Below are 72089 nucleotides of genomic sequence, written 5' to 3' on the forward strand. Positions count from 1 at the left end.
ACTTGCATTAGTTTCCATAGTGAAGATCTTGTTGAAATCAGGTAAAACCAAGATTGGGTCTTGAAAGACTCTATTTTTCAAGTATTGAAATGCATCATCGACTTCCTTTATCCATTAAAGAGATCAAATTTCCACAATCCATAGCAAAAATAAACTGATATATTTTTGGATTCGATTGTGTAAAGATTTTTTACCATCAACATTTTGAATCACACCAAGTGATCCATCATCAGGATGAAGAGTTTTGTTTGACATCTCTTGCTCTCTTCATCCTGATGATGGATCATTTGGTGTGATTTGAAACGTTGATGGTAAAAAATCTTTACACAATCGAATCCAGAAATATATCAGTTTATTTTTCCTTTATCCAAGTAAATTTAGTCTTCCTTCCTCCTTTAATGGTGTCAAGCATGGGTGCACACACATGACTGAAGTTTTTGATAAAATTTCTATAAAAGGTGGAAAGACCATGAAAGATTCTTACGTTACCTTAGTTCTTTGGTGGAGGTCAGTTGATGATCACCTCAACCTTCTCAAGGTCCATCTTAAGGGTACCTTATGAGATCAAAAAACCTAGGAAGACAAGTTCCTTCTTCATAAACATGCATTTTTCCAAGTTAATCACCAACTTGTGCTAATGAAGCCTTCTTAATACCTATTCCACATGATCAAGATGCTCCTCCTTGCCATGACTGAATATTAGTATGTCATCAAGGTAAATAACAACAAACTTGCCAAAAAAATTAATGAAAATATCATTCATAAGCCTCATAAAAATACTAGGGGAATTGCTTAACCCAAAGGACATCACTAACCATTCAAACAAACCTTAGTAGTTTTCAATGTTGTCTTTTGTTCATCACTTGGTTTTATTCTGATCTAATGATATCCAGACTTCAAGTCTCTCTTGGTGAAAGATTAAACTCCTCCTAGTTGATCTAATAGATCCTCAATTTTGGGCATGGGGAATGGGGAATCTATACCTTATGGTAATCTTGTTGATAGCCTTGCTATCAGTACACAACCTCCATTTTCCATCCTTTTTGGGAGCAAGGACAGATGGAACAACACAAGGACTTAGGCTTCTTTGTATTAGGCCTTTTTTCAAAAAATCATTTACTTGCTTGGCAATTTCAACATGTTGAGTTAGAGTCATTTTATAGGGTGCCTTGTTAGGTAGGGAAGAGCCTGGTATCAAGTCAATTTGGTGACTGATATCTCTAATGGGAGGGAGGCTTATGGGTAGGTCAACAGTAGTAACATGACTGTACTTTTGCAACAGGTCTTGTATTTCTTTGGGAATAAGATCTTTGTCTTTGGAAGTTATGTTTTCCTTTGGCCTAGAGACCAATATAAAACATGGGGCATCAGGTTCCTTCAAGGCTTTAATCATTTCTTTCTCCCCTATGGTTACAACAGTAAGCTCTACTTTAGGATCAAGCATGGGCTTGGTGGTGAAATTCACACAATTTCTAGTTATAGAATAAGTATTCTTTTTACAATGGTGGATGGAATCAACATCATATTTCTAGGGCCTTCCTAGAAGTATGTGAGATGCATCCATTTATACAACATCACAAAACACTTTTTCCTTGAAATTTGCTAAAGAAAATTCTACCCATGCTTGCTCTATCACTAAGATTTTATGAACCTTTGTTGACCAATAAACATGATATGGAAAGGGGTGGGGTTTCTTAGGTAGTTTAAGTTTTTCTAACATTTTAGAAGAAACAAGATCTTTAGTTGAGCTTTAATCAATTAACAAACTACATACCTTGCCTTGGCACTTGATCCTTGTCCTGAAGAGATTCTTCCTTTGGGGTGGCTTTTGGGTGTGAGGGATCTACAAAAATACTTGCCTCATCATTAGACATGCTCCTTCCTTGGGTTCAAGATCTTTGTGGTCAAGTTGCTTTTCCTCCACAATTTGTGCTCTCCTTTCCCCTTGGTTGTTATTCCTCTTCTTAGGGCATTTTCCTACATGGTGTCCTATTTTATTGCAATTTTAGCATGTATGAGGGCCATTTCCTCTTCCTGTGCCTATGAAAGACTTTCCTCCTCTATAGTTCCCCTTAGAAATTTGTCCTCCCTAATCCTTATTTTGATCAATAAGTTTGCTTCCACTATTTTGCCCCTTATTCCAAGAATTGTTCTTGGGATTGAAGTTTATATTGTTCTCTTTGCCTTTGTTTTGATCCTGCCTCCCCTTCCATTTTTCTTCTACCTTGAGTAATAATTGATAGCACATGTTCACTGAATTGGGGCTGTGAAGGTTGAGTTCTTCTTGGATGGGTAACTTAAGGCCATTCATTTATCTTGCTAAGTTTTTCTTCCTCATCCTCTATTGTGTTGATCCTCGTACACAATTTTAAGAACTCCTATGTATAGGAACTAACATCTAGATCCTTTTGCTTCAAACTTTGTTTTCTTCTATGGATTTGTACCCCATAGTCTTCATGCACATATGTCTCCCTGACTAGTGCCACCATTCTATCCCAAGAAGAAATCATGATTCTTCCTTTCTTAACCCTCTTTGTTTGCATGAAGTTCCACCAAGTTAGGGTTGCTCCCTCCAGCTTGGTCTTTGCCATCTTTACCCTCTACTTCTTTGGAATGTCTTCACACTCAAAGAAACTGCTTATGGCCTCTATCCAATCCAATACTATATCAACATTCATTTTTCCATTAAAAGTTGGCAATTCCAACTTCCCTTCCATGGTTATTTTCTCCATGGACTTAAGGGCATTCAAAAGAGGTCTCTATTTAGCAGGCACTTTACCATCTTCCTCAAGGTCTTCAACCTTAACAATTTGGTTCTCTTCATCAGATTGTGCCTCTTTTCATTTATCCACTCTACCTTCAAGTTCTCTCAACCTCTTTGCAAGAGCAACATTGGTTGCTCTTTGTTCTCTCATCAACTTTGCTAGTTCAACATTGTTACTCTTGCAGGGATTTCTTCACCTTCTTTAGTAAGATCCATGGCTTTGATACCACTTGATGCAATGAAGCCTAGTGGGATTGATCAAATGATGATCAACTGGTAAAAAACCCTCCTCATTGAAGTCCTTCAACCAAAAGTCTTGGAAAGAAGATCAAAATGTGCAAGCACCAATCACAAGTGCTTCAAGGATAATATTAGGTTATCACAACCCTAAATCCAAACAAGGAAAACCCTAATCACTAGGGAACCTTGTGAACAAGACAACTTATCACAAGTTGTCCATAATGCACAAATTGACTCAATATGGTAAAGCGACCCTAAACTTCATGAAATGACTAGGGGAGACACAGACTCATGGAAGTGGTCTATTTAGGTTAATAATGGAATGATCCAATGGTTAAAAATTAACTATGCAACTTCTGGCATATGGTTGCTTTGTTAGGTCACTCAAAAGGCTAATAACCCTTTTTGATGAAAATCAAACTTAAAAGTAAATATATCCACACAACCCAAGGAAAAAATTACTATTTTGGACACCCTTTTCAGACTTACAAAATATGCTAAGGCACCAGGGTTTGATGACACAAACAAATGGGCTTTTGTTCACTTTCTTGCCTAGGCAATTAGGGCAATTCAACCTCCATTTACAAAGGAAGTACATGTTCTAGGACCCCATCCTATAAAAAAATTATGGTAAAATGTGAGGGTAACCCTAGAAAAGTCACAAACTTGATTTCAAGCCTTGATGCCAAGTCTAGTTGAAGTTGTGGAGATGTTGTATCCTTTCCCTAGCCTGCACATGGGTCTTGCATGCCTAGTGCATCAAATTTCTAATGGGTCCCTACAAGTACATTCCTAAAACCAATTGCATATTATAGTACATTGTAAATTCTAGGATTCCACCAATGGTCATTAGATTTCCATGGTGAAATCCTCTCTATGCTTGAAAATCCTTTAAAACCCTAGGTTAGTAAGAAATTCAGACATACTTGTGCAAAAATGTGAATATCTTGAGTTAGGAGATAGATGAAGACTTCAATCCAGATGGATTGGGAAGCTACTTCATCCACCTATCTGGAAATGTGGATTTGGACACTAGGTGAATCCGTACAATGCAGGATAACGGGCTGATTGTAGTAAAAATAAGGTATTTTATTGATTTGAAAATTGAAAGTACATTATTTCTACCTATCACCTGTCTGAAAGGGATTATTATAGGAATTCCAAAAATTATAACAAAATTTCAGACTTGTTATGGCCATTGGGGAAGCTTTTGCACTATTTTGCAAAAAGTTGCTAAAGTTGCTTGACAACTTTTTAACAATTTTTGCAATTTGTGCAATTTTTGCAAACTTACAACTAGAACTAATAAAACTTAGTACAAATGACCCAAATAGGTCATAAGCATGTTAAAACATGAAATAAATCAAAATCCAAAGATTCTAGGCCCTTTGACCATAGTTGACCAAGGGCTTATAACATTGCCAATCTTGGAACTAGGTCTTACAATTTGATCTCGATATCTCATTGATTGATCTAACCTAATCTAGGTGTTCTTAGGACCTTGGTGATTCATCATTCATTGTGGGTGCTCCTGCATCAATGAGGGACTACTGGAACATCATCCAATTGTACATAATCATTTTTCTTCTTCTCATGTTGCTACAATAGATATTTTTACAATACTTTCTCATTGAATATGACATCCCTTCTTCTTACAATTTTATGATTTTTAAAATTCCAAAGCTTATAACCAAATTCATCAATGTCATATCCAACAAATACACATTTCTTTGACTTAGCTTCCAGCTTGGTCTAGAATCTATATGTACAAAAGATTTACAACCAAAGGTTTTGAGAAATAATAACTCACCTTCTTTCCAATCCATGCTTCCTCTGGAATACCACAACCCAAAGGAGTAGAGGGACATCTATTGATCAAATATACAAAAATATTGATAGTCTCAACCAACATGTTTAAAGGTAGCCCAACATGTAGCCTCATGCTCCTTGCACACTTCATTATTGTCCTATTCATGTGTTCAACCACTCCATTTTCCTATGGAGTTCTTGGAACGGTTTTCTGTCTATGAATACCATTAGTAGAACAATAATATTCAAATATTCACCACCATTATCAGATCTGAGACATTTTAACCTTTTACTAGTCTCATTTTCAACCAAGCATTTCCATTTCTTAAAAGTTGTAAATACATCATACTTTTATCTAAGGAAATAAACCCATACTTTTCTAGTTATATCATCAATGAATGTAATATAATAATGAGAGCCACCAAGGGAAGATACCAGAGCTAGTCCCCATACATATGTATCCACAAGCTCTAATCTCTCATCTTTCTTTTCCTTTCCACTCTTCACAAAACTAACTCTTTTATTTTCCACACACACAAATTTCATAGAAATCCATATTGACACATTTTAGACATGGTATAACTCTCTTTGAATGAAGTAATTTCATACCTTTCTCACTCACGTGCCCAACTCTGTTGTGCCATAAGGTTATTTCATAATCTACAACAATTATTTGTTCTTTGTGTTTAACTGCAACAACTATTTTTGAACATTCATTTTTCTCTAAAACAATTAAAGTAGAAGGAACAATATGAATTGTAGAAAGATATAAGGTGCCTATTTTCACACCTTTTTCTACTACAAGGGAACCTTTTGAAACCTTCCAATTATTATCATTAAAAGTAACTGTGCCACCCTGATCACCCAGTTGCCTTGTTGAAATTAAATTCCTACTCAACCTTGGAACATGTCTTACCTCTTATAGTAGCCAATGATTCCCATTCTGCAACTTAATTTTAAATTTTCCCTTTCCAACAATTGGACAAGGTTAATTATTCCCCAAATATAGTATCTCAAAATCCCCTTGGACATAATCAAGAAAATAACCTCTATGGGGAGTAACATGAAATGAAGCTCATGAATCTAGAATCCATAAATCATCAACACTTTCTAAAGAAAAAAGAAAAGCATCCTCTTCAGATTTATTACTTACCGCATTTTCCTCTTTGTTCCCTTCTTGTTTATCTCCTTTATTGTTCTTTCGAGTTCAACAATCTTTCTTCTTATGCCTTGGTTTTCCATAGTACCAACAATCTCTTGGTCCTTTGGATTGAGACCTCTTTCCCTTTGATTTTCCTCTTGATTTCCTACAATTTTCAGAATTATTTCCTCTTTTAGTCATTATGCCTCTGCTTTGTGCATTCAAAATACTTCTTAATGTTGATCCACCTCATCTTTTTCTATGAGTTTTCTCACTCAGAATAACATTGATCACATCATCAAATTTTAGGGTATTAGATCTGGAAATAAAATTACTCATAGTCATTACCAAGCCATTTCAACTGTCAAGTAAAGAACACAACATCAAGAGACCCTTAATTTCTTCATCAAATTGACATTTATAGAAGATAACTAACTGGTAACTATATTAAACTCATTTAAATGATCTACAACAGATCCACCTTCTACCATCTTCATATTAAATAATCACTTCATGAGAAATACCTTGTTTGAAGCGTAAGGCTTTTCATACAGTTTCATTAAGGTTTGCATCACCTTTTTGTCATCTCAGCTTTTATAATATTAAATGCCATCGATTGTGACAAGCATAAACAAATACTTCCAAATGCCTTTTGATCTAGAATTTCCCAGTCCTTATCTGTCATAGTGGTCAGTTTCTAGGTTTTTCCTTGTAATGCCTCTCACAAATCCTTTTGATAAAGATGGTCCTCCATTTGCATCTTCCATAACTAAAAGTTCTGCCCATTAAATTTCTCAACCTTCCGCATACCTTTGTCTATCACCGCTCTCACTCAATTGTGAGACTCTCACTCAACCAAGAGACCTGCTTGCAGAGGATAACTAATAAACAAAAAATGATGACACCTCACTATGGTACCACTTTTTAGGATTAACCATAGAGATAGACAACAATTATATGAAAATATAACCAATATTAGAAAATAATATATTGCACAAAAGAGAACACAAGATGCAAAGATTTAACGTGGTTCACCCAATCCTTGGGTTACGCCCACCAACAACAAGTCCAATATTCTTATTATCTAGTGATTACAATATGGAATCCCTTACAACTCAATACTACCACAAGAAGTTACAATTTCATCATACATTATGAAATCCCTAACCCTAAGTCATTTTATACAAGCTTTTTGTTGCTTACTAAATTAGGACTAGAATAAGTTGTCTAATAGAAAAATAACAGCCGACACCTTGGACCTTGCAAGGGGTGTGATCCCCAAACTCCTGTAGTAATAATCAAGGGGGAAACCATGCAGAATAAAGTGAGAGAAATTAACTTCTGAGTCTGATTAGGCTCTACATCACAACAATGAGCTTAGTAAAAGTTTTTTGTTTCTCCAAAAAATACACAAGAATAAAAGAAGAAGATATATTACTCTAAATTATCATGATAACAAATACTTTTAGATAAACTAGGCATAGTCTTTAAATTATTATACAAATAAAATAGAATTCTATAAATAAAATAACATTTTTAATGCCGATAAGCATTCTACAATGGCAACAAGGGTGGAGTGGGATGGTGTGAGTGTGTTAATGTTAACTTTTATCTTTCTAGGTTAAATTTGACAACTGTCTACATGTCAAAATACTAAATTTTATTATAAACATCATATGCTTTTAAAAATAATTTAATAAAAACCACATAAAATATTTGTTAAAATCAAAATATTTTGAAATATAAATCATCAATTTTTGTTAGAAATTAAAATAAAAAGTTTAAGCTAGTGAAAAAAAAATGGAGATTAAGGAAATATAAATAGTTCTTGGTGTAGTAAATTAAATTTTAATCATTTTGTAGTAGGCATTTTTTTAGATAGATTTATTTAAGATATCTATACCAGTTTTAAATACCGATCAAGTAAAATAAAATAACTCTTTGTAAATAAAATAAAATTTAAAAAATTAAAAATATTTTTAAAATTAAAAAATAAATAAGATAAATTATATTTTAGATTATATTGTTCAAACCAATTAATACTCAAACAAAATTATACAATTAATCACATTTCTCAAAATTAATTTTCCCTAACATCTAAGATGATGTTTAGAAATTCAAATATTTATATTATTTAATTAAAATAAATCCACTTGTGATATTTTACTCAATTATTGAATCAACAATGTTGAATGATAAGTATGTCTTTTTGTTGCTTATTTATTTATATAATATTAGTGACTGGATTAGATTAATAGACTTTTGATGATCGTGCTATTAATTATTGAATCAACAATGTTGAATGATAAGTATGTCTTTTTGTTGCTTATTTATTTATATAATATTAGTGACTTGATTATATTAATAGACTTTTGATGATCGTAGTACTAGTTAGAGAATCATGATAGATGATTGAGACTTTTAAAGATAAGGTTTATTCATGCTAACTTAAAATGGATAAAAAATAATAATTATAGTAACTATAAGAATTATATTTTTATTTAGATTTGTTAGATTTGGTTAGTTACTATCATAAAGATGTTAAAATATTTTAAAAAGTAATATAAATTATTTTCATTAAATTTTTTTGTAACCAAATATTTTAAATTAAATCTATATATATTTTTAACACGAAACACCTAAAGCTAGAAATTAGTAAGAACACAATTTAAGAACCTCGTCCCCTTATTATAAAGTCGAACCCAAGCTCACAAACACATTAAACAAAATACTACCACCAATTAACTAACACAATAAATAATAAACTCTTAATATATACAATTTTTAATTTTTAATATTTATTTTTATTTATATAATTACCAACAATATAACTAACTCTATCTAAAACTCCCCAACAATATAATTCTTTGTAATTTAATTTGTTACTTTTCTTAATTTAATAATTATGATAGACATATCCAGGTCAAACGAAGATAGAGTAATATTTACCACCTTATACCTAGACAAGAGTTTTTTAAATTATAATCCTCTTATCCCTTCTAACATAAGTTGAGATGCATTCCCACATTTAGATACATCTAATTAAGCGGCAACTATATTTAATGTTTTTCTCAATGTATACTTCCAAAAGTTTTAACCTTATTTATTTATTTTTTAATTTAAGAAACCAGTAATATTATATAGGTTCAAAAGGACACTCTATATTGGTTCAAAGGACACTCTACAATAATTTAAAGCATAATGATATATATGGAAAGACAAGTACAAAGAAAAATGCAAAACTCAAACGATAAATAAATAAAAGTTCAATTTTTATCGATTTATAGTAGCATTCTTTATTGTTAAAAAATAACATATTTATTATTAACAATTGTTTATTCTTTCTTTATTTTATTCAATAACATGTTCATAACTTTATTAGTTGTAAACTGCTCTATTAGATAAAAAATGTGACTAAAAACATTTTAATCTCCAACAAAGTATACTTTATTGCAGGTTATCCTCATTCCATCCAATCCACTTGACTCTGCAGATGCGTACCAGCGAAAAAACAATATTATTTTGGTATCTTATCCCGCATCTAATGACCCGCTCATTTTTCCCGGGTCTTTTCTGAAAGTAATTATACCTCCATTTCCATTTAAAACACCTTTTTTAACCATACACGCTACGTCTGAACACGGTGTCGGAATCTCGTACTAGTGGACCTTATTCAACCACAAAATTCATGAAATAGATGCGGAAAACGAAGTTGTACATAGACTTTCAGGCATCCGCAACAATAAAGCTCCAGATTTCAATTTTCTAGTAGGTAAAAGTTTCCTGTCCTGTTTACGAATATATGGCTTTACCTCCACCATTTCATTCTCCGATTCACGTGAGTCTTTTTGGGGGCATTGGGTCCATCTCATCAATTCAATGTTTGCGGAAGGGTCCTGGCGGCTTCCTCTCTTCAATTGCTTTCTCATTTAGGATCCATATGTATATATATGTTTGTTTAAAACATGAGTACCAACCAAATTAGCTGTTCAGCTTCTTTACGAATTTTAGCAGCAACTTCTAATGTCTCTGTTACACAGAAGAGAATACATGGATGGGAATTGTAGCAACTTTTAATGCCTCCCAGAAGAATGTATACTGGCTGGATAGCCCTTGTAACATTGGGTTTTGTGTATATTGTGCTTTTTCCCGAGTGGGTATGTCTCGGTCTCGCACAAAATGGAACTAGACCTCCAACTGTGAACGTGGGTGCTCTTGTGGCCTACGATACTATCATTGGAAGAGTGGCTAAGAAGGCGATTGAGTTGGCAGTGGAAGATGTTAATAAGGATAAGACTCTGCTCAATGGAACAAAACTTGTGCTCACCATGATGGACACCAACTGCAGTGCTTTCATGGGGACTTCTGCAGGTATGCTGTGCTCAATTTTTGGTTTTCACAATTGAAGCAATACTAAAATTTATTGCAAATATTGAAATGGAATCATGACTATTTTGATTAAAAAGGAATGTATTTTTGTTTCTTTTTCTCATGACTAAAACTGCAACTCTCTGGTTTCATTGGAAGCACCTACAAACTATGCTAGCAGAAATGGAAAAGCTCGCTTAGATGACTGGCTAAATCAGAAAAAACAACTTTAGAGTAAGAATAGAATTATACTAATGCCAATGAGTTAACTCTAAGATCTCCATAATTTGTATTTTATTTTCTTCCTGACGTATCTAATCAGGTGAAACTAAAGTATATGGTAATTAAGGTTTTTGTCATGTGCGAAAATTGATCTCCGATTAATGACTCACAACTGTGAACTTGGTGATGCATATATGGGATTCATAAAACTTAATAATTCTTGCAATAAAAATGCAAAAGATTGATTTACCCTAAAACCTTCAAAACCACAATTTTGATCCGTATTTAAGTCAAATAGCTAGCTAGGAAACCACAGATAACCAGAATCACTTGCTGCTCCAATTCGAACTATCTAAAAGCCCTTGAAAGCTAGTTAGAATGTGCATACAACTGGAGAAATTGACTCAGCATCACAGAAAAGAACATACTCGGCTTTTAACTTTAACCTTTGCTATGTTTCTGTGTTGTGTGTTCAGTTTAGCTTGTTTGCTTTGTTACTTACTATTAGCTGTTGTTTAACTGATGTTTAGCTGAAATTTTACTGGATATTACAGTGTTTATGGTTGCTTGAACCTGCACTTACTCATTAATCAGAAACATACCCGGCCTTCATATACTGGAGAGCCTCAAATAATGGAGTGAAAACTAGGTGTGGACGCCGATAGAATATTTATGTCAGCCATAATTAAACAAAGTAAATGGAGTAATCACAATTTGGATGCCGGTTTATGCTTCCCTTCAAGACTTTTTCATTTACTGGAACTGAGTCTTTCCTACTCTGTTGAATGTGTAAATACAACTCCAATCTCCGAGAAGCTTTTGATAGGCTTTCATATGCTTTTGCAAAGGTCCTCCCGTGCACCGGAAGCTTCTTATATGAATTTGGGTGCTAAAAGTTGTGACTGTTTCTTCCCTTTCTGTTGGGTCACACATATTAAAGCTGCCGCTTCCTTCAGTCCACATAGACTGCTCCAGTGGTTTAGGAACTGCCACTTCATCTTTAATTCAACATGGTAGTATAGTATCTGTAACTGATTTGCTCTGGTGGTTGTACATTTGTGAAAATTGTTTTTGAAACTGCTAACTGATGACTATCAACGGTTTCAACTGTTTTTGGTAAATCCAGGGTTAGACTTAGACAGGAAACCAAATAACAGAGTAGCCAAAACAAATGCATACATAATATCTGCTGTTTCCTAAATGTACAGATATATGAGGATTTTATCCAGTCAGGAAATAGGGTTCTTGGAAAATTTGAATTTTTATTTGCTTAGGAAATTTCAGAAAGCAGTTTCATGAAACCACTGACTACATGTGTTTGTTAATTTCTAATTTGAGAAAAGCATTAAGAGAGATATTCAACAAAACTATGTAGAAAATTACTTAATGCTAAGCCTATTACTGTAATGCCCATAAAAAATTATCCAAAAAGTTGCAGAAAAATGGTCTAATAGTTTCTTTTGAAAACTTGATATCAGTGTGAAACTGTCAATTGTTTCTTTCTTTTTAATGTCCTCAAGCATGTATTTAAATTGCAAACTTGACTTAACAGAATCCTGTTCATGACAAAGATTCTTCTGGTTTTTGCACTAAGTTCAAAGACTATACACGCTCAGGTTCAGCTCGTGCACTTTGGGATACACAAATCCAAATAAGAATGCTGGTTTAAAAAGGTGCATAATCAGAAGTAAAATTTCTTTCTACCATAATTGCTGTTTTCATTTTATATCTGATATAAGGATAAACAATGAACAATTTATAATGCTATTTTGTGGTTATTACTTACACATGTTCCTACAATGCCATAAGCTCAAAGTTCTTGAGTAATGTATTAGGTTCTTTGTGTTCAAGGTATTTCACTAAGTTACCATATTCGCCCCTTAGCATGCAAATTCGACATTCAATTCGTAGCTAATTCGAAGTCGGTTCCGGTTCTTGTCAAATTCGTCATTTGTCTGATGAATTCCCTGCGGATTCTCTTTTTTGGACCCTGGACGAATTTGGGCGAATGTCGAGCAAATTTTGTAGTTGACGGAAGATCCCAGGAAGAATTGGACGGAATTTGGGTGTGCAACCAAAAAAGTTTGACTTTTTTATGTTTTTATTGTTTTGAAAAGGTGTTTTTATGGTTTAAATATAATTTAATTTATTATCCAACCAATCCAACCCTAAAACATGCCCGCACTTCATATAGTTGTTTATGAACTTATTTGCTGCAGCATAATTTTACATATATATAAAAAAAATATAAAATATAAAATTCTTGTACAGACGAACCCAAAATGAACCCGAACCCAGCCCAAATTTTTTTGATCAAATTTTGAACCCGAATGTTGAACCCGCATCCAAACCAGAATCTGAACCAGCAACTTAGGTATTTGAAGGTCTTGACTCTTGGGGCAATGGTAGTGCTAATTCTCTTTACCGATCATCTCATGCCTAGTCTGAGGATTTGACATCTGCTACAATCTAAAGCGAGTCACTTACCATGTGTTGTCATTGAAGAGCTCAGACTTCTGACCTTCCTTTGCACACAAGTTAGAAAATCATAGATGATCCTGGTCAAAGTGCTTGTCACAATCTTAGGCACCAGGTTTTTGAAATCTTGTGATAAAGATTTACAAGACTCTGAATGAAGAATCATTGTGAAGGCAACATTTGTCATCTCCTTGGTTACTGGAGAGGTCAATAAGAGGGAAATCAAAGGTTATGTTTTAAACTTTGGCTTACTGATCACTTGTGTCCACTTATGTTTTTCAGCATAAGATAGGGCTTTAAGTCTATGAATGCTCAATTACCCATCAACTTTAACTACATAAGACTTGTTAATTGCTTTATTGGCTACTAATGTCATAGAAAAGACTCAAAAGAGTAACTCTAGTTGTGATGAAGTAATAGATCACCCTAGACAAATCTTGATTCAAACATAACCCAGATCACTCAGTATCTAATTGAAAAAGATAATAGAATCATGAAGGTCTATGTGAGAAGGAATTGAATCTGATGGGCGTATTAATAAAATTGAAAACTAACATTGGCTCCACAAACTTTATAAAGATAGAAAGGTGTTTTGGGAGAACAAAATTACTTGATAGAAATTGTGATCTGAAGTACTTCTCAAGTGCAGCTTGATTAAGTTTGAAATCTAGTTTCATAAGGGAAGATTTGATCCTCAAATGAAAAAACAACATTGCAACCAAAGAGCTATTGGCATTGACATAAAAAAAAAATTCTAAAAAATAAAGAAACAACTATAATAGGAATTTATAGTTATCGATTTGGATGGCAGGGTTTCCAACATGGAAAAGGCTCTAAAAGGTATTGCTGATCAGAGCTACAAGATCCTCAAAGCTTCTAATGAGCACATTAAAATTCTCATTGGTAAGCTGGAGGGATCTACTGATAATAGGGCTATTATCCAGATCACGGAAGACAAGGAGGCTCATTCTGACAGCCAGGCGGGTCCTAGAAAAAGAAGCAGAGATAGCACCAAGAGGAAGGCTTCTCCTGCTCCCACAGAGGTATAAGAGATAAAGCAAGTGGCGGAGAAGATGGACAAGCTTGAGCTGGAGGCTGTGGAGCTTCTGAAGTGTGTTGGTTAGTGGTGTGCTGCTGTGCTTTCCCGGTCTTTTTCTGTTCTGGGGTGGGCTGTCTTTTGTAGCTTTGGCCTTTTGTTGCTTTCTTTTCCTTGGCTGGCTTTTTTCTTCTTATGCTGGTCTTTTTTGATTAAGTCCTTTTGTTCCGGTTGGGCTGTAATATCTTTAGCTACTTTTTGTAATAGGGTTTCAGGGCCCTTCAAAACGTGTTTTCATGTAATCAAAAACTATAATAGGAATTTAGATGCAAGGAAAATATTCAAAATTAGCTTAAAACAAAAAATCTTGACTTGAAACTTAAATCCTATGTATTGATTGATTCCAATTACATTACAATCTCATCCTTATAAAGTATTTAAATTTGGAGGTTTAGTTTACATATAAATTTAGGTAGCTTAGCTCAGATTATGTTTCTGTCAGGATCATTTGCATAGATTCTCTTGTGATTGTTCTTATACCTTAAGAGAGTGATAAACTATGGTCATGAATATAACTTGGCTTCCTGTACTCTAGTTTTCAGCTATCAACACTACAAAATTAAAATCATTCTTGCAGTAGGTTATGGCTTGTTGACTCAGATGGTTAACTTAAACCTGCAGTTAGCCATTTCCCTGCATGCAATGAACAATGGCTGAGCACTTAAGATCCGCTTACTGGCATATATGGCTTGTTGACTCAGATGGTTAACTTAAACCTGCAGTTAGCCATTTCCCTGCATGCAATGAACAATGGCCGAGCACTTAAGATCTCCGCTTACTGGCATATTTGCTACCTTACCTGTAGCACATGCAGTTCTTCATCCTTTACATAGCTCCATGCACTAATAATTGTGACAGATCCTATGTATCCACACTTATGCCAAAAAATCACATTCAATTTGATTACAAGAGTATCCAGACAATCTATAGGTATATATTACCCAATTTCACAAAGCATTATTTTTCATTTTCTTTCAATGCATACAGTACCAAGGGTATATATACAAGTGCCTGCATCTAGTGCTCTCTGAACTATTCATAGGACTCGCGGGTAACTAAGAAAATCACTATTCATCTGCTTTAATAACAGTCAAATTATATCTTGAGCAAATAATCATTATAAAGTGTTATAAAAAAGACTCTACTGCCAGGATCACAACCATCAATATAACCATCTCTACGAGAATAAAATATTTCACCAGAAAGATGAACAATATTGAGATGCAAATCAATGAATATATGTCTTGCTTATAGGCAAGGCAGGAGAGAGCCAGCGAAAAATTGACAATCAACTAACCAAAAATGAAATGGACTATTAGTTAATAAATGACACCTAACTAAACTTATGCTCTAATACAAAGGAAAACGAAATACTATGAATCTGAATTCAAAAATCTCAAATAAGCATGAAGAGAATACAAGAACTGATATTGATGGAGTAATCCTATTATATTTGTGAAGTTATCTCGTGGAGTTTTTATCAGAGATTTTTTGTTCTCATGATATTTGCTCTTTATAACTGATTTTGAAAGGGAGTAAACCCTTGTTGATATAATTCTAAGCTAATTTTATCGGCCAATTTTGTTGATCAGATTCTTTCAGCAAATTTCTTGATTACACAAATGAAAAAGTAGAAAAATACCAATATTTCTAACATAGATTAAACAGAAGACCTAAGAAAACTTAAGAAATATAGTTGTCTACATGACCATATCAACATCATCTCCACTCATTACATGTTTTTTTTCCTTCATTCTAGATTCTTATTTGTTTGGTTGTTAAATAATTCCTAATCAAGCTCTTATCATGCATGAAGCTTCTGCCATAATGCTGTATTTTTCAATTTTGCAATTATTGAGTCCACAGATCTTTTAGTGTAACAGAGTCCTTGCTCTTGATTATTCAAACTGATTATAAATAATATCATTTCTGATGTGTTTTTTATTTCCTTTTATTGTTTCAGCTTTGGAGTTGATGAAAACAAACAATGTTGCAATAGTAGGGCCACAATCTTCTGTTATTGCTCATATTGTTTCACATGTAGCGAGTGAACTTCATGTACCAATTCTGTCATTTGGAGCAACAGATCCAACTCTCTCATCTTATCAGTATCCTTATTTTTTTCGTATGGCACATGATGATATGTATGGAATGATGGCAATCACAGCTGTGATTGGCTTCTATGGCTGGAAAGATGTTGTGGTTGTATATATTGATGATGATTATGGGAGAAATGGTATAGCTGCTTTGAATGACGCACTAGAAGATATAAGAGCTAAAATTGTTACCAAAATAGCATTTCGTCCCGGTGTTACTAAAAATGAAATTGGTAGTGCCTTGGTCCAGTTAGCCTTGATGGAGTCAAGGGTATTTGTTGTGCATATGAATCCAGATACAGGACTTGATCTTTTTGACGAGGCATATTACCTTGGAATGTTAAACAGTACCTATGTCTGGATAGCCACAGATTGGCTCTCTTCCCTATTGGACTCTAATGGACTCGATTATGAAACCATGAACACACTCCAAGGAGTCCTTGCTATACGTAGGCATATTCCAATTTCAGGTCTGGAGCATGCTTTTACAGTAAGATGGAATAATATGTACAAAGCTAGGACCGTTGATTTCCGTTTGAATGCATTTGGGCTATATGCTTATGATGCAATCTGGACTATTGCCCGTTCAATTGACACTTTCTTGAGTGGAGGAGGAAATGTCTCTTTTACAGGCTATCCTTGGATCTCCAATAGCAGTGGAAGCAAAACGGATCTAGCAAAGTTACAGGTTTTCACAGGAGGTTCACAGCTGCGGAATATGTTGCTGCGAACTAATTTCACTGGCTTAACTGGTCCTGTGAAATTTGATGTAACTGGAAATTTGGTTGATACTACCTTTCAGATTATCAATATAGTTGGAACAGGATTTCGCAAGGTAAGTTATTGGGCAAATCAGTCAGGCTTGTCAGTTACCCCTCCAGACATTAGAATTGCCAAGCCACGCAACCAGCAGACTGTGGGTCAGAAAATGGTTGATGTAGTATGGCCAGGTCAAAATAAACTAACACCACGTGGGTGGGTATTTCCCAATAATGGAAAGCACCTTTTGATTGCTGTGCCCAGAAAGGCTGGATTTGAAGAACTTGTGCATATAGTGGAAGGTACCAACATGATGAAGGGTTTTGTTATTGATGTATTTCTTGCTGCAGTGGCCTTGTTACCATATGCATTCCCATACCAATTTGAACCTTTTGGAGATGGGAAATCAAACCCAAATTATGATCAACTTGTGCAGCAAGTTGCCTCAAAGGTTGGTAGATACAACTGTTGGCCTCATATTCGCTAGTATGCTTTAATATAAACACTTACAGTTTATAGTAATCATATAATTCTTGCCTTTCTTTCTTTGTGTGCATCAAAATTAATTTGCATACTCATAGTAGGAGTATCTATTTATAATTGGAGTGTTGTAGAAATTTGATGCAGCAGTTGGGGACATCTTAATTGTGACCAATCGGTCAAAGATTGTGGACTTTACTCAGCCTTACATAGAAGCAGGGCTGGCTGTGGTGACTCCTCTCCGGGAGGTCAATCCCAGTGGCACATGGGCTTTTCTGCAGCCATTCACAATAGAAATGTGGTGTACAACTGCTGCATTCTTTCTTGTCATAGGAGCTGTTGTATGGATTTTGGAGCATAAATCAAACCCTGAGTTTCGAGGACATCCAAAGAAGCAAGCCCTTACTATTCTTTGGTATGCGAGATTTCTCACATTTTTCTCTTAATAGGAAGCTTCTTAATCCATATGATTCAGAAGTTTCATGTATATCCTCAAGAATTTAATTTCTTTTACTGGTTAGCCTTAAAATTTCTACTTTTGTAAAGGAAAATATAATATTTTAGAATAAACCCTAAAACCTTGACCTAAGACATCTGGCAATCAAACAGATTACTAATAACATTTTTTATGGAAGCAGAAATGAACAACTTAGGTGAATAGAGATTGGTATTCTCATTACCTATCCATAAGAAAAATATACATTATTATAGCCTCTTAGATGAACGATTCACAATGATGAGTCTTTCTGAGAAATTGAGTTAATTTCAATGAAGAGAGGAGCTGTCTCTACAAGCAAAGGAGCTGATTTATCTATAACTCATTACATTTAGAGCAGGTGATGAAGCTAGGAGAGAGTTGTTATCAAAGAGGAGACTGATGTTCTTGATAGCGACATCTAGATCTCCAGGTTGAGAGGAAAAAAACATGAGATGTCTTGTGAGTGTTCACCCCATTGTGGTGGATGTTATAGGCATACATGGACTTGTTAAAGGGAGACATCATGATCTCTATAAAAGGTGGAGGAGGAATCTTTGTAGTTGTCTGTACAATATCTATGATTGCAAAGATTTAAAGAAAATATCACAAATAAATAAGGTTCAAATGGATGTCCAAATAATTGTTTTGAGTATGGTCTAGTCAATAAAGGGACTCAATTTTCTTTGTGATGTAATATGTCATTGAAAACAATAGGATAAATTGTCTCTACATTCTACTCTTAGTCTTGCCTTATTCATTTTTTTGCTTAAAATTACTTAGCTTAGGAATGTGTCCATAAATATAGGGTCGAAGATATTGTTTGCATTGATTCTTAATCGTTTCTCACTAATGCTTATAGTTTTGGTGATTCAATGTGCCAATAAAGGGTTGAAGTTAAAATTAGAAAACACAATGGACCCCACTTGCTTGCCCCTCCTTCCCTCTTAGTTGTCTGCTCCCTCCATCTCCCCTCACTCGCACACACAGAAAATATGAACTTCAACTTAATTCAATAAAACATGGCCCACTTTTAGTAATTTACACTTTGTAGAATAGTGCCCTTACATATGCCTCAATCATGAGATTATAGCTCAGCAGTGGTTTTACACAATTCCAGAAAAAAATGCTAGAGGATAGCTAAAATCCTAAGTTACCGATGCTGATTCTGATGTTGATGCGGGTGTGGGGTGCTGATGCGTGGAATTTTTTTTTGGCGGATTTTGGATGCGTTTGGGTGCGTCCATATATATATATATATATATATATATGTACTAAAATTTATGTATGCAAAGAAATGCAAGAAATATACAAAAATAAACCATTCCATAGCATGATGCTTCACCATTGATAGTTCAACTTCAAATTCACTAATCAAATTCAGTCATTCAGAATCATAAAGATTCTCAAAAAATCCATATTCTCATCATCATCAATTAAATACATGCTAAAATTGACATCTAAAAGGCGTTTTGGCTGCAGGTGCTTTCTATATGGGCCTGGATGCTTCCCGGATTCTCCTAGGAAGCACATCCTGGACCTGTGAATTCTTGCTGGATGCGCTGCAGTGCATCCACCAAGAACCCACAGTCCCAGGATGCGCTTTCAGGGAGAATCCGTGCAGCATCCTAATGCACCCAAGCATCCGGACGCATCAGAACCAGCATCTGGCCATTTCAGTAGAGAATAGGTAAATAAGCTAAAATCTATTATAGATCTTTAGTTATGCTTCGTAGAAGTTCTCTCCTCATGGGAGAGATAAAGATTGGTTTGGTGGTGCCTAAGTGGATGTGGTGTTTGGGTGTCATTGACATGGTGCTGATGTAGCAGGTACAGGTGGGGCTGATTCTGCAAAGCCTCTACATAGGGCTGATTGGGTAGGTTTTGTTAACATGCTACATTGAGGTGTCTTGTTCAGGTATCACTTGATTGTTGATTGGGGATGGGTGGGGTGCTTTGCTTATGTAAGTTTTGGTGTGCTGCAGTGCTGTACAAGGGTACTAAACTTTTCTCAATATAATTTTCTTTCATTTGTTTTCTCCTTGCACAACCCTTTGAAAAATGTGCTAATAGAATTGAAAAAATGGGGGATCTAGAAGTAATATTTGACTCAGACAACTTGACATGCAATTCTTAGGCTCTTGACTACTCTAGATAAAATAACGAGCTTCTTGTTGCTCCAACATGCTTTTGTAAAAGGTGACCTGTAAAAATAAGTAACTTGCTACCTTCAAACTTGATAGCTGCCCGCTCGTTGTTCAAATTGGAAAACACAGGCAAAACGTACAAAACTAACGTTCTTCATTGTGCTAGTGCAAAACGCAAGCTTGTTCTACCATTAACCTAGAATAAAATACTTCCATAATACCCTTCCCAAAAGATGAAATCCTCTTTGAAGAAATTTAAAAATAAATGAGAAACAAAGTTAATCGAGTACCCAAATGAACCCTAATTTCATTTAGGATTTTACAATCAACCCTAAAGCCTTTACTCAAGACCTATGCATATCAAACTAATTATTACCATCTTTGCAAGTTAAATAGAAATTGACATTTTGATTGAGAGGAAGCCAAAGTGCTGAAACGCTTCCAAATGCTAAATCTAAAAGGAGAGATGATGCTGAAATTTATCACAAACCCCTAAGCTATTGCAAACTAAATAAACACACATAGAAAATCGATTAAACACATAAACACTAGATATATGTGGGAAAAACCTTCCGGTAAAAAACCCACCACTCCAAAGCTGGACCTAATTGTATTATCAGCAACAACAGTTACAATGCACTCTCTAGAGCCAAAGCTGTTTAAGAGTAATCAGTTGTGATATCTAAATCCAAAATAATTTCGGCAGCATAACAACGCTCTTCAAATCTATGTCACATAATTTTTTATAAACAATGCCTTGTATTTATAGAGTTTTTCATACAAAAGGAAACAATTTCTAAAGCATCTACATTCAATGCATTTACAACTTATTTTAGAAACTTCCTTTATGCACAACTTTTGCCTTAAAAACAAAGCAAAGAGAATCAAATCAATAGAAAAAGAAACTTTTTGTTATTTTGCTCCAAGTCCATCCTTGTGGAAGATCTTAGATTTCGTCTTTATTTAGCATCTTTCTAAAAAGAATAAATAAAATAGAAAATCATGATAAGGCTGAGTCACCTTATCCTAACAATCTCCCACTTGACGAAGACCTTAAAGGAGTTACTGTATCACAACATAGGCCCCAAGACCCATAAAGCCAATAAACCATTTGAACTTCTCAGTATTTACTGGCTTTGTCAATGCATCTGCATCATTCTCCAAAGTAGCTGTTGGAGTTCTTACTGGTAAGGAACATTTCAGGTGGGTTTAAACCTAATACCAGGTAGTATAAGACAGGGACAAGCCTAAGGATCAGCTAAATGCTATATTCGGCAGGGCTAAAACTTAGTTCTGGGCCAACATTAACAGAGTCATCATGACTCACTTTACGTTAGGCTTTGTAGGGCCAAGGCAGGCAAACCTTAGGGATTGATCTTACTAATTTGATACTCTTCTCTTCAAGAAACTATCCCTTATAGTAGAAATGGTCAATGTTCTTCTATGATTTGCTGATAAACTTCTTGATCACAGTAGCCAACTATAATCAAAAGGAAAGGAAAAACAAATAAGTAACGACCAACACTTCTAGTTCATCATTACATAAAAATGGTAAATTGATTTGCGTGCTTGTTATGTATATTTTGCAATTAGATGAATCATCAACTTGTTCTTGAATTTAATTGACCAGTGTCTTATCCATCAATATATAGAGTCAAAACCAACAAACTTGGACCTATTTAATCAACTTGTAATTAAATTTGTCAATAGTGTGCTTTGAATTTCACTCGTACCATATCCTTCTTATAAACCCTAAACCCTATCAATTACAGAGAGTGATTATTTAATTCTTTGAATCAGTAGCAATCAGTAAGAGATATATAATTTATATGAATTGCATTAAACTGAATGAAACTTGTTCATTTCAATCTTAAGATTATAGATATATAAGAAAGGAGACAAAACTCAAAGGCATAGATATATAGAGAATTTTCTTCTTGTATTGATTTCCTTTGAAAATGCTTATAATACTCCCAGAGACTCGAAAATAACTCAGAACTTGACCACTGATATTCGATGTTCACTGTATATATTCAAGTATACAAAAATTGATTACATTCATATAGTTACAGAAAAAATGGATAGACTATAAAAAGGACATAAGAAAATAGGAAAATTCTACAGATAGCCAACTTCTACTGAGTCTACTCCACATCCTAGAAATCCTTATATAAGATTGCAACATGCTATAGATGGGAGGACACATGTCAAAATTTGGATCAATACAAAATGTGGCAAGCAATAAACAAAAAGATATGCAAGACATTCCTCAGCGTTCGATCCAAAAGAGGAAGTAGTTGAAAAAGTCAGCAGGTGAAAATTTATGTCATGCTCTTTTGATTACTCCCCTTTGTCTTTTATTGTCTTCAGCAAAAATATCTTAGCTACCTCCTGCCGGCTTTGATCTCTCCCACTGCTTCCCAAATGTGGATCTCCCTTTTGGTGGGCCACTCTGTAGTTCTGACCTCTTCTAGGTCCTATGTGGCTTTAGTCCCCCTGGCATTTGTAATGGTTTTAGACTCAATAGAAAATTTGTTAAAGTCTATTTCTGCTCTGAATAGGGAGTCAATTAACTTATTATAAGGTGTATCAGAGCTGTCTTCAAAAATTGCCGCAGTGGCCTCTTGAGGCAAAATGGCACCAAAGGAATTAGACCATTCCTGCCAATCCCTCACTGTATTAGTGGCATCCAAAATTGGTGGTATGTAGAGCTGAATTCCCTGTGATAAAACTTTTATCTTCCCCTATATGAATTGCAATTTGCTAGTGAAGAAGCCAATTAGTTCTTTGACTACATCTAAGCGCTCCTTTACTGTGATTATCTTATCAGGCAAATTTGGCTTTTTAGCCATCAGTACAATAAGCCTCTCTAAGAACTGTATATATGGCCCCTATAGATTGAATGTGGGTGATAGCCATGAAAGTTCCTCATTGCAGAATTGCTCAGCACTTTGTAAAGCAACATAAAAACTATGAGCCTGTTGTGATATACTCTTTAGAGTTTCAACCTTGTGGCTCATCAAACTCTTAAGGATAACTGTCCTTACCTCATCTCCTTGCTGAGTAGGTGGAGCATCAATGCTCATTCTCCTTGGTTCTGCTGTATCCTTTGCCTCCAACCCATATGTTTGTGTTGGGGCCTCAGTTGTGTCCTTAGCTGGTTGCTCTTGATTTTTTTGTTCTTGGCTCTACTCTGCAGTAACCACTTGCTCTGCGTTTACAAGTTGCTCTCTAAGAGACGCAACCTCAGCCTCTAGTGCTTGGACCTTATCTTCAAGCTCCTGAATTTTCTCCTTATAGACATGGCTTTTCCTAAGCTCATCCTCATAGAGCTTTCTCACATCAATGTAATCATGTACAGACTTGGCAAGTCTAGTCTCAATCTCCTCTACCTTGGCCTCATTCATGAATGAAAAACGCTTCATGGCCTTTGAGATTTCCTTACCAGAGGTGCCTTGCAAAGTCCACACAATCATGTTACCCTCATCTGTGCTCTGCACATCCATCAACTTAGGCTTATTTGATGATGGAGCCATGCTCCAAACTGCCATAGATTTGGTGTCAATGTTGAATCCTGTTCCTCTCTGCAGTCCATCAGCACCATATGCCTCATATGAGATGGCATTTTCTTGTCTCCTTATCTGATCAAGCATAAATGCTTGCTCCAAATCCCATCTGGGTACCAACAACATACCACTCCTTTGCACAAGGTCTCTTGCCTCCTCTAGAGTCATGATTTCACTCTCAGGATCATAAGCCTGTAGCTTTTATTGACCATAAACAATTGCCACATGAATTCAATGATAGCCAATCTGGGAGGGATGAATTTTGGCAATATGTGGGGTGGCTGGGGACAACCATACAATCTCATCAGAGAAAAGGTTGGAAATAGGAAGAGATCTCCCCAATTATGATTTAATCTCTTACTTTGTGGGAGCAGGGTAGGTCTCAATAAACTCTTTAGGATGTCAGATGCCCTAAAGTATCCTGGGTCTAACATTTTCCTAATAACAGTGCTGAGATTATTGAATGAAGACACAAAATCAGAAAAATGGTATGAACTACCCATACTCGTGTCCATAGCTAAACTGGGAGCTCTCCATTTGCATTAGTGGTATGATCAATGAAATTAGGGCTTATGTACCCCACATTTTTGTACAAGATGAGGTGTATTAGCAGTGAGTAGTGATGAAACTTGAAAATTTTCATCTCTCCACTCTGAGCCAAGGCAATGTTTTCCTTCATCAACACCAAAATATGCTCAACCTAATCATACTCCCCTCCATAGTATGAATCTTGCACATCTCTGTCTATGATAAACTCTGCTTCGAACACCAAATTTGTTCTATCTTTCCCAACCCCCATGTGGACGCCATATACTATTTTTACAAAGTAATTTTTAAACTTGTCCAAAGACATCATTTTATCCACCTTCTTAGGGTAATCACCAACACTCTTTAAGTCCATAGGGATATGTTGTCGCATAGATTTCCTTGTATAAGCTTTTCTATTTCTTTCAAATTTCTTCTGCAGATCCTCCAAGTCTACAGGTTGGCCCATGGCTCCATCCAATCCAAAAGCTTCAATGAATGAGGCTCGATCCAGAGTACAAAGTATGGTTCCATCTCTCATAATGCCAGGTTCTTCTTCCATGGATTACACATCGGGATCTTCTTCTCCCTGTTATGATAAAAATATTTGAATAGCTCAGAACCCGTGACTCCAGGGCATGTAGCATCTCTGCATAGAGCATATGGGTCCACAAAAGCATGGTCATTTGTAGCATTAGCGTTTGAGGATCCTGGGAAAAGCTTAATCCATTCTTCCACAAACCTATTAGGTTTTCTTTGTCTTGTCTTCCCTCCCTTGGAAGTTAAAGTTTCTACAACCTCCATGTCTAATGCTCGAATTTCTTCTACCTCTTTATTAGACATCTTGAATGTATGTTGGTAAACACTGTATAAACTTTGTCCTTAGGTGCTGAAAACAATTATCTGCACAAACTGAAAACTTTGCAATTGCTTAGATTTTTTTCTCTTTGTGAATGGTAAACTGTAACTGATCAATGGAATGTCTTTATAGCTCGATGTACATTATCAACATTCATCGTTCCATTGATTCTCAGCATGCTTGAGCCATAAAATCAGCTTATTCTGTTATTTTAGGGGAGCGTCGCCATTATTATCCAGCAATGCACTTTTTGTACCATACTCAAATCTCATCGGTCGAGAAGTCCGTTGTCGTTTCCAGCTTAGAAAAGTGAATAGCACACTTCATGTCAACCTAGGGTTTACGATCTTACAATCGTCACAGAAGTCAAACCCTTCGTAACATCTTAGACGAGGATCAAGGGCCCTACGATCTTACGATCGTCACTTGAAGAAGGAGATCTCTCATATTATCTTATGATTGAAAGAGAGGCTCTATGATCTTACGATACCTTGAAAACAAAACCTTATTGCATAGTCGTAAATCATGGAAAAAATCCTTACAATCTCACGATACACTAGTTATCGTAACATTAGAGCTGACCGTTAAATCCTTTACGATCTCATGACAGGTGGTTTACATTGAACAACGTAGCATCTTACTTCAAACTTACTTCAAACTATCTTGCCTTACGATCTTACGATCGCAGTTTATCTATGCACTTCATAACTTCGGCAGTTACCTTTCAAACTCTTATGATACTACGAGAAAATGTTACCTTCCTTTACCGTTATTTACCTTACGCTCATAAGTCACTCGTAGCATCGTAAGTCAAAAATATCTTCCTTACGACCTTACGATACCATTGCTTCGTAAATCATAGCACCTTCAATCCCACTTTCCGATCTTACGGCTGCCTACATAATGAATGCGATGTGTCCTCCTGCCAAGTGGCTTTGTCGCATTGTTTAAACGTTACACAATTTCCTTTTGCGAGAAAATGACACTCGTTGATCAACACATGATCAATGGTATTAATGAGATCGTAAAACCTTTATCCACTTCAGCAGATTCAACCAATTAGAAACCTTTAAGTACGCTGACACGTTCTGACACATTTCAACTTTGTGGCCCAAGGCTGACCCATACGATCTTATGATCGTCCCTTTTTTGTGCCATCTAACACTTCAAAGTTTTCATCCACGACCTTACGTCCAGGGCTTAGCATAACATTTTAAAGCTTTACGAAGACCTTCCCAATGTCTCAATCACCTCCTTGTCGTAGGATCGGAAAACCTAAAATGCTCCCTTGTGTTTCACACTTATACGATCCTACGCCAAATTGGTTGTCGCATGGTCGTAACCCTTCCCAATTGTCTTTACGATCCCCCAATCACTTATTTGTCGTAACATCACACACTGGGCTTAGAACCTCTTCAAAATGACCTACGATCATATGATACAAAGGGAATTGTGAGATTGGGCACTTTATCTTTTTCATTTGCGATACTATGACACATGCATATCTTAAGATTGGGGAACTAAAAACACCACTATACGATTCTCCACTAATCCTTTTGTCATAACGTTGTAAGAGACGATTTAAAAGACAAACAAACTCCTGCTTAGATATAAAACCTAGGGTAAGGGCCAAACTTTGATTTTTATGAAATTTCTCGTGGGATAGGATGAAAACACAACCCTAGGGCATTATTTTTCACACTAGGGCAAATGAAAATATAACTGGGTCAGGGCAAAATTATTATGTTAGGGCCATCCTCTGAAAATGAAAACAAATAAAACATGAACCCTAACATCACAACACTCTTTTTTGAAACATTTTCACCACAAAATTTGCAAATTTAGTCTAGTGAAAATAAGGGCTATCAGTATCAACCTTTTCCAACTTCACCTTTCCATCTTCCACCATATAACGAACAAAATGATACTGTATTCAATATGCTTTGTTCTAGCATGGAAAGTAGCATTCTTTGCTAAACAAATAGCCCTATGGCTGTCACAACAGATAGTAATTTGTCTTGCATCAAAACCAATATCATAACACAATCTCTTTAGTCGAATGGTCTCTTTAGAAGTATGAGTAGCTGCCATGTACTTTGAATCCGTAGTGGACAAAGCAACTATAACTTGCTGCTTGCTCATCCAACTAATTGCACCACCAAACATTATGAAAACAGATCCACTAGTGGATCTATTGTTGTCAACGTCTCCTGCCCAATTTGAATCCACCTATCCACGAATGCAAGCAGAATGTCAAGATACGATAGGATTACTATGATAATATAAGCAATACTCAGATGTGCCCCTTAGATATTTGAACATTCTCTTAATTGCATCCCAATGCACCCTTCGAGGATTGGCCATATCTTGACCGAGGACTCCCACCGCTTTGGCAATGTATGGCCTCATACTGTAAATATTCTTCAAATCCTTTGAATCAGACTTCTATTTCCTTCCTTGATTGCTGACAATGATCTTCTAATAATTTGAATACTGATGAAGTTGACACTTATAATTCTGATCAGAGAATTATATATTTCTGCAATAGATCAGTATGATATTGCTTGAGGAAACTGCCTTAAATGTGAAATGTTTGCAGAACATTGAACTTCTCTAATGTCGATACAAGAAAGAATAGTCGACTTTGATCTGATATTAAAGAGAATATCTCTGCACTATAAATTGGTGGGTAATGATGCTTGGAGGAGCAGACTGAATTATGTTTTGTGTGTCCTTCAAAACTGCACCACTATCCCTCTAAATATCTAGACTAGGAGATGTGACCCTTAAAGAGCATGTCTCTTCCCTAAGTCGGCTTGTATCACTCCTAAAACCAGTGATATGCAAACTAATCCATCATTAGTTAGTGACTAACACATTGTGTTAGATTCACTTGTTTAATATTAAATAATTCTTGAAAGTCGCCGCCTAGAAGAGAGAAGTAGGAACACATGCATAAGGCCATACGTAGATACTTAGACTTAGAAGAGCAAGTGCGGTATGCACTTTCAGACCTGGAGATTATCAGGTTATTAAACTTAACACTCCTTAGCTTGATAATCACACGGAGAGATATCATATCTGGCAACATCAATACAGATGAATAAGCAAGAATTAATACTCTATATCTATTTGAATGTTCTTAGTATGTGAAATCATAAAACACATAATACAATGTCATATCACTAAATCTGTGATATGACAAATCACTGCTACTAGTGATAAGTTACAGGATAAATCCAAAGGGTAACTTTCTTCAACTATCCAAGATGTGACACATAGAACTTGGTATTTCTATATCACAAAATGATCTTGAGTTTAAGATCTACTAGAATATAGGATAAACTCGGAGAATACTAAATTTCTTCCTTTATCCAAATTGTGACTCATAGACATAGCAATGTTTACATCACAATATGATCTTAAACTCATCTAGATCTTACAGTAGAACTCTATTGTTTAGCACATTATCTAAGAGATTGTCACCTCTTATAATGTTTTTTATACAAGTGTTCATTATTTCAGAGATCGTCACCTCTTAAATAACAAATACAAATGGTGGAGCCCATAACAGTCAATAGCTTGACAAAATTATTTTATCAAAATTTAAAGATTACAAATGGATTACAACTCAACCATACCAAGTCTCCTCCTGAAGTGTTCTATCTTCACTCTAGATAGAGGTTTGGTAAGTATGTCTGTTGTCTAATCTGCAGTGCAATTGTATTCCAATTTTACAGAATTCTTGTCTATTTTATCTCTTACATAATGGTAAGGAATTTCAATATGCTTGGATCTGTCATGAAAAACTGGATTCACTAAAAGCTTGAAGGAATTTTGATTATCACAATGAATAATCGTAGGATTCATGGCTTGTCCAAATAATCCTACAAGTAACTTCCTTAGCCAAATTGCTTCTCGAAAGGCCATTGTTGCTGCAATGTATTCGGCTTCTGTGGAACTCTGAGCTATTGAAGACTGCTTTTTGCATATTGAAGATATCATCGCTGATCCTAAATCGAAACAACATTTTGAAGTACTTTTTTTGTCTTTAACACATCCACCCCAATCTAAATTAGTGAATCCATGTAAGTCTAAGGCAATTTCTCATATTTGAGTCCAAAATTAAGAGTGCATTGTATCTCATAATGTGTTTAACTGCAATTAGGTGAATTTCCTTTGGTTCACACATAAACTGACTTAAGGCATTAACTGCATAGCAATATCCGGTTTTATATTTACTAAGTGCATAAGGGACCCAATCATCTGTCTTAGAGAGTAGAATCTATGGAAGGTGATTCTGGTGTTGCTTCCTTAAGTTTATGTAGATTAGTCTCCATTGGAGAAGACATAGGTTTGCAACTCCACATTCCAAATCTCTTTAAAATGTTTGTATACTTCCCTTGATTAAGTATGATACTGTCAAAATTTTGCCGTACTTCCAGTCCTAGAAAGTAATGAAGGAGTCCCAAATCTTTCATCTCGAATTCTTTAGTTAGATCTTTGTTGCATTGATCTATGAGATGATCATCACCTATTATTAGTAAATCATCAACATACAGTATCAGAATTATCATATCATTTTTATCTCTTTATAATATAAATTGGGATCGGCTTCATTCTTGGAGAATCCTAAGCTGGTGAGATACTTATCAATTCTTTCATACTAGACCCTGGGAGCCTGTTTAAGCCCATAGAGAGCTTTCTTGAGCCTGCAAACAAAGCATTAGGATCATGGGTTTCAAATCCTTCAGGTTGCTCCAGATATACTTCTTTTGAAATCTTTCCATTTAGGAATGCTGTTTTTACATCCATCTGATGTGCCTTCCATCCCTTTGACGCGGCAATTGCTAAGATTGCTCTTACAAAGGTATATTTGACAACAGGAGCAAAGGTTTCTTCATAATCAATCCCTTCTTTTTGAGAAAATTTTCTAGCTACAAATCTGGCTTTATACTTCTCAATGTTGCCGTTAGCAGCATGCTTTAATTTAAATATCCATTTGGAAGAAACAATAGATTTTCCTTTAGGTCTTCGAACAATTTCCCAAACATCATTTTTCATAATAGAATTGTATTCTTTTGTCATAGCTTCTTTCCAAGCTGTATGTTTAATAGCATCAAAAGAATTAGTTGGTTCTGATTTGGATAAATCACTCATGTTTGTTGTATAATTAGAGAATCTTTTAGGTCTTTTGCTTTCTCTGATTGTTCCGAAAAGTGCAACAAAGTCTTGAGCTGCTTCGACTGTTTTAATGGCCCAAAGTGGTGTTTTCTTTGAATTTTCTTCAAGGTTCATATTTTGAATTTCATCTTCGAATTCTTTTAAGTTCTCCCTGTGGGACTCAGATTCACCATTTCTTTCAGAATTAGATAAAGGAGAAGGTTCATCAAAACTTATTGCTCTTTTGAATGCAAGGTCTTCTTCAAAGATTACATCCCTACTAAGTTCAATTCTTTTTTGTCCAAGTATGAAAATCCTACATGCCTTAGATTTTTCACTAGACCTTACAAAAATACCTTTCTTTCGAGAGGGTTCTAATTTGGTTCTCTTTTTTTTTGGAACATGGATATATATAGGGCATCCAAAAATCCTAAGATGACTTATATTGGGCTTAACCTTAGTAAATACTTCTTCAGGAGTATTATCTCTAAGGTAGGAGTGAGGGCTTCTGTTTTGAATATATACAGTAGTACAAGAGGCTTCTACCCAAAGATAATATTCTAGATTTGGATAAAAAATCATGGCTCTAGTAGCTTTTATAATTGCCCTATTCTTTCTTTTTGCTACCCCATTTTGTTTTCGATAATAAGAAATAGTGTACTCCCTCTTAATCCCTGATTCTTTAGAAAACCTTTTAAACAAGTCTAAGGTATATTCTCCTCCATTTTCAGTTCTAAGGGTTTTGATTTTAGTCCCTGAAAAGTTTTTAGTTAATGTTTTGAATTCTTTAAATCTCTGAAGGATTTCTTCTGATTCTTTGCATTTTATGAAGTAAATTCATGTTTTTCTAGAGAAGTCATCTATGAACAAGATATAATACCACAATCCTCCAAGAGAAGGAACAGACATAGGTCCACATAAATTTGAATGAATTAATTCTAGTACATTATTTTTTTTTCTAGTACTATCATGAAAAGGACTTTTGGTGTTCTTACCCAGAGCACACCCTTTGCATATACTTGAGTGGTCTTTATTTAATTTAGGTAACCCAATAACCATCTTTTCCATAGTTGATAAGGTTTTAAAATTTAAATGCCCTAATTTTTTGTGTCATATTTCATTTATGTCTTCAGCTTCATGGATTAAGGCTTGAATAGGTCAACTAGATTATGTATTTAGTTCATACAAATATCCTTTTCTCTGACCAATCAACTTCGCTTTCTTGATTGAAGAGTTCTTTGCCCAAGTTATTACTTTATCGTCCACAAATGCAACATTATGCCCATCATCTTCAAGTGCTGTAATTGAGATTATATTTCTTTTAATTCCTGGTACGTAGAGTACATGTTTGAGAAGAAGAGTATTTCCTGATTTTAGTTTCAAGGTGCAATTTCCAATTCTTTCAACGAAGTGTGTTGAATTATCACCAATGGTAACTTTACCGTTAACCTTCTCTGATAAAGAGTCTAGTGTTTCTTTGTATCCTATTATATGTTTAGAAGACCCACTATCAATTACCCATGCTTTATTTGAAATTTCATTTGATAGTAAGGAGTACAAAACATGGTTCTCAGGATCATAAGTATCTTTTTCCCTAATAACATTTGTATAGTTTACTTGTTGTTTGGAATTTTCAGGACAATTAGATCTATAGTGTTCAAATTTTTCACATTTGAAACTCTTTATTTTAGATAGATCTTTCTTGGGTTTTCCATTCTTTTGACTTCCCTTTTTCTTCTTGAAATGCTTCTTCTTGTCCTTATAGGAGTTTGTATTAAGAACATGAAGTTCATCTTTTCTTTTGGTTTCCCTCCTTTCTTTAGTTTTCTGGATTCCTCTTGAAGACAATCGTTCTTAAGTTTGTTAAAGTCTGGAAGATTATCTCTGGCACTAGTTCTTTGTGCAAATGTCTTCCATGAATTTGGCAATCTATCTATAGCCGTAAGTGTTAATTCTGTATCACTAATAGTGGTTCCTATACTTGATAGTTCATCTCTAATGCTGGCAACTCTTAGGAAGTAAGAATTTATTGATTCTCCTTTCTTTATCTGAATTTGATTTAGTTGCCTTTTCAGTGCGAGAACCCTAGTTGCATTGTTTACTTCATATGCATTTCGTAATGCATTCATCATATTAAAGATAGTTTGATGTTTTGTAACCATAGGTACAATATCATTTTTTACTCCATCTAAAATGATTTGAATGACTTTTCTATTTCCTCTGCTCTAGATAGATTTGTGAGGTTCAACTGGAGGTTGTTTGGATGCTTTATCAACAAATTGTTTTACATCATTCTCTTCAAGAACCATCATGATTCTGAATTTCCAGGCTTCAAAGTGTTCTTTCCCATCAAATGTGTCCTCGGGTCTAATTGTGTATGCCATTTGAAAATAGAAGATAGTTGCTAAATATATATGGAGTCTGATAATTGAATTTTGCAGAGCCTAGGTTCGCCTACCAGAGCTCTGATACCATGTAAATATTTTGCAAATCCTTTGAATCAGACTTCTATTTCCTTTCTTGATTGCTGACAATGGTCTTCTAATAATCTAAATACTGATGAAGTTGACACTTATAATTCTGATCAGAGAATTATATATTTCTGCAATAGATCAGTATGATATTGCTTGAGGAAATAGCCTTAAATGTGATATGTTTGAAGAACACTGAACTTCTTTAATGCCGATACAAGAAGGAATAGTCGACTTTGATCTGATATTGAAAGAGAATATCTCTGCACTATAAATTGCTGGATAATGATGCTTGGAGGAGCGGACTGAATTATGTTTTGTGTCCTTCAAAACTGCACCACTATCCCTCTAAATATCTAGACTAGGAGACGTGACCCTTAAAGAGCATATCTCTACCCTAAGTCGGCTTGTATGACTCCTCTTAAAACCGGCGATATGCAAACTAATCCATCATTAGTTAGTGACTAACACATTGTGTTAGATTCACTTGTTTAATATTAAATAATTCTGGAAAGTCGCTTCCTAGAAGAGAGAGGTAGGAACACATACATAAGGCCATACGAAGATACTTAGAAGAGCAAGTGCAGTTTGCACTTTCAGACCTGGAGATTATCAGGTCATTAAACTTAACACGTACAAACCATAGCATACATCAAGCTGCCAACAACACTCACATAAGGTACTCTAGACATGCCCTCCATCTCAATAGGAGATTTTGGACAATCCTCCTTAGAAAGCTTCATTCTATGTAACATTGGAACAACTAATTGCATGCAAGCTACCATGCTGAATTTCTCCAATACAGAGTTAACATACTTCCTCCGGCTCATCCAAAGCTTTTTGCTAGCTCTATCTCTAATGATCTCAAACCCAAGATTATATCTAGCTGCACCTAGATCTTTCATTTCAAACCGTGCTACTAACTGAGACTTCAAAATTGAAATCATTCTTTTACTATTCTCGATAAATAACATATCATCTACATACAAGACTATGATACAATTGTGACCATTTTCAAATTTATAATATACACAATGGTTAGATTTAGATCTCAGAAATCCCAAGGACAACACATAGGTGTCAAACTTTTGATACCACATTCTAGGAGACTGCTTCAAACCATAAAGAGATTTCTTGAACTTACAAACAAGATTTTCTTTACCTTTCTCAACGAAATGCTCTGGCTGTGACATATAAATTTCCTCCTTCAAATCACGATAAAGGAACTCTATCTTCACATCCATTTGCTTAACTGTAAAATCATAAGTTGCTGCAAGTGATAACAAGAATTGAATGGATGTCAACTTTGCTATAGGAGAGATTATTTCACCATAATCAATTCCCTCCACCCGTGAATACCCCTTCACAACTAACTGTGCCTTGTACTTCTCAACACTGCCATCTGGACCCAATTTCTTCCTAAACACCCATTTACATCCAACAGGTTTCCGTCCTTTAGGCAAAGGTACCAAATCTCATGTAGCATTCTTCTTCAATGCTGCCATCTCTTCATTCATGGCTTCCATCCAGGAATCTGCACCATTCATAGCCATAGCCTCTCTAACAATCCTAAGCTCATCAGTGTTAGCAATCAAAGCAAATATACAATTGGAATCCAACAAAGAATATCCAAACCTCTCAATTGAATAGCCATATGTATCGGGCCGTTGTCTATCACAAGTAGACCTCCTCAAAGTTTGAGGTTCAAGTTCTTGCTCTTCTTCAAAACTTTCAAAGCTTCTTAAGCTCTCCACATTCTCAGGTCCATCAGTAGCTCATAGTTTGTCTTCCTTAGGGGTAGTAGGAATATGAACTACTTCCTTTCTTGTTTCTCTTCCTTCTCTAGCTGTAAATAAACTATGGAAGGTTGTAGAGAACCTTCTCTGCAATTGGATCCCAAAGCTTGTAACCTTTCACACCGACACCACAACCAATGAAGATACGCTTGACTGCCTTGTTCTCCAATTTTGATCTTTTCTCACTTGGCACATGAGCATACACCTCACAACCAAAGACTCTGAGATGTCTCAATGAGGGCTTCTTGCTAGACCATGCCTCAATGGGTGTCTTCTCAACAGTGCTGAAGTAGGAGATCTGTTAATTAAATAACATGCAGCGGCTACAACTTCAGCCCATAAATTTTTTTCAAGGCCAACACCACTCAACGTACTCCTAGCCCTCTCCATCAACGCTCAATTCATTCTCTCTACAACTCCATTTTGCTGTGGGGTGTATGGAGTTGTCTTATGTCTCTCAATTTCGTGATCCTTACAGAACTTGACAAATTATGCTGAACAAATCTCACTGCCATCATCAGTCCTCAAACACTTAATTTTTCTACTAGTCTAATTTTCAACCGAGGATTTAAATTCCTTAAACCAACTAAAAACTTCAGATTTACTTCTGAGGAAATACACAAATGTCCTACTATAATCATCTATGAATGAGACAAAATATAAAGATCTAGATATCGAAGGAACATTAACTGGACCAAACATATTTGAATGAATCTAATCCAAAACCCCAGAAGACTAATGAGAATGAGAATTGGAATAAAGGAAACATAGTGTTGTTTACCATAAGTACAATGTTCACAGAAGTCAAACTCCATATTATAATCATCAAGGCCTTCAACAAGGCTCTTATTTTTCAAGGCTCTAAGACCCTTCTCACCAATGTGGCCAAGTCTTTGGTGCCATAACATTGTCTTCTTAGTAGGGAGCTTCATCTCCAAAGTATTTGCACCTAGAAAGCACGACCATTAGATGCAGAAACAATGGTCTTCTTTTCTTGATTTACTGGTGAGGATGAAGAAGTTAAAGCCCTTTTCTTAGACTTTACATAATCACTACTGCACTAAATCGTGCATGCATCCAGCCTATACAAGGTGCCCATCTTAACACCCTTAGCCAGCACCATAGAGCCTCTTGTCATCTTGCATCCACCACTTGAGAAAACAACCTGCACACCCACATCACCAAGCTTGCTGTCTGAAAGAAGGTTCCATGCCAAACCAAGGATATGCAGTACACCATCAATCCCCTTACGCTACCATTAGAAAATCTAATTTCGACTCTACCATGACCAACAATATTCATGTGAGTTATCACCTAGATACACCTTCCCACCATCAAATTCTTCATACTTTGAATACCAATCTCTGTGAGATGTCATGTGGAAAGAAGCATTTGAATCTATCAACCACACATCTTCTGATGCATGGTTGCCAAGGCTGCAACAAAAGCATTTACATCATCTTGAGAGGTTTTTTTAGAGTTAGAATCAAGGAAATCCTTTTTATCTTTCTTTTCCTTATCCTCTTTGCAGCGTTTTCGAAGATGACCAGGTTTTCTATAGTTCCAACATTGAGCCTTGGACTTTTTACCAAGAGACTCGAATTCGCCCTTTTTGTCCTTTTTCTTTCCTTTATCCATTGTTCTACCAGAAGCAACTAGGGCCTCCTTAGCCATCTCAGAAGATTTTCTTCGCATCTCTTCAGACAATAATGAACCAACCACATCCTCCAATTTGAAAGTGGTTGTTGTGCTTCCAATAGCCATAACTGGTGATCCCATGAGTTCGGCAAAGAACATAATATAAGCATGCATTTATCTTGATCATCAATCTTATCACCAATAGAATTTAATTGAGCAATTAGCATATTAAATGCATTCAAGTAATCAGCAACAAAACTTCCTCCATTCTCAAAGAGTACAACTTCTTTCTCAAGAATAACTTATTTACCAAATATTTCCCTTGATAAATATTACCAAGCTGCTTCCATAGATTAGCTGCAGTCTTCTCTTCATGGATATTCAAGAGCATTGAATCAGCCAAACAAAGTCTTATTAAACCCTTGGCTTTTCGATCCATCTTATCCCATTCTTGCTGTGATGTAGTTTGGGGTTTCGTTGAAGAAACCGCAACCCCTAGATCTCTATCTACAAGCATGTCCTACATTTTGAGTTTCCTCAACTCAAAATTGTTGTCATTAAACTTATCCTTTTCTACTCTACTGGATGTGCTTGCCATATCTAACTTGTAATAAGATTATGAAAACTCCTCTGCAAAACTCCCACTGAAACTAGATCAGCACACAAAAAACCAGTCTACCCAACAACAATAACAAAGCTAGCTGGGCTTTGATACCAATTGAAAGGAAGAAAAAGTGTGGAAACACTTCCAAATGCTAAACCTAACAGGAGAGATGATAATGAAATCTATCACAACCCTTAATTGCAAACTAAATAAACACATACAGAAAATCGATTAAACATAAAAACACTAGATATACGTGACAAAAACCTTCCAAGAAAAAACCCACCACTCCAAAGTCAGACCCAATTGTATTATCAGCACCAACAATTACAATACAATCTCTAGAGCCAAAGCTCTTCAAGAGTAATCAGCTGTGATATCCAAGTCTAGAATAATTCCCGCAACATAGCAACGCTCTTCAAACACTTCTTTCTCTCACATAATTCTCTGCTACAATGCCTTGTATATATAGAGTGCCTTGTATATATAGAGTTTTGGTACAAAAGGAAAAAGTTTCTAAAGTGTCTACATTTAACATATTTACAACTTATTTTAGAAACTTCTTTTATGCACAACTCTTGCCTTAAAAACAAAGCAAAGACAATTAAATCAATAGTAAAAGAAACTTTCTATTTTTCTGCTCCAAGTCCATCCTTGTGGAAGATTTCATCTTCATTTAACATCTTTCTGAAAAGACTAAATAAAACAATAAATCATGATAAGGCTGAGTCACCTTATCCTAACACTATTTGCCTTCTCATTAGCTATTCAAAAGAAAAATATGCATATTTTTATCCTCTTGATGGTATAAGTCACAATCACTAGTGTTCAAGAGGAATTAAGTTAAATTAAGAGAGGATGGGGAACTATCTCAACAAGCAGAGACAATGATAGGCACTACTTTTTTCAAACTAGGAAATATGAGATATAGGTGGCAGTTAGTTGGCTTTATTCAATGAAGCACACATGTGCTTATTAGCTATTTAGGAGTAAAACATGTTTATGTAAATAAATAAAATAGGTGTAATAGAACATTACACCAACATAAAATACCACTAAAATTTTAACTGTGTCACGTGCATTAAATTGTTCATTCAGATGGTTCAAAATTATCAGCAAGGTTTATGTTCATCTTCTTGTTCTTTTGTATCATTTTACATGGCATAGTTGCATTTGGGTTTTCCTATAGCCATATTTGAAATCAAACCACATTCAATGTAAATCCAATTTCCAAAACACAATTATCAAAGTTTTGATACCATATTCTTAGTGATTATTTCATGCCATAAAGGGGCTTCTTTAATTTCCAGCCCAAGTCTTCATTTCCTTTTAGTTAGTAACCATGATTTTTTCTCACTTTGACATGAAGATTTCTGATTCAAGATCTTGATGTGGGATGCTTATCTTCACATTTGTTTGTTTGGCTCCAAGATCAAAAGTTGCAAAAATAGCAAAACAAACCTAATAAAATTTAAATAAAATTTAATTTAAAAACATGAGAGAACATATTACCAAAATCATTTCTCTATTTGTGAATATCCCTTTGCAAGGAAAGGAGCTTTACGCTTCTTTACTCTACCTTCTGCATTAAACATCTTCTTGAACTCCCATTTATAACCAATAGGTTTTCTTGTAGTAGGCAACTTGACCAAATCCCATGCCCTATTCTGTTCTAAGGACTCCATTTCTTCATCCATGACCTTCCTCTAGAATTTCGTTCCTTTGAACTAAATGCCTCTAAAATAGTTCTAAGATAAGTAAGAGGTTAATCAAAAGAAAAATGAAAATTTGGTGGACTATGCCTTTCTGGTTGTGTTCTTTCTCAATCTCCTCAAGGTTGAAGTATGATGTTCTTCCCCATTTATGTCACCCGCTTCTATTTATTCATATTCACATACAAGTTCACCAACTTCCATTTTTAAACTTTGCCTTTTTTGGCTTGTTTGTCCCTGTTTTGGAAGCTTTTTAGCACCTCTATAAGGGAGTCTGACTGTTAACAGTCTTCATTGTTTTTGGTTTCCAAAGCTTTTATTCTTTAATACCATCACAATATCTAATAAAGACAAAGTTATTTTCTTTATAATTTAACTTAGTTCTCTCTTTTTCTTTGGGAACATGCACATAAGCATCAGATCGTAGATAGAATTTCTCACAAGTCAGTGCTTCTTGCAAAGTGTTGCCAACAAAGAGCTGATGAGGTGATGAGTGATCACATAACATGCAGTCTTCATTAATTCTGCTCAAGAATCTCTGTTCTAAACCAACACCACTAAACATGCTCCTTGGTTTTTTTATCAACATCTTATTCACTCTTTTTGCAACTACATTTTAGGTATGACATATATGGAGTTGCCTTTTGGCTCAGCATTCCATGTTTCTTACAACACTACTTGAAATCATTTGAGCAAATACCGTCACCGTTATATGTCTTGAACAACTTTATTTCTTCTTTGCTTGATGCTCTACAAGAACCTTGAATTTATGATAAAAGATCAGATTTCTATTTGAGGAAATATATACATGTCCTTTTGGATAATTCATCTTTGAAATAACCATAGAATAAATATTTTCTTAGTGATAGGGCAAGACTAGGTCCAAGCACATCACTGTGTATCAATTGCAAAATACAATCTACTCTTAAAGCACTAGTGGGGCACTTTATCCAATTTTGTTTACCATATAATGTAATGTTGGTTTACCATATATATGTAATGTTGAAGAAATAAGTATTTACTAGCTTATGTATGCAAACTAGGAACGGGGCCTATTTCATTCTTTGATTACATTAAAGGAGAGTGGATCTACTTGGCTCAGCCTCAAATCTGATGAAAAATGATTGAGCACAATGTAGGTCCAGCAGTCCTTTGTTTGAGTAGAAAATGACTATGCAAAGACATGCGTTGAATGCTTGATCTAGGACCAAAGTTGAGAAATTTAGGGGTTTTAACATGCACATAAACTTTTAGAACAAATATGCAGACTAGGTTTACAGATATAGGAAGAAGAGATAAAAAGGAACACATGTCAGAAATATAGGCTGAAATTAAGAGGTCGATGGCATTTGGGGTGCCCTTGATGCTGCTTTTTAGATCTGTGAAATCTCAATTTGTAGGTCTCTATCTACTTTGTTTGATTCCGAGTTCATGTCTTCCAATCCTATTGACTAACATGTGAAGAAGAGAAAATGTTGGGTTGATGGGGGTTCGCCTTGGTCAAACTCCAGTTTTTAGAATTAACCATGAAATTGAATTGAAATATGACTGAAGTGAAAGCATGTTGTAATGGAGCAAGAGGGTAGATCTGAATTGAAATGGTTAAATGATTTATTATACCTAAATAAGTCTCCTTTGTGTAAAAATCTTTATGAAAATGTTGATGTTTACTACTAGAGTTTACTTTATAATAGGTTGATCATGAATGTCATCTTCGATGCCTGAAATCTGAACTTTACTTTTGCTTCAATGCCTTGATGATGCTTGATTGCATGCTCAGTTGAATTCCATATGAACTTGATGATTGATGAGATGTGTGTGATCTTTTAAATGAGGGGCGAGGCTTGCGCTTATCTCTCCTCGTGAAATGTATCCTAATTTCAAAGTAGGCCGACACAGAAGAGAAATTTCTGTCCCCACAATCCAACCATTGGAGGGTCCAAAATTGGGCCTTTTTTGACAGGTCAAGGACCAGCAACTAAAAAGTTAGTGAAGTTGCTAGATTTGAATTAGTGCAAAAGGGATCAAACATGATTAGGCATAGAAGGCCGGAAATGCTTAAAATGAGGCCTAGGTGAGTATGAAATTGTATAGTGATGCAATTTACAATGTTACAATATATAATGCTCCCAAAATTCAAAATCCTAATTAAAAATTCCATCAGCTACACCTTAAGTATGCAAATTGGGAAGGCTTTTGTCTCCAGGATCTCTCCTTTTCTCATGCCAAAGCAATTTTCTTCACAAGCAATACATACCTTCCAATCTTAGGAACAAAAAAGGTATTACAACCATTACTCACCATGCTTTCCTTAGTCATAAATAATGTTCAATTGTGGAATCCTTTTATCAATACCATTGCTTCTTGAACCATCTTGCAATTATCTTTGTTAAATATTGCTTGAATATTTGCATCACTTATAAATATTTGATTTCTAGCCAATCCTAGAATATGTAGAACTTGGAGGAGAGGTCACCTTTACTTTTGTACACCCTGTGATCATATATGACAAGTTGTCACATAAGAAGACATTAACTCCATTATAACTTTTTCATCCACAATACACTCCTTGTCAGGATTTAGGAAAAGAAGCACGCAAATCAGTTAGCTATGCATCATGACTAGAGTGCATACTTGAATAATCCAAGTACATCCCAACTTCTTTAATTAGCGAAATTCTGTCTTTTAATGGAAGAGGTGTCATTAGGTACCTAACTTTGTCAAACATTTAAAATCTACATTGCTTCTTAAAATACCCATTTTTACTGTAATTCCAGCATTTGTTCATGTTTTCCGATTTATATTTAGCTCTAGATGTTACTTGTCTTCTATCTGATTTTTTTTTCAGGAATGACCGCTCTCAAACAAGACATTCTTTTGTTTCTTTCGATAATGATTTGACTACATACTCATGTTTAATTTAGACAATATGCTGCATATGGCCGTAACAGATTGTCTCATAAATCTAAAAATGAATATAAAGTACAATGCTTCTCTTCTTCATTCATTTAAACATCAATAGAGCTAAAATTGACTAATCACAATGTTGAAAGCATTCAAATGCTCTATACAGAGTTGCCATCATTCATTGTAAGAGACTACATCTCTATTGGAAATAATTTATTATAGACTTAAATGCAAATATCCTATCTTATGCCATACTCCTTTAGCATTGGCTTCTTTTGAGATCTTGAATAATATTAAATCTGAAAGGCACAACTGGATTGCTTTTCTCACCTTTGTATCAATCTTGGCCCATTCTTTTGCTGCAATTACTAAGTGTTTCTTTATCCACATAATTCATTGATCTCTATCTACAAGAAGATCTTCCATCTGAAACTTCCATGATTCAAAATTTTGACCAAAAAATCTCTGTTTCCATGTGCTTTTTACTTTATGTGCACATGACACTCAAAGCAAAGATTCCACTCGAGAAAGTATTTAACATAGGGCCATATGCCCTTTTTTCAAAGATGTAGCTAAGCCTTAGCTTTGATACCAAATGAAGAGAAACAATATTGATAGACCAATACAAGTGAAGCAATGTTAACAGAATTTTAAATGCAATAGAAAGAAAACAATGCCATACAATATAACACGATTATTTACTCTAAAAAACGTTTTTATGAAGAAAGGTCTAGCAAAATAACACTCATTGTATTAATTCAATTGTCATATGCAATTATTTATAGGCACATAACCACAGAAAACTGCTGAGCAGTACTAAAATATGATTGGCGTAAAATCATAATAAATGTTAAAACAGCTTAAAAAAGGTCCATAATTTATTTGGGGTGGTAATCCCTGAATTTCAGTCATGGATGAGTATGGAGAATGCAAGGGGTAAAAACATGCAAAATCTACAACACATATCTGGCATGGAGATTGGGGAAGTGAGTATTCATATTTACTATAGACAGCTCTTATCATTGTTATCAATGTTATGCCAGGGGAATCTACTTTAGTGGAAAAAAATTAACAATAAACAAACAGAAATTTGCAAACTATATGGTAAGTTTTCACTGTTCAGTCAAGGCTTGATTCGGAGTTCCATTGCAGGTTATATAAAGAAACGTGAGAATATGAGCTGGTTAGCACATTGAATCTTGTTTATGAACAGCAACCCCAAACCTACTTACCATTTCTATTTTCTGCCCCCTGTTGGGTACAGGTTACAGAAATTTCCACAATGTGGAAAGACACCACTACACATGATGTTTCTAATATGTAAATAATATTTATGGTTTCACGAGATGGGAAAAGGAAAATGTAATGGTATAAGATTGATGGCACATCTTTTGCAGGATTGAGGGTTGAGATAGGCAGTATAAGACAGTAAGATGAAAATATGTGTTAATGGTAAAAAGTTGGATTATATGTAATGAGATTTAGATTAGACAATGAAACAAGTGAAAATTAGAAAAAAATTTTAAGATAAGATTCGGATCGTAAATTACAATAGCCTACTTTTCTACTGTATATGTTTTAATAAACCAGAAACGGGACAACTTTTGAAGAGACTATCTATAGGTGTATTGCTCAAACACTGTACTTTGCTTTGTCATAGTAGTTGCAATTTATTTTTTGATCGATGTCATAATAGTTTCAATTGGTTAATAGGATTCCTCTAGCTTATTTCTGGTGAATATTTTTGTTTCAAGTTGAAAATAATTTCAAGCAAAGATGTTTATTTCATTCTCCTTCAAATTGTTGTTTGAGCGATTGTGTGGGATGGAATGAAGTTGTATTGTCAATGTTAGATGAAACATCTAATGATTTTCTTTCTCTTTTTCTGCAGGTTCAGCTTCTCAACAATGTTTTTCGCTCACAGTGAGTAATCAAAATATTTCTGTCCTGCTCTTTTTCCCGAGCCTCTTATTACAATTTGTCAAATGTTTTCACTTCTGTAAGAAAAACTACAGAATATGTTGTTTTCGTGTTTAATCTTTTGTACAGCCTTCATGGTCGAATCATTTTGTCACTGAAAAAGTACTGGAACATTGGATGGCATGGTTATTTAGTGTTTAATACAGAACTCAAATCTGTTTACATTTATATCTTAGATAAGGTGGACTTGAATGGACATAACTATAACATGATTGTATGGTTTCTTACAGGGTGCTGTTGTTTTATTGTTTAATAAGGAACTCCATTTCTCGTTCTGTACATTAGTAGAACATAGTTTTATGGTCTAATAAAGTGCTGCAAACCTCTCTTCTTATATCTTGTGCAGGCAAAACCTGACAACAATTTTGGGCTAATGCAGGAGAAAATGTTATGAGCAATCTGGGGCGAGCAGTACTTTTAATATGGTTATTTGTTGTTCTGATCATTAACTCCAGTTATACTGCAAGCCTGACCTCAATTCTCACAGTACAACAGCTTTCACCAACAGTAAATGGCTTCGCCAGTTTAATTCAAAGCAATGAACCAATTGGGTATCAAGAAGGGACCTATGTTAAAAAATATTTAATGGATGAGTTTAACATAGATGAATCCAGACTTGTTCCTCTTAATTCTACAGAAAGCTATGCAAAAGCATTGAAACTAGAACGAGGCAAGCCTGGAAGGGTAGCAGCAATTGTTGATTCAACACCAATCATCCAGCTCTTTCTCTCAACGCAATGCGGTTTCACAACTCTTGGCTTGGAAATTAGCAAAGGAGGATGGGGCTTTGTAAGGAAAACTATCTAATATATGGATTGCATCTAAAGTAATTGTTTTGGCTTTTGTTGGCTTGTAAACGTAGTTAAGTATTTTTCTGTTTTTGTTGCCCATTAACAGGCTTTCCAAAAGGATTCCCAATTGGCAATTGACATGTCAACAGCAATCCTGACCCTTTCAGAAAGTGGCGAGCTTCAGAGAATTCATGATAAATGGTTTAGTAAAAATCGTTGTGGTACACAGGCCACAGAAGTTGATTCTACTAGGCTTGAACTGAAAAGTTTTTGGGGTCTTTTTTTGATCAGCGGGGTGGCATCATTTGTGGCTCTCATTATCTTTTTCATTCGCATGTTCATGCAATATTCCAGAAGCATGAGTGACGTAGTTTCCAGAGATGGATCTTTTTCAAGTTCCTTAGCATCAAGACTGAAATCATTTGTTGATTTTATAGATAAGAAAGAGAATTTTGAAAGTAAAGAAGATACACCGAGCGTTACTCCAAGAAGTCAACCAAGTGTTACCCCAAGAAATCAACGAGAAGCTTGGGTCGAGTCTCAATACTCATTTCCCAATCAATCAACTTCAGCTGCTTAAGATGTGTTGCAGCTTTATTTAGTCCATGTTATGATGGCTCAAATGCTATTCTCATTGTAAATATTAGTCGATGTTATGATGGCTCAAATGCTATTCTCATTGCAAATATTAGTATACGCACATGTGGCACAAGGAAGATCTCAGCTAGTGAAGGTTTCTTGTAACTTTTTTTTATTGTTTTTGTTGAAAAGGATTCTTGAGATAAAGGGCTTTAAAATTGCTGTTCAGCATCAATTCAAATCAATTTCCTGTATCACACTAATGAGGATATAGTCTTGATTTTTATTATTAGTTATATCTGATTTTGTTTTATTATTAGTTATATTTTATTTTGTTTGATGCAGTAGTAAAAAAGAATTGTTATTTAGTTTTCCAGACTCTTTTTAGATTCTTTTATTTACTAGCAATCACATCTTAGTGTGCAATGGGGAGGCCGTATATGTATGAAAAGTAAGTATTTGTTCCATTTTCAATCTCTTCTTCTCATTCTCTCTATATCTTCTTACCTCTTTACCAATCGATCTCACCATCCATATCTTTCTATCTCTCATTGTCTCTCTCTTCCTATACATCTCTCGAGAATTATTTCTATCTTTACCTCTCAATCTCTCTCTATTCATCTATCAATTTCTCTCCCATCCTTCCACTAATATATTCATCTCTATCTATATCTTCCACCTCCCCCTCCATATCTCGAAAAATCTCCCTCTCTATCCATCCATCTCTTTCTATGACCCACTTCCATATACCTTTGAATATCTACATCTTTGTATTTCTCTAACAATATCTCCCTCCATGGGTATTACTATATTTTTACCTCTCCATCCCTCTACATCCCTAATTTATCTCCCCCATTTAGATGGTCATATATCTTTATTTTTTTCTTTTACAAAATCTTTATCTTCGTCCCCTATTTTTTCACTATCTTCATATCTATATGTATATGTGTACTTGACTATGTTTGATGTCTCTCTATCTATCTACATTTACCTCCCTCCTCTCCCTATACATTTCCTTATCTCTCTCTCTCTCTCTCTCCCCCCCTCTCTGTGTACCACTCCCTATCCCTCTATCTTCTACTTGTTTCTTTATCCATTTCTATTTCATCTCTCTATCTCTAAATACACATCCCTCTCTACATTCCTCCATTTGCCCCTCTCATTATTACCTCATCTCTCTACTCACTTAGCATACCTATATTTATCTTTTCTTTGATTTTTGTATCTTATTAGTTTATGAACAATCTATATACAAATATGTACTTTTTTGTTTTGAAATTTATAAATATTTCATTTGATTTAAATCTAAGTTTTTTTTTTTTTTTTCAATTATATCACTTTGATGTAACACAAACATATTTAAAAAAAAATTTGCATATATTTGATTTGATTTATTATAATCTAATTTATTTGAATTATACTACTTTTATCTATACAAATTTCTTTTGTATTTTGAGGCAGTTCCTTATTTTGAAGGGTAAACCAAGTGAAGTATTTTATCAAAAGTATTTATATTTTACAATTTTTTTTTTTAACTCTCTTAGTAATAATATGATTTGTATATTTCTTAAACGACTGTCCAGAAAGTTCGCAAGACCTTAATGACTTTATGAGCGGAATGGATTTTATTGTTGTGGATTTGAGAGGGAACTCGTTTACTTGGACTAATAATAGGAAAGGGAATTATCTTATCCAGGTGAGATTGGATAGGTTGATGGTGACAGGGAACTGGAATACTCTGAGCAATCCCCTTTTGGAGAACCTTACTAGAACTGCTTTAGATCATTCCCCTTTAATCTTTAAGTGGGAGGATGGTTTAAAGGGTGGATCAAAACCTTTTAGGTATGAAATAATGTGGTAGTCACACCTAGAATTTAAAGAGAGAATTCAGGGATGGTGGAATATAAGGTTAGATGGCACTGCTATGTATAGATTGACTCAAAAGCTTGATATATAAGGAGAAATGTCAAAGGCTGGGCTAAGAGTTCCTTTGGAGACTTGTTCAAAATCAAAGGAGAAGTGGAAGAAAAATTGAGAAAGCTCCAAGGGGAAATTGCTGAAGGAAATAACCTTGAAAGTGCAATTGAGGAAGAAGAGGAATATAGAAAAAATAGAAGGATATTATGTTGAGGGAGGAAATTTTTTGGAAACAAAGATCAAGAGTACAATGGTTAACTAAGGGGGACAAAAACACTACTTTCTTTCACAGGTCAATCTCCAATCATAAAAGAAGAAACACAATCAACAGATTGGAAGGGGAAGGAGGTAGGATACATAAGGACTAGGAGGAGATGGGAAGACATTTGGTGGAATATTTTAGCAAGGCTTACATCAAGGATAATAATGCAGGAAATCAAGTTATTAGAAGAAGTTTGATTAATACGATCTCACAAGTGCTGGGTGCGGTGGAAAACAACCACATTGTAGGAAACATCAAGGAGGAGAAAGTGAAAGGTGTTGTGTTTTCTATGAAAGCTTATAAAGCCTTAGGTCTGGACGGTTTCCCTCTAGCTTTCTTCTAGCACTTCTGAGAGATTGTTAAAAGTAAATTGGTCTGGGCTACTAGAGATTTCTTTAAAATTGGAAAGATGCTAAAAAGGATTAATAAGACTTTTATTGCTTTAGTCCCCAAAACTTTGACACCCATAAGCCTATTTGATTTTAGGCCAATAAGTTTGTGCAATACAGTTTATAAGATCTTTGCCAAAGTTCTAGTCAATAGGATAAAACCTTTTTTGGAAAAAAATATTGGTACTCCACAAAAGGGATTTGTTCTAGGAAGACTAATCTTGGATGCAGCGATAACCACACATGAGATCTTTCATTCTATGGAAAAAAAACAAAAGACCTGGTATGGCCTTCAAGTTAGATATCTCCAAGGCCTATGATAAGGTGAAGTGGGACTTCCTCTATGATGTGCTTGAAAGAGTGGGGTTCAATGACAAAGTGATAAACCTAATTAAGACAATGGTTGGATTGGTTTAGTTTTCTGTTCTTTTAAATGGCTCCCCTTGGGGCAATTTTGGAGTGGAGAAAGGACTAAGACAAGGTGACCCACTATTGCCCTACTTTTTTATTATGGTTGCTGAGGTATTGGGGAGGTCTTTCACCAAATTCGTTAACACAGGATGTGTTAAATGGATTAAGCCTACTACTACAGCTGATACTGAAGTGCAACAATTTGTTGATGATACTTTCCTCTTTGGAGAATCTTCGGTTATGGACGCTGAAACTTGGAAGACTATCCTTCATACTTATGAAGAAAGTTCAGGCGAGCAAGTTAATTACTATAAAAGTAAGATCTATTTTTTTAATACTGATGCCTCATTACTAAGGAAGATAAAAAACATTTTAGGCTGTCAGTCTGCCAACCTCCCAGATACTTATCTTGGGCCTACCATTAACCACTAAGGATGTGACTAATGATTTCTAGAATACTATAGTGGAAAGAATTCAAAAGAAGTTAGTAGGATGGAAAGGGAAAATCTTAAGCAATGCTGGCAAATTGCAATTGCTCTTGGTAGCTCTACAAGGCATCCCAATTTACTTTCTGTCCCTTTTTAAAATTAACCAAAATATGGCAGACATAATTGAGAGAATACAGAGGAATTTCCTTTGGTTAGGGACGGAGGAGAAGAACAAATTGAGCTTTGTTAACTGGGATGAGGTTTGTAAGCCAAAGGAGAAGGGGGGGTTGGGAGTTAGAGGACTCTGGGATCTGAATAAACCACTCCTTACCAAGATAGGCTGGAGACTAGGAGAAGATAATTTGGACTGGGGTAATATAATAAAAGCTAAATATTTGTCAAATTCTCCTTTCACTTGGAATCTCTTCAACAATGACCTGCCTGGAGGCTCCAAATCTGGATGAATATTGTCAGGAGTAGAAGCTTACTAAGGGAAGGGGCAAGGTGGATTGTGGGGAATGGGCGTAGTATAAGATTCTGGGAGGATAATTGGATGGGGGGGAAACCATTGGTTTATAGCAAATTTAAAAGACTAATGGAGTTACTAAAAGAAAAGACATGGGAAGGAAGGTGGAAGACTATATGGATCAAGGGAGGTAGTGGAAGAAACTATGTAAAGACTCGTACACTCTGGAGGATATTCAACTTATTAAGGAATTGGAAATGATATTAGGAGCATAAAGACCCCCAATTATGATCCAGGAGGATACTAAAGTTTGGGACTTAACTTCTAGTGGTCAATTTATAGTCAAATCGGCTTACAAACATCTCTTTAGTAAGGACTTTTGTCCACTGTTATGGGGTAAAGTTTGGATTAGTAATCTTCTCCCTAAGATTAATTTTTTCTAGTGGACTGTTTAACATGGTAAAATTTTAACTCTTGACAATCTGAAAAGAAGGGGATTTTTTTATCACAAACCAATGCTATCTCTGCAAAGAAAATGAGGAGAGTATCTCTCACATGTTCCTTGAATGTCAGTATGCCTTGAAGATTTGGGTTATGGTGTGGGAGAAATTTGGTCTGAATTGGGTTCTGAAGGACAACCTTGGTCAATTTGTGGAGAATTAGAGCTGTCCCTTCTACTACTCAAAATTGGTTTTTTTGTGGAAAATTGTTCCACCATATATTTGTTGGCATATATGGAAAGAGAGAAATAACAAAATATTTAGGGAGGTGGAAAAACCTGGGGAGGTGGTGATAGGAATCATGGAAAAAGTGCTGAAGGGAAATTTAAGGGTAGCCAAATGTAAGTTACCGAAGGAAGAACCAAGTAGGCTAGAAGGTCAGATTGCTGAAAAATGGGGGGTTCAAGAGGACTTTTATCTTTTTGATAACTCAAAAGTGTTAAAGAGACAACAAATGAGATGGAAACCACCAACCCTAACCCAATTCAAACTTAATTTTGATGGGGCTGCTAGAGGGGGTATAGGAGTGGCGGGTGGAGTGTTGAGAAATGGGAATGGTGATTCATTGTTAATCTACTCTAGGAAGGTGGGGGGTGGAAATAATAACTTGGTTGATGCTATGGCTCTGCTTTGGGGTCTTTAGCTGATTAGTGAAATACATGTTAAGGAAATAACTATAGAAGGAGACTCCAAATTAATTATTGATTTGGTAAATGGAGTGTCCCAACTGGGATGTAATATTCGAACTATCATCATGGACATTAGGCACATTTTGGAAGGAATGGAAAAGGTTCACCTGCAACACATCTACAAAGAAAGAAATACGGTGGCAGATGCGGTGGTGGCCATGGGTTTTGAATTAATGACAGTCACGTGTTGGAGAAATATGGAAAATCTAAACGAAGACATTGTGTCCTTGATTCGCAAGGAATGAGGGCGGAGTATTAATTAATTATGACTACAAAATTTAAGGCCGGGGCTAAATTTGGCAATTTCTTCCTTAGAAAGTTGAAATTTGCTAAATTTAGTAATTGTTGTAGGGAAATGAGGGGAAGACATGGCCGTACAAATGGTAAAATGAATGGATATGAATTAAGGAGAGTGTCATTTCGCCATTATGGTAACTTACTGTGGAATTCAAATTACTTCCTCTTTGAAAGTACGAATAATATCATTTTACAGAGTGTCAAAGATTTAAGGGGTGTAAAAATTATGATGTTAAACATACACGATTCTCATAATGAATTTGCATGGAATTTTGAAGTGTCTCGAAAATAGGCTTGTATAACCATTTCGTTCTTTGTAGAGAGGTACAGAGCTAAAAATATTAGCAAAGATATTGGAGAAAAGGAGGTTTAGATGCGCATCACTGAGGTGAGGGATTCAGAAGAAAGCAAGGAAGAAATGGATGGAGATTTGAATAGGTTGGAGCCCATAAATATTGAGAATTTCAAAGACAGGATAGCAACCTAGTTCTTGTTAAAGGAAGGGGGATTTCTACCTTACATGCAGGCAATGGCGAGGTATGATGAGAATTGTGCCCTCCAATTCGTTAATGGGTGGAATGACTGCAAGGTAACTATAAATGGCATTACTTTCCAAGTAAATGAGGAAGTAATAGCCATGGCCACTGGGCTGTCTATGAAAGGAAGAAAATGGAGAAAGGTCACTAAAATGGTAGATGAGGCCAACATGAATAGTTTCTTCGCGGAGGGTGAGGAGCCAATGCGCTATAGAGGAGGATTTAAGAGGGATAGGCTGCCAGCTCCATGGGATGATGTTTGCCTGGTGCTTATGAAATACATCATGCTGGAGGGCAGGTTTGGTGTTTACTACTATTACCACTTTCCCATCTTGAATCATTTTAGAAATAGGGATTTTATCTCTATCCCATTTTTTCTACTATATTCTTTGGAGGATATAATTAGTGATGTTAGGGAGAAGAGGAACAAGGGGCATAACTTCACCATTATTCACCAAGGCCTAACTTTTTGTCTATACCAATTCCATCTTGCCCTTTGTCCCCTAGGGTGGTAGTGGGTGACAGCTAGTGCCATCGCTAGAGCTCCCTCTAGAGTACCAGTATTGGAACCAAAATTGATACCCTGTGGCCTTCTCCTAGCCGTGAAAATAAGAAAAAGAAGAAAGCTGAAGTGGTTGTTGAACATAAGGCTAGTAAAAAAATTAAAGATGAAAAATCGTTGGAGGTGGAAGAGGAGGGCTTGGAGGAGGAGGGATGTGGAAAGGGTAGGAGAAGGTCTGGTAGACTTGCCAAATCCTAGGCAAGGCATAAACAAAAATCTAATAGATCTAGGGTTGAAGAGGTGGAGGAGAGCTTCGAGAACAATGAAAGGGAGAGGGAGGAGGAGAATAACTTTGACTCCAAGAGGAAAAAAGGGAAAGAGGAGGTAGAAAAGAGTAAGAATTCTGCTGACAATTCTGTTGATGATGCCCAGATGTCTGTAGGGAACACTTAGGTGTCGGTTGGCAATGCCATTACTACAAAGACTACCTATGTTTCTGCCAGCTTCACCCTACAACCCATTACCTTCTGTGAAGATAATAACAAAGCTAATACCTCCCCCATTACCATTTCCTCCCCAGTCAAGGAAAAAGCCAAGGTTTATAATAACCCAAAGGTCTTGCATGATGATAACCAAGTGGAATAGCCAAAGAGGAAGCTAAAAAGGTGGGAATTGAAAACATAGAGAAGGTCGAGAAGAAAACAGAGGTGATTGCCTAGTTGAATCAAAGGGTTAATGTTTTAGAGGAAGGATTCTCTACCTTCTCTAAATTCACCTGAAAGGTCACTCATGTCGTTGCCACCACCCTCCAATTGCTGGCATAGGAGAAAGAAGACATAGGGATGGACATGGAAGATCATAAGCTTCTCTTTAAGTTTCTTGCTGATGATTTGGCCCGGGTTCTTTTGGCAGGGAAGGGAAAAGAGAAAATTAAGAAATAAATCTATAGTTTTAAAGGATCATTGGATCCTAGTTGTTTTATGTTATTATGTTGTTACTTGGTTTGTTTGTATCCAGCGGTTACTCAGACTTGGATTGGCCTGAATGTGCCAACAGTTTTTTTGTGAACTTTAGTAGTATAGTTAACTTTATGGACTTCCACTATAGCTTAGTTGTTGTTCATAGTAGTATGCTAGTTAGAAGTTTGGGTAGAAATATTGTGGTTAAATTACTTCTTAGCTTGCTTTCATTTCAGTAATGTTCTCTGTTGGTTCTGGTTGGTGATGCGTTGCTTACCAGCATTTTGGTTGTAAGGGCCGACCCCCTTGGTTTTGGTCGCTTCTAATTTCAAAAACATTACCACATATATGAAACTGCACAAGTATCAACTTTAAATAATACAATATTAACTAAAGTTTGATTCAAAACTTATAGTAGAATAATAAACCAACTTTTATAAAACATACAAATACATAAATGATTTTCAATCAAAATAATCAGGATAAAACATAAACATTTAATAAACTAAACTAAATCAAAACTTACAGAGGAGTAATAAATCAAATCCAATAAAAAATACAAATACATTAAATATTTTTAAATCAAAATAGTAAAAAATAAACATAAACATTCACATTGGTGATTATTTTATAGATACATATGGTTTACGTTATATTGACATTTTTGTATTAACTAATAATAGTATTTTGAATTAGTGTACACCTACATACCGAACAAAAAGAAAGGTGTATCCTTAAGGAGTTGTTTTAAACATACTGAATTTATGCATTTTTACATTAAAAAAATCTCATTCAACTAATAATCATACCATAAGGATACAATCTAACGAAGATTCCAATATGATAAGTAAATAAATAGCAGAAAGAAAACTTGAGGCTTACCTTTAACAATCAAAATTATTTGAAGCCCAAAAATTTGAACTAAAAGTTATATTCCCTAACATAATTTGTTAAGTCTATGTAACTCTCTCTGAGCATTGAGAGTGTAACTGCACTTGGTGGGGTTATATCAGGAGCACAAAATTTCCATAGAGAACAATAAAATATTTAGAGCCTAATCAATGCCCTTTTCCTTCATTCACGTACAAAAATGGTTCCTTCGCATACGCTTGGACTAGTGCGAACATCAAAACAACTAGTGCCTTGCAATCCATGGCTACAAATGTGTAAACTAAGGATAAAAAGTGCAAGAGATAGATGCATATTCTTGAAGATACAAGTTGTGGAAAATTAAATAACCTACTGATAGAGATGGTGCTAGCTAATCTTTAGACAAAATGTACCAAAATAAAAAAAAGCCAAACATGATTCTTTTTCAGATTTACGAAAACACAACGAAATTTTCTCAAAAATTTTATTGTTTTTTATTACAAAATATAAATATCATGAAGATCAAATGCTAAAAATTTCAAAAAAAATCATTGTGTTTTCATTTTTTTGAAATTTAGTCAATGGTGCAATTTGTAGGGAGGATAGCCACGCTCGATAGAGATTTGATGATGCCCATCGAAAGTTGAATGGTCTTGCATTCAACATGTATTAAAATTTGGGCTCATTAAAGCATGGCTACTAGAAAAATGTACAAAAATGAGTTCCAATGTCTCATTTTAAATGAGAAGGTAATGTGAGCCAACCACCATGATCAAAACCACTGCAAAGCCATGTTTATCGATATCAATTATATGCTTTTAGAGTTATAATCTAGTCACTGGAAAGAAAAACAAGTATAAATTTACATTGATACATGGACACCCGTTCCAAGACCATTGTGTTTTGAAAGACCAACTAGTTTTTTTCTGTGAAAGCAAACTTGTTCTTACAGTTTTAGTATGTTCAACTCTTAGGTAGACTTAAACAATGATTTATGTGTTGACAAATGTAATATATTCATTGGTGCTTCCATCTTGGAAGTTGTTTAATTGGAAGGGTGCTAAACGTGGATCCATCAGGAAAGGGTGGATTAGTGAAAAGATATGTATCTTCTCTTTTCTTTTCTCCTTGCCAGATTCATACTTGTTTTGGTTGGTTATTTGCTCAGCCAAGCTATTGATATTTAATGCATGTTTGAGATGCATGGTTATATTACTTTTTCCCTATCATATCCATGTGTATATTTTCTATTTAGGCATATGTTGCATAAAGAATTAGGCACATGTCTATACTATATCCATTTGATCCAACCGTCTTGGGTTGCTAGAGTCCTTGGGCAAGGTCAAGGAGTTCTTCGTGTCAAGAAGAACCCCAGGGGAGCTAACCACTCTGTGATTGGGTGGTAAAAGTGCTTGGACCACACTCTCATCTTGTGATAACAGATGGAATTCAATCTGAGGGCTTTGGAGACAGGGACTCATGCATATGGAAAGAAATCCGATAACATGTTTATTTTATGAATATGATGTTGATTCATGGTTTTATTCTTATAGGAGGTTCTCATTGGTCTATGTTCAACGTGTAGGTTGACATTATCTATGATGGTCTTGATGTTTACTTATCATGTATTGTCATGAGATGACATTTCAACTCGATGATCGACATTTCATATGTTCTTATAAGCTTGTAATGACATTATGAATATCTTTTTGTTTTTTGACCAATGGTTGATATGTATGTTCTTATTATATCTATATGTAAATGGTTTTATTAGACCTTTGTGTGTATATCAATTTGACTTTTCAAACCATCTTTACCACTTTTTATGCAATTTTCTTATGTGGAAAAGTTTATGAGAACACAATCTTTACAAGAATGTCTACAATGGACACTCAAACTTTTCTCTAGTCTAATTGTGGTTCAAAGGGTGTTGGTTTCGTTGAAGTCATTTGACATGAGTTGTCAATTTTCTCTGATTTATTAGAGAGGGTGCAGTAGAGAGAAGAAACAAATAAGTGAAACGAAACTCTATCGGACTCACTTTAAATCACAACTAAATTGATTAGTTTTGTTATTATTTGAAATTTATTTTGTTAGACTATTTAATGTGAGATAGCGTTTGAACCTTTAGTCTCATTAGCTCAACATAAAAACTTGTTTTAAACATTTTCACCTACAATCTGTTTCTATTTCCTGTCTTATTTGTAAAATTTCCTTTTCTTATTAAGATTTTGGAATGAAAGAATATGGAGACAAATGCTCTTACATAAAATAGGTACATGAATAGACAAATACAACATAATAAAGAAGAGCTACATTGCAACATAGCTCCTACCCTACTTTGTTAGACAATTTTGTTGGGGGTTGCTAATTTTGCTCAGGGATGGATAATTATAATTAATTAATCAATGCATCTTTTACATAACCTAGTTCCTATGTACAACAATAACTAACATGGTGCTTCAATTATTATATACATGTTTGCCTCTAAATTGTAATTTCTCTCTAATCACGACCCTAAACTATTTGTATAAATATGAAGACTATTATGGAAAATTGAAGATTTAACTAGAGTTGTATAGCTATTGAAAACATCCATAGGATATATGACATCTCAACTAGAGGATATTAAACAAATATTTATATATAATCTTAAAAACTTGAAAGCACAACAAACAATTATATTGCTTATTCTTTGAATTTTGAGTTGTGGTGGATAGCTTTAACAAATTGAAGTAGTAGTCTGCAAAAGTTTTCAATTTGAAATAAAAGTTATTTTTAAATGTCAAAGTTAGAATGAATTTACCATTTCTTTAAATTTTGGAATAGATGTAGTGTTTATGAGGGATTACACATAACCCACATAGAATAAAATATACCAAGAATAACCTATTCTCTATTGAACAAGGAAGTTAAGTGTTATTGGATATGATCATATGAGACAACCCCAAGATTTCTAGTATCAGGTCTTGACTTTGCATGAATATCTTAGTGGATATGATGTGACTTGCAACTTTTACAAAGGGACACATACAAATGTTTCTAAACTACAAGTACAATTCTCTTTAAAATTACTCAAAAATTATATCAAATATTTAAAAAAATGCATGGTTTAGAGAGAGGGTCCTAGGTCCTAAGGACAATGACAATAATGGATGGTGCTTCATATAGATTAATTCCCATAAAACTAATTTTTGTTTAATCAATTTACTCACAATGTTGATAAAATAGTGTGATCTTCAAAGGAAATGAAACATTTTAAGATTGTAAACATTCATTCAAGTACATGATATTGTTGCAATTTAAACATGAATTCATAATTGAACTAATTTGTTGACCTTACAAGTCTCTTTGGAACAAAGATTGAAAGAAGTATGGAGTGTTGTCATTAATGTGAAAACTCTTTGATTGGCAAAAATGCTTGGCAATTGGTAGAAGGAAGGAGAATAAAAGAAAAGTTGATGATTACAAGTCAAGGAGTAAACCAATATACACTCTGGTACACCCACACCAACACATGTAGACAAGAGTGAAGGATAGTTGATCCAAGTCATAAAAAAAAGTGAGTTACTACGGATGTGATGAGAGAGATACAAACAAAGCTGATATGACAAGAGGTAAGAGCAAAATGGTGAAAGAAGGCAAGGACAAAGACCACCATTGATTCATAGAAGGATTGGTAGGGCTACCAGTCTAGGCCCTAGGCATAGGGGTCACGAGTTCCTTGTGAACGAACCGGACATGGAATTCAAAATTTGAATTCAAGATTTGAGTGGGATAAATCAATTATGAGCACCTTGACAGCAAAAAAAATATACTTAAGCAAAAAATAAAGGGAACATGTTATCTTTGAGGAATCAAGTAGATAATAGAGAAAGAGAGAAGTGTGTGCAATAGATCATACATGATTGATAATAGAATGAAGAGAAGGTGAAGAGTCAAAAGATTTGAAAACATAAAACCAAAAAGAAAGGTGAGACAAGATAACTCATCAAAAGAATTAGAAGATTAGTGCATCTTTGAGGATACAAAGTTGTGGTCTATAGAGAAAGGAAGTGCCACATTTAAGATCAGAATGCAGTTGTATTCTCTCTCACCATTGCATCTATTTGTAGCTTCTAACAAGGCAAGCTTCAACAATAAGCTTATTGTAAAATTCTCTAACAAGGTGTCTCTCAGAAGGAGATTTGTAAATCTTTTAACAAGGTAGCTTTCACAAGCTTTTTTAACCTTGACATGTTATAGGAATTCCTAACAGGATGCGTTTCCAAAAGAAACACTTGTAGCTCCTCACAGGGAAACCCTTTACATGCATTATAAGAGCTAGAGGGTACATTATCCCCACTGTAATTTTCACCCTCTAACCAAGGGTTTCCACATACAAAAAAATGTGTCAATTTGATGAATTCTTTTGTGTGCAAACTTACCTGCTTTTACATTATTGCATTTCTCTTATTTTTAGCTATCAAATGGCTTACATTAAAATTAGCTAAAGCAGTTAAAAGAGAAACCAATTTTAAAGAAGGTACTAATTCACCCTCCCTCAATATTGGTTGGGCTCAATAATTGGTATGAAAGTGCAAATCCCTATTGTAGCAAGTATAACACCTTGAGAGAAGATCCACTGGCATCACTAAGAAGATAGTTGGAAGAATCCTTGGACATGATTGAAGAGCTAAAGGATAAACTCAAAAACTCCCCGACTAAGAGAAAGAAGCTAATGGAGAAGCTTAGTCAAAGTCAAGAGGTTACTAAGCACCAATATAGTGGTTTAGAGGAATCAAAAGAAGCCATCTTTGAGTTAATGGCTAAAATTGACTAACTGAAGAATACCACTACTTAGTTGAGCAAAGAGAAAGAAGAGCTAACTAGAAATATTGATGAAGCTCAAGTTGAATGGGGCTCTACAATTAGAGAAAAGACTAAAGCTAAAGCAACAAAATGAGTAAGAATGAGATGAAGATAGAGAACTGAAACCATCCCAATATGGAGTAGTTTGTGGAACTAACAAAGAAAGTGCCCAGGCTCACTAAAGAGCTAAGAAGCACAAAAGAGTGAAATGAAAAGCTAAGGAGATTCAATGAAAGCTTTGCGAAGATTGATGAGAAACTAAAGGCTCAAAGAAGAAACAAAAGCATAATTGGTCTTGGTTACAAAGGTGAAAACAAGATTGAAGAGGGAAAAACCTCTAGAGAAAAGAACCTAAATAGCAGAAGAAGATTAGGAAGTACATCTCCAACAGGTAAGTGTACTATTAAAATCAATTGTCATTTATGTAGTAAGCAAGGGCACACATTTGGTGTGTGTTGGTTTAAGTAGATCACAATTTTTCAACAATCCACCTATGAAGGGTACTGCAACAACTTCCACCTCTATGACCATACTACACAACAATGTATATCTCATTTTAATGAGAAGAGAATAGATAAATGTTTCTATTACTACAACAAGTATGGGTATAGAGAAGAAGACTTCATAACAAGAGCCAGAGACAATCAAAGGCCTCCTAAGACAATGAGTCCCACTACAAGAGAAATATTTTCTACACCGATCTACATGACCTATGGAAATAAAGGTCATCCTACAACTTAGTGAAAGTTGAGGATAAATCGAAGAAACAACACTAGACCATGGAAGGATACCAGTATGACCTGCTACATATGCTACAAGATTGGTCATCTTGTGAGAGACTGTAGAGCTAATGAAAGACAATGCAACAAGTCCTCTATCAGAAAAGAAAAGAATGAGACCATCGAAAAATTGGACAGGGACTTCCTCGCTAAGTGGAGGAAGAAAAGAGAAGTGACTAAAGAAAAAGCAAATGAGATGGAAAACTCACCAATCATTGGTGAGACCTTAGAAATAGACTAAGCCCATGAAGCTTAGAAGGGGTTAGATGATGAAAGATATATTCATAAATCAGTCCCCTAGTCTAAACTGGTAGTCATGCAAGTAAGGAAAGGAGATATTGACACTAAGAGAAGGCACATATTGTTCATGAAATCTCAAGAAATAGAAAAATTAATCATTGTAGAATGATGTGGAGCATTAATGATATATGTCCTTTGGTAGGTAAAATATTTTACTAATTGTTGTAACCCTAATGTTACAATCTCTTAACATAAATACAAGGATCGAGAGTCATTTGATACTTTTCATCATTGAGATTACTTATGTCTTCATACTGAAAAACCTTAAGAGCTTACAAGAAAGATAGTAAGAGTAGTGGAACTGCAAAAATAATCTTTTACATACTTGCACATTGGTTAATTAGAAACCAAGAAAGAAATGGTAGAAGAAATTAACAAAGACAATCTAATCAACAACCGATAGAGTGACCACCTGAGTATCAAGCAATCATAAAAAAAGGAAAAAAATTAGAATAAGAAACAACACTATCATCACTTCATGATGATGCTCTTCTTACATAATATGTAAGTGCATGTCTATAGGTTGGAATCTAGGATATAGATAACAAAGACATACAAGAGTTGTGTAGCACATTATTCTCAGAAGAGCCTTGAAGGATGAACATAAAGATCTGGAGAGCTCCATGCAAAGAAAAGTGGTGGAAATACCTAACTTCTTCCATGAAGAATGGGTAAGATTTATTTTGTGTAGAATCCATGAGCAATACATATGGTGGACAAACTATATAGAATCACAAAAGCCCTAATTGAGAGGGTATCTAGTTTCAAAGCATCCAACATTGACCTATCAATGAGTTTCATATTAGCAAGATAAACAACTTTGTTGACTAGAGGAAATAAAACCTAGGATGGAATGATTTGCACAATAAACAAGATCCCAAAACCTAAGATAAGGTTTGGGGCGATGGTTTTGGGTTATAAAATGTGCCACACTAATAAGGAAAACTATATCCCTAGTAACACTATGTATGAAGAGGTCAAGCTATCCTCAACAAGTCAAAAATTGATTTGTAGATATTTTCACAAGCAAATAATAAAGAACTTAGGAAAAATTATGAATGATCACAAGGATCAAACCCTATGATTTGGATCTAGATAATAGTATGTATGTTCTTCTATTTGAGAGGAGAATTTACTAGATCCCCACATATCAAGTGGAGTGAAGACCTATTGGCAATATGATTAATTAGATGTCTTGATGGTTGTCATTTATGGCAACATATACTCAACATTTCATTTATGCATTCAAAGACATAAAATTGTCTTAGATAGTTTGTAGGAGAATAGTGAACAGATCCTAATAGTACAAACACTGCCTAGAGAGTTATCCTGTGCATAGTTGAGGAAAAATTTGTGACATTTTCATGATGACATGTACCAATGCACATGTGTGTGCAATCTGTACAACACAAGTTATAGTAAGTTTAACTGTGTTGATATTTAATAGTGCATAATAGAGCATAGCAGAAAATAGAGCTATACAACTTTAGAAATTATTTTTGATTTCAAAATAATTACTAAGTCATGTTAAGCCGACTATGTGGATATTATTTTATATTATGTCAAGTGTATGAAGACATGAAAGCCGATTGAGCAACAATATGTAATGCACAAGATATAAGTAGAGATCTTATGTTGCATAGATAATGGGGAAGCATGTGTTGCACAGTGAAATTATGCAATGGGCAGATATTATAGAAGTTGCATGATTAGATGTGACATGTGAACTATTGTGAGAACTATCTGTGAGCCTTATGTGATGCAAAATTTGATGTAAGATAAGAGAAAGTGCAAGTTACAATAGCAAGCAAGTATTGTATGTATATTTATTCTATAAAGGAACTAAATTGTATAATTGCATGTTAGGGCAATGGGCTCTTCTTGCATACATTGTAATTGATCTAGCAACTCCTAATAGGTTTGAGGCTTGTAACAAGGCCTATTCCTCTAACAAGGACTTGAGACACTTAATGTACTTCATAGACTCCTAATAGGGTCAATATCCTTAATAAGATCCTATTGTTTAGTGAATCATCTAGTGGGTATCATCCCCATCGGGGTTTTCCCTTTGCCAGGGTTTCCCTAATTAACAAATAATGGTGTTATGAGTTCTCTATGTGTATGGTTATATTTACTATTCAACATTGTTAGTTTACTTTCATATACAAGTTATAAAGTAATTAACAATATTTAGTTGTGGGCAAAAGATTGAAGAATATTGATTCACCCCTCCTCTCAGTATTTTCTATTTCTAACAATTGGTATCGGAGCCTAGTTAATTTGAAGAGGCTTAAAAAATTAAATAAGATCCCAATGAATATGGAACAGTTGAAGAAGAATCTTGAGGAAGCCCTTGAACAGATTGCCCTTCTTACTAAAGAGAGATAACTTGAAAGATAGATACAAAAATGCAAAAGTTTATATTGGCAAATTGAAACATGAAATTGATGATCTAAAATTTGGAAAGGAACCATTTGCGCAAACTAGTGACAATGATGATATAGAAAATATTAAGAAAGAGAATGAGATCTTGAAACATGAGTTGAAAATTGTTGAACTGAAGTTGAGTCATCAGACTAGTGGAAATAAGAGTGAACTTGATCTAAAATATGAGAATGCAAACCTTAGATCCCAGTTGAATCAAGTGACATCTGAATTAGATTCTATTAAGATAGAACATGCAGAGTTGAAAAAATACCACATCATTGTGAAAGGAGAGTTGACACAAGAAAAACAATAGTTAGAGAAACTTTACACAAGTTCTGAGAAAATTGATGAACATATATTTCATCAAAGACCTTATGACAAGATAGGCCTTGGATATCTTCTTAGAGAGAAGTCAACAAATAAATATGAGATTAGGATAGAACTAGATCCTATGAGAGAAATCCCTAAAGAAAAGTTCAAGTGGTTTGATGAAGTTGAGAAAATTAAATTGACAGAGAGATTTGATGAACCTAGAACAATAGAGCAAGTTGAAGAACCTAAGCAAGATGATTTATCTAAAGAGGTAAGACATGAATTCAAAGGTAGATGCTACATAGATAGTAAAATTGGCCATATGAAGAGAGATTGTGCAGGTAAGTCTTTTAAACCTATTCCTAATTTCTTTTGTTATAATTGTCATGGTTATGGACAACAGGCAATAGAATGTAAGAAACTTAAATTTATTGATGATAATAAGAATAGTAGAATGTTTAGGAATACTAACCTTGTAGGTAATGAAAGAAGTAGATCTCAGAGTAGATCTAATGATGGAGAGAAACCTGTAGACACCTAAATCTAATTACACCACTAGGTAATCATATTTAGTCATCTGATTAAATATTTATTATTTAATTAATTAATCATCATCCCATAGTTAACTAATTATTTTAATTAACTATAGTCCAATTGATAAAATCAAATGATAACCCAAAGTCAATTTATCAATTAAAACCATATTTCTCTATTAAATTAAATAAATCCTCAAATCTATTTAATTTAATCCACATCCCCCATTTATTAAATAAAACATTTAATAAATTATCGAAACCCCTAAAACATCCCTAAGACCTACCTTTATCCCTAATCTAACCTATTCAACTATACTAATCTCACTTAGACTCCTAACTAACCCATTCCATCAAAGATAAATCAGTTGCCCCCTAATCCCCTTCCTAAACTAAGTCTAATCCCCCTCCTAAACATATGCACAACTTTAAACAAGGGCTAAGACTTGCTAACCCAAGCCAAAGTCAACAAGTCTCTCTTATCCTCTTACATCCCTCTTAATGGCTCTTACATCCCTCTTTATGTCTCTTACATCCCTCTTACACACTCATCCTCCCTCATTACTCCCTTTGAAAAACCCTGATCTCATCCTCTCAAACTCATCCTCCTTGTGACAAGTGTCACTCTCCTACTGGCCCCAAACAAGCACAATCCATGTGCTCCCCTTTGAATGCATCTTAACCCTCCCTCACCATTCTTCCATCTTTGCATCCTGACCATCCATCTCTCTTCCCCTTAGCCTATAAATAAAACCCTCTCCCTTCACAAATTATCATCCACTTTTACACAACCTTATAATGCTACACTAACTACTCCATCATAGCCATTTTACATCATCATAATACTAAAATCCATCCATACCTCCATTTTTGAAACCCTCATCCATGTACACACTTGATAAATACCCATCCATTGGTAGCTTGAGCACAACGTGAGCATATATCCCCATCCATCAGGAACATAGCTTTGTCATCATAGGTTATGCCCAAGGAGCTTACCATTCTTGGTTTGCCTTCCTTTTGGTGATAACCTCATTCTATCATAAGTATTTACTCATTTGGTTATTATGAATACTTTTGTTGGTATTAGTATTCCTTTTACACTAACAAGATTAGGTGATACATTTTGGCACACCCGGTGGGACCTTGCATTCGGATCACTACAATCTCACTTTACTTGTTGATGTTTGAACTAACCAAATTGACGTTTTGTGTTTATTTGCATACATAGGTGGTTTTATAATTTTTTTTGCAGGCACCAAAGTCTCTTATTAGAAATCACGCCCCCAACCATAGAAGAAAATTTCAACTTTGGAAACCTTTTCACACCTTTTGTTCATGATCCCATGAATGTGAAATCGTGAACCTGTGACGATGGGATTGTTGTCCTAAACCCATAGGAATGCGGACCCATGAAGGTGAGATCACTTTCTACTCCAAACCCCATCGCCACATGCAACTAAAAACACCCCCTCAATCTCGCTAACCAATCCTCCTATAGGAACACGAGTTTTTACTAGTGAGATCACTATAAAACTTGCGAGAACGCTTGACCAAAATATCTAAGCCTAGAAAAATCAAATTTATCCTTTCGCCCTCAATCCCACTGACAAATCCTTCGGTAGGAACGCTTGCTCATAGACCTATCAGATTGCCATTTCGTAGGATCACCTTGTGATTTTTTTAACCTACAACCCATTTTTCTACAGTTTCACCAATTCTCTATACTACAATCCTACCGACTCTCAACTGTGTTCCTGCGTTACAAGATCACTATTTAAACCCATGGGATTGATGTTCAACCTACGGGATGGCTATCCAAACCTGCGGGATCACTGTTCAAACCTACAAAATCACTGTTCAAACCCGCAACATCACTATTTTACCCATGGGATCATTGTTTTACTTGCGGGATCACTGTTAAAAAAAAAAAAGAGTATAAATCAAATTTTGACTTTTGTTGGTTATGTAGGGTAAGGGTAATTCTAAACATTTTCACCTATAAAAAAGAACAAAAAAATTAATTTTTTTCCCATAGTTAAGCTTTGATTTTGGGGATTTTTGTGTGACTAATCAAATTGATTTTTTGTAGCATTGCGAATTGGAGCATTTTCAAAGCCTAACCATGTTTTTTATAGGTTTTTCTTAGAATGAACTTGCATATTTAAACAAATTTTCATTGAATGAATGTTTCTTAAATCAATCTTGAATGCCATGGACTAAAATCACGTTTTTCATTGGAATGCATGATTAAAACAACAAAACCAATCTTGAATGCCAAGGATTAAATAATCATTGCTATCCCTCACACTTCAACTCTGGGGCTTAAAAGGAAATCACTCAATCTTGAATGCATAATTGAATTGACTTGTTACTTCATTCCTTATTGAATTTCTCATGCTAACAACGCTCAATTTACTTATGTTGACGAACTCTTGATCTTTATTATGCTGACAACATTGTCAAATTGGAATGAATATTGTATGCCATAAACACGAGTGTCTTTAATCATAGATTACAAAATCTAAGTCATCAATTGGAAAAGAGCGAGTGTTTTTTTTAAACCCAAGATCACTTATGTGGTCTTGTTTTACATTTTTTAGGAGGCCTGCTTTAGAATTTCATCACCCCTTGGGACAACCTCAACTCTACATTCTAGAAAAGAATAAATATCAGGAGGTGAATCAAAAGACACTTCTCTTGGAAGCATAATCTTGTCACTCTTGGCTAAGCCCCAAAGAACTTTATACCTTTGGGAGGTGAAGGTGGAGATTTGGGTTACTTTCTCCTCCCGACTATGTGGCATTATTTTCTTTCATCTACAGATTTGGACCTCACATACCTTGCATATATTGAGGACACCCCTAGCTGAGCTTGTATGTCCTAGTAAAACCCTATAGGGTTATTGATGTGATTGATGTGTTCGAGTGTTCCAAAACCCTTCCCATGTTTCAGAAAAAATCAAGTCCTTTTTCTAAAAGAGATCACTTATACACCATTTGCAATGGTTGTTAGCAAGTCCATTCACAATAATCCTAAGTCTAGTTTTCTCTACTTTATCCATTGGTAAATCATTAACCCAAAATGAAAGGCATACTTAGCGTAGTCACTGCCTCATCAGAGATTCATCCAAAACTACCACAAAATTGTCATCCTAATCACATCCTCTCTCATTTCATTCTATGTCTTCCATCAGATCTTCCTTATCTTAAGCTAGCTAAGTCTTCTTAGTCATTCCCCACCCCATTTCCATATCTTTTGGAGTCAATCTTTCCTCCTATCACATGCTTAATCCAAATCCAAATCTAAGCTTACCAACTTATCCTAATCTACATTTTTGTATTCATCCTTCATCCCCAAAACATGATGTCACAACCCTATTATGATGAGTTTGGTCATCCCATCTTTTCTCACACTCCATATTATTCCAATGATGATGACGATCTTGTCGACTACGATCGATATATTGAAAGCCTTAGAGATATTGCTCCCAACATCCTCCAAAATCCAAACATTTCTCTATGCATACCCACTAGTACTCCTTACCATGCCTTTGACAAGGGAAATCCATTATTGTCCTCATCCTCACCTCCTTCCTATATTGTTCCCAAAAATTCCTCTTATACATCAGTCATATCTCCATCTTCCTCCACCTTCCTTTCTCAGTCTCCACCATTCTAGAACAATTCTAGTAGCTCAATCCCTAGTTCAAACCCACCATCCCAATCTCCTCCAAACCACTTTCCAAATCCTCCAACCAATCCTATTTATATAATGCCTCACCTTAATCCCCTTACTCTTCCTAGTCTAACATGCCTGTCACCAAGGAATTTTACAAGGAAACCCAAAACAAATCCATCTCCCTCACCAATCACTCCTCTTACATCATCCTATCGCTACCATCCCTACCTCATCCCACTTATCAAACCCCTTCCATATCTTACTTCCCATCCATCAAATCTCTCCAAATCCCATCCAAATCCCCTCCTCCTAGCATTGTCCAACTCCCATGTAATAAACCTAACGAGTCCCTCCCCCATCAACCCATCCACATTAAAGAAACCATTCATGCTTCTCCTATCATACCATTCACTCACATCCATTCCTATCAAGATCTTGTCCAAAAGAATATTGAAATATCCCATGACACAAAAGAAGATCCCACCATCCCACTTATTCCCCTACACGATCCACTCTTTCCCTTCACTCCATCCAAAGACCAAGCACCATCCCCTCCATATCCAAATCTTACCATTATATCTACTCCATCTCAAGATCCCTTTCCATCAACCCATCTGAATCAAGATCCTATCCTTCCATCCTGTCTGCTTCATGATCATAAATATCCTACAATCCATGTTGATAGGTCCATAGAAGAAGAACTAACTATCATATCCAAAGCTTCAACTCCTTTAGCTAGTAATGGACTCACATCTTGTTTCCAAATAATGGACATCATATTGAAGAAAGAAAGAAAAGTGTATCTTTAGATGTTGGTATCCCTTCTATCTCCATATGGTCCCAAGTCCTTCCACACCCCAAAGTAACCATCCATCTTTTTCTCCATCTATTTTGGGCCCTTATCCTACTACTTCTTTTCAACCCTCCATTTTGGGTATGTATATCCTTTATCTAAATCCATCACCCTTTCCATCCATTTTGGGTCCTTATATACCTAATATGAATCCTTTATCTCCATCTATTTTGGGACCTGCTCCTTCCTCACTTCTATTTGTTTTAGGTCCCTATCCTTCATTCCCTCCATCTATTTTGGGCAATTATATGCATCCATATCCTGTATTCCAATCCATCATTTCATCTCCTCAAATCCACAAGATAGATCATCAAAGACATCCTTGAATCCCTTACAACCTTCAACCTCTATCACTCCATCCATAATCCCTCCATATCCCCCATGATCTTGTTCGCATACCATGCTAATACAAGAAAATTGGATACTAAAATAACAAAACAAAAATCCAAAAATCCACAAAAATCTAAGCATCAACATGTCACCTCTAAAGTACATGTTCAAGAAGAGAAACCTTTGATACAAATAGAAAGAAAAAATCAAGAGGCCAAAAAGGTCCAAGCTGAAAAAGTCAAAAATCATGTAGATACCCAGGATGCTCATAAAAGAAATGGATCTCAAAGAAAAATCTTAGTTGACATCCATTCATGCTACTCAAAGAAACCTCATCTATTCATACTCTATCAAAATCTCCATATATACATCCTTCATCCCCCCAATCCACTCTTAGTCCATATGCTTCTTATCATAAATTTCCCATCTTCCAACTTTACTTTTAGTCCTTATATTTTTCTTTCTCCATTTTCTCCTTCATCTCATTCAACATCATCTTTTCTGCTACTTCATCACCTCTCAAGGTGTGTGCCAATGATGATCTTTCCATTTTCCTCATCCATTTACTCACAAGTCTTATCTCTTCCCATCCCTTATCTTCCAACTCCCACCCACAATTCCACTCATTTACTCCAATCTCTTTCCACCCATCCTACCAACATCTATGCATAAAAATGCATAAAAGAAAGTGTCCAATGGTGAAAACTTGGCAATTCAAGTGCCTTGGACAAGTACCATGATGAAAACTTAGAAAACAAGCGTCATGCATAATCTCTCCATCCAAATGCTCTGCACACTTGGAGGCATGTTCCATCACCCACCACACCTATCTCATCCCACCATGCTAATACCATGTTATCCATTTCACCCACCCTCCTCCTTTGGATCATGATCAAAATAAAGTCCACCCATAGATACATGCTTTTGGTCATCCTTTTGACATCCATTTCCCATCAAAGTTTGTATCCACCTATCCTTTATCCACCCATTCTTTCATCCATATAATCCCTCTAGGAGCCTCATCCACCCATCATAACTTACCCTCTACCTCATTCACCTTTCACATCCTAGCTTCCATCTATCTCCCTCATCCTCTTGTTGACCAATCTTCCATCCTATCACATCCCTCATAAAACCTCCTGTTAAATGACATATAACTGGGGGCACTATTTTCCTTGCAGACTATGTCATGTTCATCTTTCCATCCCTCCCCCATTCTAGCCCTATTTTTATCTTGTCATCCCCAAAACTAGTCATCCCCTTTTCTTCTATCATTGCACTTTTGACCATCTCTCCATCTTTCCATCACCTACTACATCCCTTGTCATTGGCATCTAGCTCTAGGCTATCCCCATATACCTCAATGTCATCCATTCATATCATAACGCTCCTAAAAATCTACCATCAATTGCACCATCCCATTACACATCTTTCAACTCATCCAATCACCTTCTTAATCTTCTACCCAACCTTGTTGCTAGCTTTGGTTACACCCCAATCCTCATCATTGGGATCCATCCTTCCCACTCCTTGTCTTCAAGTATATCATTCCCTTATCCACATCACCCTCTCCACCCTCAATCCCTACTATCTCCTTATCTTGAGCTTTTCCCCCCGCTATCTCCTCATCTTGAGCTTTTCCCCCCCTATCTCCTCATCTTGAGCTTTCATCCACTATCTCCTCATCTTGAGATTTTTCATCTCCGCTATCTCCTCATCTCAAGCTTTTTTCCTACTATCTCCACATCTTGAGATTTTTTCCCACTATCTCCTCATCCTGAGCTTTCATCCACTATCTCCTCATCTTGAGGCTTTTCATCCTTGCTATCTCCTCATCCTGAGCTTTTTTCTTGCTATCTCCTCATCTTGAGCTTTTTTTACCACTATCTCCTCATCCTGAGCTTTCATCCACCATCTCCTCATCCTAAGCTTTTCATTCCTGCTATCTTCTCATCCTAAGCTTTTTATCTGCTATCTCCTCATCTCAAGCTTTTCATCCACTATCTCCTCATCCCAATCTTTTCATCCACTATCTCCTCAACTTGATCTTTTTATCTGCTATCTTCTCATCTTTATCTTTTCTACTACTATCCTATCATACAGAGTTTTTTGTACGATACTCCCTTGTCTATACTTTAGTTTGTTAGCTATATTTTCCTTGTGTGTCAATCCTTAGCTTGGTACCATTGTCTATCTCTCATCTCTTCATGTCAGTTCATGCTTGATTGCAACTTGCAGTTCTCTTTGTTAGGTGCTGTAGCGACTCCTCATACCAAATCCCTTGTCATCAAAATGTTGTCCTAAAAAGATCTGCATTCCTGACTCATCCTAGTCCTTGATATTACTGATAGATCCTTGCAGGATGCATCCTTCCTTTTGTCTAATCTTGGTCCATTAGTATCTAGTCCTACCGATCTCTTTGGAAAAAGGTTAACTTTTTTATGGATTTACATTTTCTTTTGATTTCTTTTCTTTTCGAGATTTCAAGTTTGGTTATTAAAGTATCTCTTCCAAACAATTTGAGTTGTTCCATCCTCAAGGTCACCACGATCATTTATATCATGATGTGCTATGAATGGGGTGATTCGAGAGTAAGGTGTTGATCAGGTCACTTTTGTCTTCTTTTTTTCTACTTGTGAGTTAGTCGGATATGACCCTTGCATATTACAAAGATGTGATCACTTGTGGTTACATGGTGCACTTGGGAAATATCATTTTCTTGTGGGTTACCTAGTATCATTTCCACTTTGATTCTTCCAGGATTCATGTGTGATGCTGGGGAAATCCTCCTATGTTTGTTTCACATTAGTCTCATGTAATATTGGTGCAAAATCCTTGATGTTCTTAGTAACCTTGGCATATCCCCAATATTCCTATATCAAAATAAGTGCTCAAACTATATGGTTGTGCTCCCCTTTGGAACACCCCCACACTCGAGCTTCAATGAATTCCTCCAAACATCCCATCCTATCCAAGCATCCTATCCAATCAATCCTGCCATCATGATCTAGCCAATCTATCAATCCAATAATATCCAATCCTAGATCAATCATAATCATAGCTCCTATATCAAATCATAATCATAGCTCCTGCATCAATCATACTCTTAGTAATCACCAATCCTAGAATCATAATCTCCCCAACCCTACCATCTTCCAAATCACTTCCCTAGGTTCATTTTTCAAATAGCCAATCACCCCCCTATAACTAGTGTTCTTAAGCCTTGGTTAGCCTTGTGCATATAGTTTTCCTTTGGACCATTCTCCCATAGTGTGAGTATGAGCTTCCTTAAACCCCCTCTCTTGGCCACTCTAAGCCCCCTTGCTCACCCTAGATTCTTGTACTTTTCAAGAAGTTGTCAGGCCTTGCCTTCTCTCCCCACCACCTTCTTGAGGGGGCATCATATAGTCCATTCTCTCCCTTTCTACTCAAAACTGGGGCAATCATGTTGCTTTAAAAAATCTTCTTTGCGTTGTTTATATTCAAACTTCTTTGAAATAATGTTATTCCAACACTATGTCAAAGATGGGCAAAATGTAGTCACCTAAATCTGATTACACCACTAGGTAATCATATTTAGTCATCTCCTAGAACATTATTGATTAAATATTAATTAATTAATTATCATCCTCTAGTTAATTAATTAATTTAATTAACTATAGTCCAATTGATAAAATCAAATGATGAACCAAAATCAATTTATCAATTAAAACCTTGTTCCTCTATTAAATTAAATAAATCCTCAGATCTATTTAATTTAATCCCACATTCCCCATTTATTAAATAAAAAATTTAATAAATTATCCAAACCCGTAAAATATCTCTAAGACTTATCTTTATCCCTAATCTAACCCATTCACCCATACTAATCTCACTTACACTCCTAACTAATCCATCTCATCAAAGCTAACCCACATACCCCCTAATCTCCTTCCTAAACTAAGTCTAATCCCCCTCCTAAACATGTACACAACTTTAAGAAAGGGTTAAGACTTGCTAACCCAAGCCAAAGTCAACAAGTCTCCCTTATCCTTTTACATCCCTCTTAATGGCTCTTACATCCTTCTTAATGACACTTACATCCCTCTTTATGTCTCTTACATCCCTCTTACACTCTCATCCTCCCTCATTACTCCCTTTTACCAACCCTTATCTCACCCCCTCACATTCATCCTCCTTGTGATAAGTATCACTCCCCTATTGGACCAAAACAAGCATAATCCATGTGCTCCCCTTTGAATTCATCTTTACCCTCCCTCACCATTCTTGCATCCTTGCACCCTGACCATCCATCTCTCTACTTGTTAGCCTATAAATGAAACCCTTTCCCTTTACAAATCATCATCCACTTTTATCCAGCCTTATAATGCTCCACTAGCTACTCCATCATAGCCATTCTACACCATCATAATGCTAAAATCCATCCATACCTCCATTGTTGAAACCCTCATCCATGTACACACTTTATAAACACCCATCCATTGGTAGCTTGAGCACAACGTGAGCATACATCCCCATCCATCAAGGATATAGCTTTGTCATCATAGGTTATGCCCAAGGAGCTTACCATTCTTGGTTTGCCTTCCTTTTGGTGATAACCTCGTCCTATCATAAGTGTTTAATCATTTGGTTATTGTGAATGCTTTTGTTAGTATTAGTATTCCTTTTACACTAACTAGATTAGGTGATATAAAACCTGATGGTGGAAGAAAGAAGTTTTTTTGTTACAAATGTAACAATCCTACACATATTGCAAGGAATTGTAGAGCACCTAAGAGTCATAATGGAAACAATCAGAGAATAATGCACTTGTGTGTCACTTATGCAATAACTTTGGACACACAACAATATTTTGTAGAATGGACCAAAGGAACTTTAACAAGAATCCTGATCATATAAGGAACAACAACAAGAATGATAGAAGGAATGAAAAAGGAGGTAATAACCGTTAGAAAGAAGTAGTCAAGGAACATGTTGAGGAATTCAAAGAAGTATTTGTGAAGGCTTGTAATCTAGAGAGTTCACACACAGTATTAGAAGAACAATTCTTTGATGTACCAAATGGAAAGTTAAAGTCATAGATTGTTTGTGGTTCAACCTATTTGAATTAAGCTATTGCAAAAGCAACAGA

The 72089-nt window shown here is 35.4% G+C and overlaps 1 protein-coding gene across 2 annotated transcripts; it reads left to right on the forward strand.

Moving 5' to 3' along the window:
- The first annotated feature begins 9642 nt into the window (after positions 1–9642).
- On the forward strand, positions 9643–44962 carry LOC149541057 (glutamate receptor 3.3-like). Of its 2 annotated transcripts, XM_089802050.1 has the most exons (7): positions 10267–10325; positions 12161–12217; positions 16082–17424; positions 17588–17868; positions 43208–43239; positions 43676–44085; positions 44194–44962. In XM_089802050.1, exons 3-7 carry the CDS (start codon positions 16093–16095, stop codon positions 44665–44667), a joined length of 2529 nt encoding a protein of 842 aa, XP_089658176.1. In that variant the 5' UTR covers positions 10267–10325; positions 12161–12217; positions 16082–16092; the 3' UTR covers positions 44668–44962. The 2 variants fall into 2 exon arrangements, with proteins under 2 accessions (XP_089658174.1, XP_089658176.1); XM_089802048.1 differs by lacking the exon at positions 12161–12217 and having other exon boundaries at positions 9643–10325.
- The last annotated feature ends 27127 nt before the right edge of the window (positions 44963–72089 follow it).

Source organism: Cupressus sempervirens, chromosome 9 (assembly GCF_028749045.1).
Source record: "Cupressus sempervirens isolate cs-2001-9-10 chromosome 9, ASM2874904v1, whole genome shotgun sequence".
Taxonomy (NCBI): Eukaryota; Viridiplantae; Streptophyta; class Pinopsida; order Cupressales; family Cupressaceae; genus Cupressus; species Cupressus sempervirens.

What these genes read in the sequence shown, in the direction of transcription:
- LOC149541057 (XM_089802048.1), top strand. Translation starts at nt 10,031, where the DNA reads ATGCCTCCCAGAAGAATGTATACTGGCTGGATAGCCCTTGTAACATTG. An exon ending in AACAATGTTTTTCGCTCACA is followed by an intron (nt 43,240 to 43,675) that starts GTGAGTAATCAA and finishes GGGCTAATGCAG; the next exon opens with GAGAAAATGTTATGAGCAAT. An exon ending in GCAAAGGAGGATGGGGCTTT is followed by an intron (nt 44,086 to 44,193) that starts GTAAGGAAAACT and finishes GCCCATTAACAG; the next exon opens with GCTTTCCAAAAGGATTCCCA.